The sequence below is a fragment of the Myxine glutinosa genome, chromosome 2 (genome assembly GCF_964187855.1).
Source record: "Myxine glutinosa chromosome 2, kmMyxGlut1.1, whole genome shotgun sequence".
NCBI lineage: Eukaryota > Metazoa > Chordata > Myxini > Myxiniformes > Myxinidae > Myxine > Myxine glutinosa.
This window is the reverse complement of record NC_136262.1, coordinates 216,401,680-216,473,768: the sequence shown is the minus strand read 5'-3', so window position 1 is coordinate 216,473,768 and position 72,089 is coordinate 216,401,680. Positions and strand designations below refer to the sequence as shown.

The 72,089-nt window shown below is 49.1% G+C and overlaps 3 protein-coding genes across 4 annotated transcripts; all 3 read right to left on the bottom strand.

The window, feature by feature from the left end:
* Window positions 1-4,010: 4,010 nt before the first annotated feature.
* SAP18 (Sin3A associated protein 18) lies at window positions 4,011-6,565 on the bottom strand. The gene is made up of 4 exons (XM_068106281.2): window positions 6,417-6,565; window positions 6,137-6,246; window positions 4,754-4,876; window positions 4,011-4,512 (listed from the first exon to the last, which is right to left on the bottom strand). The coding sequence occupies exons 1-4, from the start codon at window positions 6,489-6,491 to the stop codon at window positions 4,353-4,355; spliced, it is 468 nt and encodes a 155-aa protein (XP_067962382.1). The 5' UTR covers window positions 6,492-6,565; the 3' UTR covers window positions 4,011-4,352.
* An 11,185-nt stretch (window positions 6,566-17,750) lies between these two features.
* LOC137420843 (terminal nucleotidyltransferase 5C) lies at window positions 17,751-36,581 on the bottom strand. The gene is made up of 2 exons (XM_068106282.2): window positions 35,806-36,581; window positions 17,751-20,387 (listed from the first exon to the last, which is right to left on the bottom strand). Exons 1-2 carry the CDS (start codon window positions 36,310-36,312, stop codon window positions 18,807-18,809), a joined length of 2,088 nt encoding a protein of 695 aa, XP_067962383.2. The 5' UTR covers window positions 36,313-36,581; the 3' UTR covers window positions 17,751-18,806.
* Window positions 36,582-60,337: 23,756 nt separating this feature from the next.
* Window positions 60,338-68,559, bottom strand: LOC137420845 (adrenodoxin). 2 transcript variants are annotated; one of them, XM_078772241.1, is made up of 5 exons: window positions 68,440-68,559; window positions 68,229-68,359; window positions 65,864-66,008; window positions 63,882-63,962; window positions 60,338-61,045 (listed from the first exon to the last, which is right to left on the bottom strand). In XM_078772241.1, the coding sequence occupies exons 1-5, from the start codon at window positions 68,544-68,546 to the stop codon at window positions 60,949-60,951; spliced, it is 561 nt and encodes a 186-aa protein (XP_078628367.1). In that variant the 5' UTR covers window positions 68,547-68,559; the 3' UTR covers window positions 60,338-60,948. The 2 variants fall into 2 exon arrangements, with proteins under 2 accessions (XP_078628367.1, XP_067962384.2); XM_068106283.2 differs by lacking the exon at window positions 63,882-63,962.
* Between the last annotated feature and the right edge of the window lie 3,530 nt (window positions 68,560-72,089).

Sequence of the window (72,089 nt, the reverse complement as noted above, 5' to 3'; positions counted from 1 at the left end):
ATTTGCCGCTTTGCCGTGATCAACCTTGGCCTCGTGATCGTCTCTTTGCTCCTGCCTGCCCTCTGCTCCTGGCTTCACCTACCTGGCTCCTTCGTTTCCTCGGGCCCGCTCCCGTGGGTTGGGACCATTGTTTCACCTCCTCAACCTTGGCCTCGTGCTCGTCTCTCCGCTCCTGCCTGGCATGGCTCTGCGATACTCCGCCGCAAGGCTCCTTCTTCTCAACACCCGCTCCACCCCATCATGCATCTCTGCCATCAAATCAAATGGACTCCTCCGACGACCCAGGTACATTCACCGTGGCTCCGGTCGTAAGTTTGTATATTTGCAATCAGGTCACTCCATCCCCGGCCTCTGGTCGACTCAGCGCACTCCCACTCATCGTCCCAACGCACCTGGTCACAACAACGCACACAATCGCACCTCCTGTCTGCGAACCCTGGCCAAATCACCTGAATTCATCCCTGCTGTTCAAAACAACATCAAGCTCACCCTGTTCAACACCCGGTCCCTCAACAACAAATGCCTCATCCTGAACGAATACATCCTGGATAACAAACTGGACTTTCTCTGTCTCACCGAAACCTGGCAACAACCTCTGGACAACTACACACTCAACCTCACCACACCCAATGGATATTCCTACGTCAATAAACCACGCTCGGGGGGCCGAGGTGGTGGAATTGCCGTTATCCACCGTCATTGACATCAAGACCAGCCTCATCTCCATCGCCTCATCCTCATCATTTGAACACCTGGCTTTTAAACTCTCTGGTCGCACGCAGTCAGTCATGGCTGTCGTCTACCGCCCTCCCAAACCACACCCATCATTCCTGTCTGACTTCTCCTACTTTCTGACCCAGCTATGTTCCCTCTCCCCCTCAATCCTCCTCCTTGGTGATTTCAATATCCACGTGGACTCCACTGACTCCACAATAACCACTGACTTCACTGATTTACTCACCTGCTTTAACCTCACTCAACATGTCGACTTTCCTCCCCATATCCATGGTCACATTTTGGACCTTGTCTGCTCCACTGGATTAAATTTGCATCATCTCTCTGGCTCCGATCTCACCCTCTCTGACCACTTAGCTATCACTATGACCATCAACATCCCCACCCCAACACCAAGACATTATCGCACTATCAATTTCCGTAAGCTAAACGCTCTTTCACCTACCTCATTCTCATCCACCCTCTCTGAAAAAATGTCCACTTCTCCCTTCGTTGACCTCCACACCCCTTCTGACCTCACTGACTACTACAACCACACTCTCTCCTCCTGCCTTGACCAGCTTGCACCTATAAAAACCAAAACAGTTTCTTTCACCCATTCTGCTCCCTGGTTTACCCCTGAACTCCACCTGATGAAAACTCGTGCTCGCCAACTTGAAAGACTCCGCAATAAAACAGGTCTCACAGTTCACTCCCAAGCCTACAAGGACCACCTACAACACTACAAAGATGGCCTCTCCCGCGCCCGCTCCGCCTACTACTCTCAAATTATCCACTCTGGCTCTGGAAACCCAAAAGCACTCTTCTCGACAATAAACAAACTCCTCCGCCCCCTGAAGACCACCACCCAGTCATTCACAATAGACAACTGCATCTCCTTCCTCTCTTTCTTCCAACACAAAATTGACAACAGCTTGACCACCGCCGCACCCGCTCCCCCTCAAACCACCTGCCCCCCCTTATCCTGCCATCCCCTGTCTCGGTTCTCCCCAATCTCCCCTACTGACCTCTCTGAACTCCTCATAGGAATGAAAACTGCCACCTGCACTCTTGACCCCATCCCCTCCAGGTTTGTCAAGGCCTCCCTCCCTGCTCTCTCGCCACTTATCATTGCAACAATAAACTCCTGTCTACAGGCATCGTCCCACCTTCCCTCAAAATTGCTGCTGTTACCCCCATTCTAAAAAAACCTGGTCTAAACCCTGACACCTTAAACAACTTCAGACCCATCTCCAACCTACCCTCTCTGTCAAAAGTTTTGGAACGTGCTGTAGCCACTCAACCCAAACATCACCTCTCTGCCAATAACCTGTATGAAACATTCCAATCTGGATTCTGCTCCAACCACAGTACTGAAACTGCTCTCCTCAAAATCACCAACGACCTTCTCCTCTCCTCTGACGCTGGCAATCTCAACATTCTCATCCTCCTCGACCTCAGCGCCGCCTTTGACACCATCGATCACACCATCCTCCTCACCCGACTTGAATCCACCTTTAACGTTACCGGCACTGCCCTCTCTTGGATTAAATCATACCTCTCTGACAGACACCAGTTCATCTCCATCAATAACTGCAAATCCCCCACTGCTCCCCTCCCCGAAGGTGTCCCCCAAGGTTCAGTTCTTGGCCCCCTCCTCTTCATCCTTTACCTGTCCCCTCTCGGTCACTTAATCCGCCGTCATGGTCTCCAATTCCACTGCTTCGCCGGACATCCAGCTTTTTATCTCCACCAAGTCCGTCTCCACCGACACCCACTCTATCCTGACAAACTGCATCACTGAAATAAAATCCTGGCTTCAAATCAACTTCCTCAAGCTTAACTGTGATAAATCTGAAATAATCATCATTGGCCCAAAAACGCTCACAAAATCCACCCATAACTTTGCCCTCAACATCGACGGTATCCCAGTATCCACCTCCTCACATCCGGAATCTTGGCGTCATCTTTGACCAAACCCTCTCCTTCGACAAATACACTAAACAGATCACAAAGTCAGCCTTCTTTCACCTGAAAAACATTGCCCGTCTCCGCTCATCCCTCTCCTCCACGGCTGCAGAAACCCTCATCCACGCCTTCATCACCTCCCGTCTGGACTACCGCAACAGCCTCCTCTATGGTTCACCCTCAATAATCACCAATAAACTCCAATACATTCAGAACTCCGCTGCCCGTCTACTCACCCATTCCCGGACCCGTGTCCACATCACCCCCGTCCTTTACAAGCTTCACTGGCTTCCCATCCCCCAGAGAATCCAGTACAAAATCCTCCTCTTGACATACAAAGCCCTCCATAACCTGGCCCCATTCTACCTGGCTGACCTCTCCAGACACACTCCCACCCGCAACCTCCGCTCTGCTGGTACCAACCTCCTGACCCCCTCCATCCGGACCAAATTCAGATCCTGGGGGGACAGGGCCTTCTCCATCGCTGCTCCCACCGTCTGGAACTCACTACCTCACACCATCAGAGACTCTTCCTCACTCACCACATTCAAAACATCACTCAAGACCCACCTGTTCAACACTGCATTCAACATTCAACCCACAGCATTTAACCCCTGACTATCTCTTCTCCTTCTCCCTCCTTTTGCTTTAAATATTTCCTTATTGATTCTTGTCTTTTTGTAATTGTTGTTTTCATGTATTGTTATGCATTATGTTTTCCACTCTGTCAAAGCGCCTTTGGGCTTCTTGAAAAGCGCTATACAAAATAAATGAATTATTATTATTATAAGGGAAAACGCTATTGAAAATTGGGTCGCCACGTCAAAATCCAAGATGGCCACCTTGCGTCTTCCACTTTGTCAACTCACATCACCACCGACGGGGGACCTAGGCGTAACGCTTGTTTTGATGTATAATTTATGTCGATGTAGCCTCGCCTGGTGTTTGCTTTACAGTTAAGGTGGCTGGCTTGAGATCTCAGGGTCATGAATTCAAGCCCCTGTCATGCCCTTGATTAACACCAGGGGGGTTGACTCAGCCCGTCATCCTTCCCGAATCAGCAAAATGAATACCAGCTTACCAGAATGAGCCATTCGAGTATCCTGTGTCAGAATGGCGACCTGTCCAGGAATTGTGCACGAGCCTGGGAAACTGCTTCGGTAGCCCTATGTGTCTCAAGATGCGAAAGGATTGGTCTTATGTAGATGTACAAAATTCTGACCTCAATATCAAAGCTAAACCTGTGTTTTTAGTGGCAAAAAAAAGCATTTTATCCACTCCGAGCAATCCATCCAGATTTTTCCTCAACACCTCAGACACATTCCAAATCCATTTCCATCTTTATTCAGCATATTGCATTCACAAGGAGAAAATGAAAAATGTATTCTAAAAAAACAATGCTTACAACCTCAAAAATCAAAACCCTATTTGTACTACATAGACTGTTCTGTAGGCCGGGATGCAATTACTTGCACACAAACTGCTCAAAAAGCAAATAGGCTTCGCTGATCAGGCCAGATTTACATCATTTTAAACACAAATTTCCTACCATGGCTCAACAGTCATTCTACCATCGTTGAGCCTCTACGGGCTAAATACACTGCTTCACTTTAGACAATGTGTGGTAAACTGTCTGCACGGCTGGCTTTGTACGACTGACAACCTGGTACTTAGAATTGCCAAAGGAGGCGGGGCTGGGCTAAGTGTTGGCGTCCTGGAGGGATCACTGCCACATCCAGGAAGTCTCCAATGTGGAATTTCTGAGAGGATAAGGTCATGTGATCATCAAGTCCTCTGCGGCCAGAAATGGTGGAACCAATTTCTTTAACTCTGGACAGAAATAGAAGGGTAGGCACAAATAGGAAACAAATTCATACAATCAAGGGTGAGTTTAATGACAGTTAAAAATAAAAGGGATATCAGAGAAAGGATTGAAGTTAAAGGATTATTTTGCTCGCAAATGGAGAAGGGTAAAGTTTGGGGCAAAAGAGGACAGATGATAAAGAGGTGAAGTGCATTTAGTAAACAAAAAAAACAAACAAACATGAATTTGTGTGAAATATAAATTCACCTGTATCCAATATATTTTGGATCTGGATAAACGATAGCAAACTTGAATTCCGTCCCCTTTTTCCTGCTTTCAGGATTAACTTCCCGAACAAGGCTGGAGAGTTCACGGAGCGAGCAGTCCATCCTTTGGGAAAGTGGAGGGTTTAAAGGATCACAGTAATGTCACACACAGACTCCCATACTGTACTTCAGAGTTGGAAAACATTTTAAATCGATACCTTCAGCCAGTTTGTGTTGGTCATGTTGATGAAAGATATAGTGCAGCACATGTATGCATGAAATATATAGTGCAGCACATGTATGCATGAAATATATAGTGCAGCACATGTGTACATGAAAGATAAACTATATGGTGCAGCACATATATGCACACAATATATAGTGCAGCACATATGCGCATGAAATATTGTGCAGCACATCGGTCTGTGAAAGATATAGTGCAGCACATGTGTGCGTGAAATATATAGTGCAGCACGCGTGTGCATGAAATATATAGTGCGGCACATGCGTACGTGAAATATATCGTGCGGTGCATGCGTGCATGAAAGATATAGTGCAGCACGTGTGCGTGAAAGATATAGTGCAGCACATGCATGCATGAAATATATCCTGCAGCACACGTGCATGAAATATATAGTACAGCACAAATGCATGAAATATATAGTGCAGCACATGCATGCATGAAATATATAGTGCAGCATATGTGTGCATGATGTATATATATATATATATATAGTGCAGCACATGTATGCATGGAATATATAGTGCAACGCACGTGTGCATGGAATATATAGTGCATCACATATGTGCATGAAAGATATAGTGCAGCACGTGTGTGTGTGAAATATATAGTGCCGCACATGACTGCATGAAATATATTGTGCAGCACATGTGTGCATGAAAGATATAGTGCGGCACATGCATGCACACAAGGCTGCTGAGGTAGTTTCATTGGCTATGGAGCACAATTAAGGGCTAGGGGTGCTGGTAAGATTCTTGGCATCACCTGACGAGACAGAATACCTAACACCTCAATCCTAGACCACTGTCGTATCCAAGGAATTGAGTATTTCCTGATGCAGGCCCAGCTTCACTGGTCAGGACACCTTACACGCATGGAAGACCACGGAATCCCAAGATCGTTTTCTACGGACAACTTAAATTTGATAAAAGGAAGCGCTATAAGGACGTCCTCAAGTCTTGTGCCATTGCAGTTGTCACTTGGAAACATCAGGCTAAAGACCGGTTGGTTAGCTTGGCGTAACATCTCCACAAGGATCAGTCTATATACCAAAGTCTGGCCAGCAGGTTGGTGAAAGACTTGGGCCAAAGACCTCCCCCAACCAACCCCTCAAACATGAAAGGAGAAGAAGAAGCAACATACCAAGTGTATATCTGCAGCTCGTTTCCGGGCGTTGTACCTCGGACAAAATCCTCAGCGCGATGATGTCTGCCCGTATCAGAGACAAAGACACGGAGCAACAACGGACACGTCTGTGGGGTCGAGGAAACGAATCAATTAATTAATGTCTAATGTAATGAAACGCGCACATTCACCAAATCGCAGACGACCGTTACCAATAAACCACATAATACAGTCAGTACTACAAGTACAGTGTAACCACCACCACCAAGTACAACCATCTTAATCTTTTTCCCATTACCCTTTCTCGATCCACCGCTCTCTCGGGCTCCCTCGCTGGGATCTCTCCTTGCGTTACAGTAGATTCAAGCGCCATCCTGCCCACGCCGGAAGTAACACAGTCCGGCTCCGGGTGACCTGGAAGTGGAAGGCTTGATGAGATCTAGCAAATATTAATTTTCCTCTATTCCCACCAAGCATATGCATATATATATATATATATTTACTAGCATTGGCCTAAAACTAAAAGGAACTTGAAGGAAGTCAATAAGATCATACACCGCCCAACGTGTACTATGCAAAGGATTCGTTTTGCTTGTCTCGTTCTGCGTGAAGGAGCACGTGACTCTTGTCCTTAGAGCAGCTGGTTGGTTGGCGGAAATATTAATTATTGTGTTATAGTCTGATTCGGTCATTTTTAAATATCGTCACCATGGTTACCAGTCATTTCAGAGCCGGTCAATCCCTCGGGCTATGTAATGAACGTCTTCAGGACTGTCTATATATAACGTACGCATTTAAACACTATTTTACAAACCATCCAGCCTCCACCCTCTATCCGCCCGCCCCTTCAGTAACACTCCCGAACATATATTACGTTGCCATGGCAATATGACACATTGGATGTCATTCTCAGAACTTGTTGAACACCTCTCCTGCGATCCCACATTCCACTGACAGTCCAGCAGCCGCTGCTCTCTGGTGAAGATTTGATGCTGATCTCACACTGATCACATGTCGATCATTCCAGGTCCGTCAGTCTCACTCTGTCTCTCTGGAAGGATTGTCAAACGAACACACTGTGGCGGACACAAAAGCCCACTGGCGTGGTGACATCATTCCACGCACCAAGTGGGCGGTGGCCACGCCCGAGGAGTAGGCGTGGCCTCAGGATATACACCGGGCGACCAGCCCGGAAGAGTTCAGTGTTACAGTGTAGTCTTACAATAAAGACGTTCATATGTTACCGCTTGTCCGCTTCCTCCTTGCTCACAAGCAGCGCGCGTAACGCCGCGCTTTACTGGTGACCCTCGACGTTGGATCTGCCGTAGCGATCCTTCCGAACACGACGCCATTGCAATGGCCAACGACAAGTCAATGGCGATTAAACTTCCCGAATTTTGGGAGGCCCAGGCCGAGGTCTGGTTCGTTCAAGCCGAAGCCCAATTTCAGCTTCGGCGCCTCACCAACGACGACCTGCGCTACTGCAATGTCGTCGCCTCCCTCGGGCCCGGCACGGCCGCTCGAGTTGTGTCCGTCCTTCGCCACCCACCGGACGGCCACAAGTACGAGGCACTCAAGCGGCTACTCCTAGCCACGTTCAGCCTCACGGACGACGCACGGGCCGACCGCCTCCTGGATCTCCCCGAGCTCGGTGAGACGTGCCCGTCGGTCCGAATGGACCATATGCTGTCACTGTTGGGCGACGAAGCCCCCGGTTCGCTATTCCGGGCGCTTTTCCGTCGCCAACTTCCAGCGCAGGTTCGCCTCGCGTTGGCCGGGACCGGGCTAACGGAACCCCGAGCATTGGCGGCCGAGGCGGACAAGTACTTCGCCGCTTCGGACACGCGGGCGAGCGTTGGCGTGGCCGTCACGGCCTTCGACGCTGCATCATCTTCTACAGCACGCTGAGTTTCAGCAGCATGCTGATACGCACCTCGTGAACGCCGCCACGCCCCGCCCACCGCCGCGGCGAAAACCGCCACCGCGGGGAAACCCGTCGACTCCACCGGCCTGGCGGAGCCAGCCGCGCTCCTCCAGCTCCACCACCTGGTGCTGGTTCCACGCCAAGTTCGGCCACGAAGCTCGGCGGTGTCATCCGCCGTGCTCCTTCAACGGGTCGGGAAACGCCCGGGCCGGCGCTCAATTGTGGCGATGAGCGCCGGCCTTTCGAGCAGCCTGCTGTTCATAACGGACACCTTCTCCGGGCGCCGTTACCTGTGCGACACGGGAGCACAGGTGAGTGTCATTCCCGCCGGCACGTCAGACAAGCACGCCGCGGGTGGGGGCCCCGCGCTGCTTGCCGCGAACGGGACGCCCATCCGTACGTACGGAAAACGCTGCCTCTCTCTGCGGTTTGGAGGGCAGGTTTTCCGATGGACGTTCGTCACCGCCGACGTGCCCATGGCACTGCTTGGCGCGGACTTCCTGTGCGCTAATGGGCTCCTGGTCGACGTCAAGCGCAGACGGCTTGTCCAGGCCGAGACGTTCAGCTCGCTCGCATGTGCGTTGCCCAGCTCAACGAGCGGCTTGCCAAGCGGCTTGCCGAACGATTCGGTTCCGGCCACGTTGGTCTGTACGCTTCCGGCAGCGGACGCATTCACCCGCCTCCTCGCCGGCTTCCCGGCCCTCACGCGGCCCACCTTCTCGGCAGGGGCCGTCAAGCACGGGGTGGCCCATCACATCCCCACCGTCGGGCCACTGGTCTACGCACGGGCACGCCGCCTCGAGCCGACGAAGCTGGCGGTGGCAAAAGCGGCGTTCGCTACCCTGGAGCGACTCGGCATCGTTCGGCGCTCAGAGAGCGCTTGGGCGTCGCCGCTGCACATCGTGCCGAAGCCCGGCGGGGGATGGCGACCGTGCGGGGACTATCGCCGTCTCAATGACGCCACGACTCCCGACCGCTACCCCGTCCCCCACATTCAGGACTTTTCCGCCCGTTTGTCGGGCAGGTCCTTCTTCTCGAAGGTGGACCTCATACGCGGCTACCATCAGGTCCCCGTCAGGCCGGAGGACGTCCCGAAGACGGCGGTCATCACGCCATTCGGACTCTTCGAGTTCCTGCGCATGCCCTTCGGTCTGAAGAATGCGGCTCAGGCGTTCCAGCGACTGATGGACAGCGTCCTGCGCGACTTGGATTTTGTCTACGTCTACCTGGACGATATCCTCGTCGCCAGCGCGTCCCGCGAAGAGCACCTACGCCACCTCCGCACGCTCTTCGAACGCCTGGGCCAGCATGGCCTGATTGTGAACCCCGCAAAGTGCCGGTTCGGCGCCGCCACAATCGATTTTCTGGGGCACCGTGTCACCAGGCACGGAGCCGTCCCCCTGGCGGCCAAGGTGGAGGCGGTGAAGGGGTTTCCGCGCCCCCGCATGATCAGAGGGCTGCAGGAGTTCCTGGGCATGGTGAACTTTTACCATCGGTTCCTGCCCCGTATCGCCCAGCTCCTGCGCCCCCTGCACGAAGCTCTCCGAGGTAAGCCGGGCAAAGGCGACGTTACCTGGACCGAGCAGATGGACACGGCGTTCACGGGCGCGAAGCTCGCCTTGGCTAACGCCACCATGCTCGCGCACCCGGCGCCCGATGCACCGATCGCCCTCACCACCGATGCCTCGGACTACGCGGTGGGCGCGGTGCACGAGCAATGGGTGCGTGGAGCTTGGCAACCGCTGGCGTTCTTTAGCCGGCAGCTTCGCCCGCCCGAACGCCGTTACAGTACCTTCGACCGCGAGTTGCTCGGACTTCACTTGGCGGTCAGGCACTTCCGCCATCTGCTCGAGGGCCGGGCGTTCACTGCCTTCGTCGACCACAAGCCGCTGATCTTCGCGATGGGCAAGGTCACCGAGCCGTGGTCGGCCCGGCAGCAGCGTCACCTCTCGGCCGTGTCCGAGTACACGACGGACATCCAGCACGTCGCGGGGAAGGACAACCCGGTGGCGGATTGCCTTTCCCGGGCCGTCGCCCACGCAGTCCACCTCGGCATCGACTATGCCCGGATGGCAGCGGACCAGGCCGCTGACCCCGACGTCCAGGCCTTGCGGACCGCCGTCACGGGCCTCCGCGTCACCGAGGTGCCGTTCGACGGCGCGGGCGCGGCCCTCTTGTGCGACGTCTCCCTCGGGCGTCCTCGCCCCATTGTGCCCGCGGGCTGGCAGCGCCAGGTGTTTGACGCCATCCACGGCCTGTCCCACCCGGGCGCGAGGGCCTCCCAAAGGCTGATCGCCGACAAGTTCGTCTGGCATGGCCTCCGGAAGGCCGTCCGCGGCTGGGCCAGGACATGCCTCGCGTGCCAGCGCGCCAAGGTGCACCGGCACACCCAGGCCCCGTTGGCCCCGTTCACGGTGCCGGAACGCCGGTTTGACCACGTCCACGTGGACCTGGTGGGACCTCTGCCCCCCTCGCGGGGTTTCACCCACGTCCTCACCATGGTGGACCGCACCACCCGGTGGCCAGAGGCCGTGCCCTTGGCGTCGACAACGGCGGCCGATGTCGCGCAGGCTTTCATCGCCACCTGGGTCGCCCGGTTCGGCGCCCCCTCAGACATCTCATCCGACCGCGGCCCCCAGTTCACCTCGGAGCTCTGGGGGGCGGTTGCGCAGGGGCTCGGGGTCCGGCTGCACCGAACCACGGCCTACCACCCCCAGGCTAACGGCCTGTGTGAGCGATTTCACCGCTCATTGAAGGCCGCGCTCCGGGCCACCCTCCGCGACGGCGGCTGGGTCGACAGGCTCCCCTGGGTCCTGCTGGGCCTCCGGACGGCGCCCAAGGAGGTCCTGCACGCATCCGCGGCGGAGTTGGTCTTCGGGCAACCGCTGCGGGTGCCGGGCGAGTTCCTCCCCGACTCCACGGCACCATGGTCCGCGGCACAGCAGCGCTCCGCTCTGCAAGAGACCGCCCAGAGGTTCGCCCCGGTGCCAACGGCATGCCACGGGCACCCACCGACGCACGTCGCCCCGGAGCTTCGCACGGCGGAGTACGTCTTCGTCCGCCACGATGCCCATCGGACACCACTGCGGCCCCCGTACGACGGGCCTTTCCGCGTGCTGGAGACCGGGGCGAAGCACTTCACCCTGGACATCGGCGGTACTCCTGACCGCGTTTCGGTAGACCGCCTCAAGCCGGCCCACCTCGATGTGGACCATCCACCGCCAGTGGCCCGACCCCCACGTCGGGGCCGCCCTCCTGCGGGCGGACCCCCGGCACCGCCCAGCCCCGCCGCCACGGCGCCCCCCGGTCCTGCACCCATCCCAGGGGCAGCCAGGGGCATCCCACCTGGTATCCCTGCACCCCAGACGCCGCCGATCGCCAGGGGGCGCTTCGGCCGGGTCATTCGTCTGCCCCGCAAACTGGCCCTCCAGGTGCGCGGGAATTCTGGGGGGGCGCGTGTGGCGGACACAAAAGCCCACTGGCGTGGTGACATCATTCCACGCACCAAGTGGGCGGTGGCCACGCCCGAGGGGTAGGCGTGGCCTCAGGATATACACCGGGCGACCAGCCCGGAAGAGTTCAGTGTTACAGTGTAGTCTTACAATAAAGACGTTCATATGTTACCGCTTGTCCGCTTCCTCCTTGCTCACAAGCAGCGCGCGTAACGCCGCGCTTTAACACCTTGTCAAGCATGTTCCCACAATCAGCCACCTGAATAGATTTCGTATCTCCGAATCCTGGGCCTCACCATCAGCCAAACCTCTTCTGAGCAGACTCTAGGCCTATAATCACAGTTGGCATCCAAAGCGAGTCTCAGGCCATGGAAATTTTGTGTGTCAAGTGTTGGTTGCTGGGTGTTGGTACCTCTCTCACCTGCCATGGCACTTCAGCAAAGGACTTCTGTGACTCCATGGGACGGACTCAATCCTCCCATTGGCAAATCCTCCTTTCTGGACGTCGTGATGACCAACTTTCCCACAAATGTCTCCTGCTCTTCCTCTTCTCCAATTGGTTCATCTGATCATGTGCTTGTGAGAGTCAACATCTCTGGCTATTCTCAAAGCTGCCTCAATGCTGGCGAGTCTGACATCACTCGGGCAGATTAGTAGGGACTGCAAACAGCCAGAACTCTTCAGGTACTGGTCTCCAACATCTACTGCCCCTGATGTTAATTCAGCCTCAAAATTATTCCACAGAAACTTTATCTTTCTCTCTCTCTTACCTGGTCGTTAGTTTAGTTGTGCGTGGGTGTGGCATCATGGCAGCTGTTTGTGTCGAGCTGTGAGTGCTCTGTGTTGTTGGTGTTTCTCCTAGCCCTCATTTCGCTCCCTTGTGTCCCTGTACATGCTTGTGAAGTTTTCCCTGTGTTTCCCTTCCTTGTTGAGACAAGAGAGAAAGAGAGCGCACATGGTAAGTGCTTCGCGGGTTCTTCTTGAAACCCTTGGTTTCCAGGCCCACGTTTCATCTGCCATGTTTTCTTATAGCCCTGTATGCCGCTCATCGGTGGTTTATCTTCCTCATTTATACCTCTTTTTTCCTTATATTTTATTTTATATTATTTTTTATTTGTGGGGTAGTGATATGTAGAGTCAGGTAGATTCGTATAGGTAGGTGCTCCGGATGTCGGGTAAGAAGCATCACCTCTAATAAGTTCTGTTTAGCCAAATGTCAGAGTGAGGTGTATCTTCGTCCCCGTCACGAGGGGGCGGGGCATGTTAACTAGCTTAGGGGATAAGGATAAATTATCCCTTGTATGTCTTACCCTATGTGATTTATCCTTTGTCCTTTATGGCACTGCAATATAAACTAGTGAGGAAATGCCATTAATTGCACTAAATAAAAACCATAAAACCAACCGGAAGCCAGTTCTGAACACTGCCATTTGGGACGCACCAGCTACATCGCCACGAAAGACAGACAGGCCGAAGACACGCCCCGAGGAGCCATGAATGGCCAGGGTGGAGCAAGAAGCGACGCCATTGGGCGGGAGTCGACCAACTGGAAGGCCAGGGTAAGAAGGGAGTCGTGATTTGCCAGGGCGGAGCAAGAAGCGACTCGCTATTGGGCGGGAGTTGACCAACTGGAAGGCCAGGGTAAGAAGGGAGCCATGATTGGCCAGGGCGGAGCAAGAAGCGACTCGCTATTGGGCGGGAGTTGACCAACGGGAAATCCGGAGTAAGAAGGGACTCGTGATTGGCCAGGGCGGAGCAAGAAGCTACCCGCTGATTGGTTGAAGGAAGGCCGAGGAGGAAGCCGAGCGCCGATTGGCAAGGACCACCGAGAACGTCAGAGGCGAGCAAGAAGCGGCACGCTGATTGATGGAGAAGCACTGATGTCACGACCCGACGTTAAAAGAACTCAAGGACGGACATTTTCTCTCTTGTTCTTGCCCTCCGCTCTTACCCTGGACTTGTTCTCTGCCCCTCCGATCTTGCCCTGTTCATGCCCTTCTCTGGTTCCCTTATTCTTCTCCCTCGCGCGTTTGTGCTTGGACCAGTCGTGGTCAGAGACGTCACCGGGAGACGTGCAGAGTTTTGCAGGCGGAAACGACGCACGGCTTGCCGTTACAGTGAGGCCTGTTTATCGCCAACGGGCGCGTTTCGCACGCAACCCCGGCCTTGAATTCCTGGCGAGACCCCCCAAGCTGATCAGAGCCAAGTGCACGATAAACCACACGTTATTATTTTCCAGTTTATTTTCTTCCTGTGTGTTATGTCTGGTGTGGGGACGTCCCGATTAGGAATTTGATTTTACCGTCGCGTTTCTTGTTATCGGCATTTGTTTTAATAAACCCTTTCATTATTTTCTGTACATTTATAAACCAAGTTTTTGTTTGAGTTCATTTTTGCAGGGTGAAGATGTCAGCGAGACCCGTCCAGGTAAGTCGGTACCCTTCTTCCCTCTCGCGTATAATCCGCCACATAGTTGGATTCAAAACGCCTCCATTAACGCTCGTTTGCCTTACGTGATTCTTTCAGTGATAATTGAGGGAACCACATGACAATATGAAGGTGTTGGCTAACAGGAAATACCAGCAGAACCACAGAAGCACTGCGCTTGAGGCCGTACCATGGAAAGCACCCAAAAGGAGGAAAACCATACCGTCCCTCCGTCACGCCAACTCCACTCGGTCATGTCCCTCCCAGTTTCAGCCTACATGAACAGAACACAAACAATGTACCTTGATGTTCTCCGTCCAAACAACTCTGCTGTCTTGTGGTACACTTTGTCTTCTATCACGTGTCTAAAGCCTCAAGGACGTAGGGTAATTAAGGTTCCTGTCTGTCGCTTGGTCTGTTTTGTGGGTGCCTATTCGGTTTTGGGTAACGAATGGCGATCATCGATTGTTTGTTTTTGTATATACGTGCCATTTATTTTATATAATACACTTATGAAACCAGACTGTCTCCAAACATCCTGCTTTCTCACGACAGTTTTATCTGGTGGCTCCAATCTAGTTCTGTTAAAGGCAGATTAATTAATTGGATAAGATCGTATCACGTCATGTGGTCAGCTTGGCTATCACATGACTGCCACGACATGTCACTCGTCCGTCACAGGACCTCAAACCGCACGGTAACACGACTTTGGATGTGGAATCTGGCAGGAGGTCTGGAAAGGGAGACTGATGTGGTCGCTCAGCAACTCACTGGATTCAAACCAGGCCAACTGGTTTGGACCACATGACGGTTACAATGTTAAGAAAATAGTTGCTACCTCCATTACCATTGACTGTAAATTAGTGGCAACTGACCTCAATATCATAAGGTCAATAATCATGTGCTCGATACGTTATCTCAAAACACACATTCTCTGGTTTCAGAATTGAAAGATTTATGAAGTGATGTATATTAAGAACGATTGCATTTGTGTATGTTTCGTTAAAAATAGTTTAAGTAATTTGTAAATAAAATTCGTTCATCTTCCCAACATTGTGACATGAAACACTGTGAAACACAAACATTGCGGCATTACCGTTTCTCTCATATCTCCCCTTAATGTATCGTTACGTTGGTGGGGGTAGAGGATGAAATACCATAGTGGAGGCAGGATTGTATATGTGTAGCAATGTAGCATGGACCGTGGACGAGTAGGAGGCATCTCAATCTATTAAGTAGGGAAACCGGAGCTTAAGTTGTATACGTCTTCACAAGAGGGGTGAAGCTATGGTAATTAGATTGGGGTTAAGACTAGTTTTCCCCCAGTGTGTGATTTCCTTCGGCAGTTTTTCCCTATGTTTTTACAATTATAACAAGGCAGGCATAAAAACTCATGCTCATTACAACAACAACCGTCCATTAACCAACCATAACCGGCATAATTGCTGACAGAAGCCCGAACATTCTCGATCGGCAACTAAACCCCACCACCAAATAATCGTAACCAACAGGCCATGCTCCAAGCTTCATCATTGGTCGTGGAGACACGGGGTGATTTGATGGAGCTCGGCCATTGGTCGGGGTTACGTCAGAGATAGAGAAGGTTCGAGCATTAAGAAGAAGAGTTTCTCTCTTTCTCTCTGGGTCTTTGTTCTCCATCTCTGGCGGTCGCTTTTGTCTCGGGTGCGCTCAGATCTTTGTGGAACCTTTGCAACATCAGAGAAGAGGTGGTGTTGTTGGACTGCAGTGCTTTTCAGGGGAGCTGGAGCCACGTTGTGCTTGGCAGTGGAAGCGAGGATGGGCCGTTTTGACTGCTTGCTCGCACTTGGGAGTTTGACGTGCGGCGCCGGCGCCATTGTTGGAGCGCTTCCCACACAAGTGGCTACACCAGCTGTAGTGACCATCAAGCCCCCAAACGACTAAAGGGATTTTATTTTCTCTTTCCCCCATGTGTTGTATTTGTGACCGATGGATCCGTCTCGCAGTAGGAATTACAGGGTTTATCTCAACATTTATTTTGATCTTTCCCTTTCTTTATTTATTGTCATTAAATCTTATTTGTTGAATTTTTTGGTCATGTTTCTTTGTTCGTGGGTTTGGGAATAAACACGTGGGGCTTCTGTTCAGGTAAGCACTTTGGTTCCATCACCCACCCGCGACGGACCAACCGCCAGTTTCAGCTACGTGCATCGGAATTAAGGACCATTACGGCTTTCCGTCATCCAGTGGTTTTAATCGCCAGGCGACGCGACTATCGATTTTATAACGTTGAAATAAATAAATGAAGATGTCATGCAGAACATGATACTTGCAAAATCCACCCCTCCCCAAAATAAAAAGTTGCCATGGATACATCAAATTGTCACTTTCATTAAGAATTATAATTGATGATCTTAATCAAAGCTCAGGTCATTTGGATTAAAATTGATGATTTTTCAAATGAAAATAGATGTTTGACCTTGAGGTGACCTTCAACCTTAAAAAGTGTTGCTTTCCCATTTCAGTGATGCACTATGTAATTTGTTTAATTTTCAAGTTACTAGGATGAAAATGGACAATTTTTCAGATGAAGATTGATTTTAGAAGTTTTACCTTTTGACCTTAAAATAGTTGGTTTCCCAATTTAGTGACAATATGCAAATGCTGTTCAATTTTCAAGTCAATCAGATGAAAAATGACAATTTTAGAAATTTGACCTCAAGATGATGTTTGTCCTCGCTTCTTCCTTATGACCAACTGTCTGGTGAAGTTTCGTGAAGATCTGTTTAAAATTGTGACCTGTAGCTGATAGATTCACAACAGCAACCAATATGCCTGTACTTGAAAAATCGTCGATTTTGCAAGTAATAAAGTAAAAAGGCTTTTGCCATTACAACTAGCCCGACATGTTTATACATTCTCCTCCGAGACACAAGCCACAATTTGAGAACATACTTTAGTTCTCCATGAATATAATGCAGTACAGCCACTAATTGGTCGATCTTTTATGTGAACACAAGAGTTCAAGCACAAAGCTAATGCAAAGTTCTCATGTGAAAATGTGGGAATGTGGGAATGTGAGAATGTGAGAATTTTTTTTTTTTTTTTTTTTTTTTACATATAAACTACAGCCAGTTGAGCTTGAAGGTATTGATTTAAGTGCCATTAATTTCGTTAAAGCCTTTCAGGTGTGCTAAAGGGAAAGATTTGAACTCGAGTACAAATTAATAAATTATCAAGCACCCTTCGTTTCAAGATGGGTCCACCGATTGTCCTTCATGACAGAGGACGCACACTCGCCTGAGCTGTCTAATCTGGGTTCCATCCTCGACTATAAATCGGAGTGGTGGGCGCTTCACGGGCTGAGCATCAAATCAGCTTTCTCAACTTCACCTCCCATCTGCATGCAATACAAGGCACTAATTCGATATGATTTGGTTGGAAATAACATGCAATACTTGATTTACCAAAATAAGCAAAATATTAAAACCAGAAGCAAGCTAAAAATACAATTTGATGTCCATAAATCAAAAAACATTGCCCTAAGCTGCCTCAAAACTAGGCCAAACTTGAACAGCACTCAGAAGAGCGCATACTTCCACCAGGCTGAACAGTTTGTTTGTATCCCACCGATAGGCCAGATCTGAACCAAAACCGAATAAAGTAGTACTTATTTCACACCCAACCTGTCCACCATGTTTCGTCGGAATCCGTCTACAACTTTGAGATATCCTCTCCAGGGCTTTATTGGGCCCTACATTGATTTATTGCGTTGATTTTCCAACCCTCCACCCCTTCCCTCCCTCCCTCCCTCACCCCTACTCCCACTACTCAAAATAAAAACATCAAAGATCATTCAAGATATGTATTTATCATGGGTGCACATCACAGAGGTGCCATCAAGCACCTATCAGAGGCTCACAAGGTATGTACATGGAAGGCGGCCAAAGAAGATAAGCTTCAAGTTCAAACACATCATGGGTGAAAAGTCAATAATTGCTTTTTGGGACAAAGGAAATATAAGAGGAAAAACTAAGTTTATCAATTGCAATTTTGACTTCATCGGTCAACATTCGGTTAGAGTGTGGTGTTTTTCATGCAATTACACAAAAAAAATTATCACAAAATCCAGAAATTGGATAATTACCGAGCACGTGCTGACGTTAAGGGGAACATGAGACTCCCTCATCATTCCAAAAGAGCGTTTCCACTGTAGATATTTCCACGCATTACTCATTTATACGGTACGGCTGAGTACCACAGCCAAAAGCACAAATTGTATAACCTCTAGAGTATCTCATCTCAATCAAAATCAAAGTTAACATTATCGCACCAAGATCACATTCAGAAGAACTAGCAGAATCAAAACCAAACAAGTAAATAAGTTTGTCGATTTTATTTTCAAATAATCTTCACATTTCCAATCTCAACCTATCTTGTCAAAGTTTTACAAAAGACAAGGAAAAAAAAAAAATGCAGTCACGAGGAAATCGGAAGAAAAAAAATATCCGTGAAAAATATGATACACCTTCGAATCGAACTGTGCTCGAACATTTCTGTAACATCGCAAGTCAAAAAATCTTTTCGTAATAGTCGAAAAATCAAAGACGTCTTTCCCTCATTCTATATAGTAATAGTCACATCAGCGTTGCCAAATGAAAACAAAATGTTCCAGGATTATCATTAATCAAAAGGAAGTCTGGGAGAGGAGCCAGTGGGCGAGCATGATGTGGCTGATCAAAAACAAAACGTGAGCAAATTAAATAGGATAAGTGGTTTTGAGTTGGGCAGGTCAGTTCCAGAAAGGTGACAGCCATTGTGAATAAGAGTGGGTGGGCCCAGTAAATGGTAGAGGGGATGGGTAGAGAGCATTTTCATTGGTAAGCAAAGGAAAAGAGGGGAAAATCTAATTACTGGGTAGCCATGTTGGGTATGCCAAGGGGTAGAACAGATGCTGCCAATGCTGCTGGTTGGGCGACGCAGAGATGACATACAAAACTTGACGATTGGAGGCTCTTTTATGTACATTCCTCTCAAAGCTTGATGGCATCAGGTGAGAGTTCAACCGGTAAAAGCAGCAGGAAAGGGGGTCACTTGCAATGCCGGTGGGAATTTTTGAATTCTGCAGCTCTGCAGACGCCCACGCTGCCGCTAGGCCAAGCAAATCCAGAACTTGTCGGCGCTCGTAACCCATGAGGCACACTGTGCTGGCATCGACGACACGCCGCAGAGCTACAAGGAAGGTGATTCGCAGCTCTGGCTCCCGAGGAAAATGTGCTGTGAGGTAAGAGCACAGACGCTGGGCCTGCGTTGCAAGAGTCGGGAAGTCGATGAAGAAGCGGGAGCACATGTAACGCTCCAGACGTCGGGCCTCTGCTGCATTTTCCGGTTTAAATCCTCGCGCCAAGAGCTCACAGTACTTGAAGAGGCCACCTCCACGAATTTCCTCTGGGCGGTGGGTACAAATGAGGCGTGCTGCCAGGTGGTCAAGGGCAGTAGATATCTTGCCATACAGACTCTCAGCAATGACTCCAGGAAGAGATGATAAAGGAAAACGATGAGCAGACAACGCCGAGTTGTTTTCTTGGATAGATTCCTTCGCATCATGCTTCTGAACCTGACGAGCAGTGGATTCTTTGCCAGCCTTTGCCAACGATGAATGCTTGCATTGCTGTGGAGATGGGAAGGAGGGAGGATGGTGCTGCGTGGTTTCACAATTTACAGCACAATCTACCGTTTGGCTTTTTTGCCCAGTCTGACCACCTTCAAATGCACGAAATGAGAAATCACTCTGCCCACCCGTCTCTTTGAGCATCGCACCTCCATCTTCACAGCCATGTCCATCACGGCTTTGCTCAATACCACAGCAACAGGTTTTACATTTTGAACAACAGTCATTGGCACCTTCTCTAACATGGATGTTTTCACCCTCATCCGAGTCACAACTTTCCAGATCGTGCCCAAGGTGGTTGCCAGATTCATAAAAAGCCAGCAAAGGGTCCAGCAGGATTTGGAAAGAGTCAACAGAAAACTCGAACTCGCGTTTCAGAAACGATACAAACTTCAATTCAAGGTTCCTTCCGTCACGATTCCACAATGACACCAATGACCAGCGATCCGGTGGGATGGCAGCTTTACCATACTGCCTCGGTTTACATGTGGTTAAATCAACTTCAGGATCAAGCCCTGAAATGTTTAAAGTACCAACCAATTTTTCATCAATCATGGGTGAAACGTGTCCCAAAGTAGGCCCTGGATACACAGTGGGAGCAAACCTTGAAGCCCTAACACCAGGCACAGTCCCATTAACTTCAGCTGGATGGATTTCAGTATCAAGCCCAGAATAAGCAAGGCCTGGGTGTTCACCAGCAACTTTAACCAACTTGAGGATGTAGGCAGAGCAAAGTGTGGCAGGAGACAGACGAGAGCGTTCCACAGAGGATGGAAGGAACTCCAAGAGGCACTCCAGCACAGAAAGCTTTACGGCCTGGAGACACACAAATAAAGATATATACATATATATTAACAGCATGAAGTAGTAAATGAAGAACAAAACCAAAGCAACAATAGTCGTCCCGTAAGGTCTCAACATATTGCAGGGCTTGCGTTCCTGAAAATGGCCGCATACGTCAAACACGAGTCAACTGCAGATTGGCATGAACCACACCACATATCCCTGAATTTTTCTCGCATACATCAAATTTTGGTGGAAATGGGTTAATCATATAACTGAATTACCAGAAAATGAAAACGCATATTTCAAGATCTTACTGTACTTGACATTGGATGAGTTAATAATTAAAATAACGTGATTGAAGAAAAAAGAAAAAGAAAAAAAAAAGGTGCGACAAAAGTCAACTAGAGTTAAGTCGATGGCAGGTCATGGTATATCCCCACACTTCCCACCGAGAGCAAAGTTGAAAAGTGGCAAAAGGTTACACTAAGAATGACCCAATATCAACTTCAGGTTGAAATTTTTTTTTCCGTTTTTTGACTCCTGTAATCCTCAGTCCCCACCGCCTAGAGCAGTGGTCCTTAAACTTTGTCCCACCACCCCCATTAACGAGCCGATCTCTGACCCAACACCCAACCCCCTGAAGTTCAGGTGTGCCGAATATTATTACAGTTCATTAAATGTGATATCAATATGAGAACGAAACGAAGACATCTTCCACTTGCAATATAATTAAATAATCCATATAAAGCGCAAAACAACGCAGAAGATATTCAGAGGTAGCACAAGCAGGTACTCGATGAAATGGATTATACATACTGGCGCTTTTTACTTACACTAGTGGGCCCGTTGGTCCATTGGACCAAACTTTCATTGGTCTTTATGGCCTTGTGGCATACCTGCCTGTGCCTGTTGTACGGCTTGAGCATTAGCTTGTTTTTCATGAAGCCCAGATGGGCCAGGGCATGGGGGTCGGAGGATTATACGTTCATCATTATTATTGCCGAATTATATATACACCACTATAATTATTGTTAATATTATTAGTACTAGGGCATGCCCGTACTATATATATATATCTAAAAGTATATCCCCCCCCCTCTATTTACATGCAATGGTTTGGTCCAAAGCGAACGGCTTGCGAGTACGGTGACAATCCCCCCCCTCTATTTACATGAAATGGTTTGGTCCAAAGCGAACGGCTTGCGAGTACGGTGACAATCCCCCCCCCCTCTATTTACATGAAATGGTTTGGTCCAAAGCGAACGGCTTGCGAGTACGGTGACAATCCCCCCCCCTCTATTTACATGAAATGGTTTGGTCCAAAGCTAACGGCTTGCGGAGTTTGGTAAAGAAATCGCCATCGCGTGCACAAATGCGCAGGAAAGCGAATGAATCGCAAATTAGTTTTAATTAGTTTTAAAATACCCGCTATAAGTACCCGTACATGTAGTAGTGCATATAAGTACCCGTACGTGGGTGCCCGTTCCTTGCCAAAAAAAAAAAAAAACGCTACCCGTACGCTCTACCCCGCCCGTACGCCCGTAAACAAAAAAAACAACGCTCTTCGCTTCCGCCCTTCGCTCTGACTGAATTGGGAGAAATAATGCGCATAAGAAATCGAGAAATTATTATTTTCTCCAGAAGAAATCGAATTACATACCGTAATGGCGCACGCGCTGGGCTCAGCTCGCTCTCACATCGGCCACGCCTACACAATAACGCGTTCTGTGATTGGATGCCGGAAGTGCAGTCCTCACTGTCCGGAAGGTTGCAAATCGCAGTTACGATGAATCGCAAATTAGTTTTAATTAGTTTTAAAACATAGTTTAACGGCAACATAGTTTGCCGACGGGAAATAAATGAATACGCTCTCAAATGTGCCATCCGAGGCAGAGTCTGTTCGCCACGTTCGGCACACGTGATAGCTCGCTGCTCTCTGATTGGTTGAATCGTTTTTTGGACATAGCTCGGTAACTACTTCTGCGATTAATTTAAAACCTTGAAAAGGCACATCCTCGGGTCCCCAGCAATATACCTGGCAAGTTTCAAGTATATCGGACCGGTAGTTGTCGAGAAACAGCGGTCACAGACATACAAACATACAAACATACAAACAAACATACACACAGAGATTAGTGGAATTATAGATAGATGTAATATATGCTTTGTTACAATGTTATTGTTTTTGATAGTTCTTTTGTAATTACCTGTATAATGCCATGCCGTGGTAAGAGTTATTAAGCTTCTCCATACACCTTAACATGGCATGCGTTTAAAACAAGGGAATTCTTCCGATTCATTGCAGTTAATTAGCCTGATCTCAGGAGATCATGACGATCATTTTGTTGCATCACCATAGCGCACGCACACACCTCGTCCATTTGTCATGGATTTCGTATCACAATAAAAACTAGAACGGCCACAGACAAAGTGGTGAGAACATAACCAGGAGGTAACAAAACAGACATACCTGTATTACATTTACATTTCTAATCTTAACCCACATATAGCCAGCTGCTGCTGTACAACACAATAATATGAGCATTAAGATGCATCACATGCAAGTACTTTCAAATAACTGTCCCAAGCTCTTCACATGAAGGACCCAGCAAAGATGCGTTTGATACGTGGGTAAACATGTAGATTCCTCAAGGTGTGCACAACGCACACACACCCACACCCACACTTCTTTTGTATACTTGGTCGAGGCTCGTGTAAGAGCTAACACACAGAACATATAACAGAGGGAGCGGGTGACAAGCGGGGGGTGGGGGGGGGGGTGGTGGGAAGAGAGGGAAGTACACCAACAGTAGAAAACAAGGACATTAATACATCAATAGATCTGTGGAAGAGAGAGGACTAGGGCAGGGTACATGGGATAAAGAAATGGACACTACAGGGACTTTCAGGAAAGAAATCGGAATTTGAAAGAGGTGGATTTGGGGTGTTTTAACAGGGGTAGAAAAGATCAAGGTTTTGGATGAGGGACAATAAGAGATGGTGGTGACATAAAAAGAGATCGTGATGAACAGCTGCTTTAAAGTTCTGGAGGGAGGAGTGGGAATGAAGAGTGTGTGGGAGTTTGTTCCAGAGGTGGAAAAAAAGACAAATGAAAGCGTGGAGGTGAGCAGAGAGTCTTGATTTTGGCAGTTTCACCAGAAGAGGGTTGCTGGCAGATCTTGTGCATCCTGCAGGAATATTTGAGAGACAGAGCAGGAGGAGCTAGGCCGGAGAGGAGTCGGTAGAAGACAGAAATACCACCAACCTATTTATTTATTCATTCATTCATATGCAGTACACATAGTTTTGTGTGTGTGCGTGCACTTTTTGCATAGTAAGCCCTTCATGGCAGCATTTTCCACAGACCCTTCTTGGGCCCGGAAACCTTCACGCCCTCTCCGTCCCCCCCTTCTGGGGACACCTCCAGTTTAAGAACCAATGTCCTAGAGCATAAAACGAGGGTCAAATGCAAAAGATAGTCACATTTCACACGTTCCCCATTATTGTTTGGTGTTTGACCTTTTGACAACCCTAGGAGCGGGGCTATAAACTATATTGCTCTTGCACCTCCTTGCCATGTGGTGATCATAAAGTCTACCAAGTTTGGTGAATTTCTGCCCAACCATTCAGGAGGAGAAAGCATGATGGATGGCCAGACAAGACAAACTTGCAATAATCCCCCCATTTTTTTAAAAGTGTGTGGATAATAAAGAAAGCAGAACACTGGAAACATCTACAAGCTTCCAAAACAAAATGGGACTACAAAGCAACAATCTGGCACGGTATTTACTGATGATCGGTACAATGACCGAACGATAGATGCATTAAACACCCATGTGACGAAGTTATCACTTGTGCTACAAATTCCTTCGTCAAACGCATCGCTCGAAGCTTCAAAGCGGGGACAGCGGAAAGCCATGGCTTATGACTAAGCTAACAACTCACGTGCAAAAAAGTTAACAGTTAAATGAAAGTAACCGTGCACGCCACAAGGTGGCACGCCCATATCCAATGATTCAGAACGTATTGTAATGAACACAAAAACAGAGTGAACACTCCCAAAGACGACCAACACCACACCACCTTCCATGGCAGATCTGGCAACCCAGGGAGGGAGGATTGTCCGTTTCAAGAGTCCGGAATCATAGGAAATGTTTTCATTTATTTATTTAGAGACAATCCCTTTGAGATGGATAGGACGTCGTTGACCTATCATTGACCGATTGAATGGCTCCCACATACTCCAGATTTAATGCCACTTGACTTTTTCTTTTTCTTTTGGGATACCTGAAATCAGTGGTGTATAGCCACTATATCACGTACTATAGAAGATTTAAATAATGAAATCATAAAAAACTAATGTGATATACATGCAATCGCTCAAAATGCAAGCCCGTGACACGTAGTTTTATAACAAAATTATAAAATTAATATGACTACGATTCCAGACTTTTGAAACACCTGTGAAATGCCAGCCAACTGCTACTACTCTTTCTATATATCTGGTACAACATTCGAGAGAGATTTGGCAAATTGAAAAACGTTAGAGGATTGTTAAAGGAGTTTATCAACACCCAGCTGAGAGGTGATAAAGATTACAATGAAAACCTCAAACATCTATGCGGGCATGGGGAAGAGTAATACGCTCCTATTCTTTTTCTCCAAAAAATGTAAAGATAATGGAATGAACCAAAGCGCAGGCCGCACATTAGTTCTTTTCACCACTGGATGTGACGTTTCGTGATTCTGAAATGACGTCTCAGTGCTAGGTTAGTCATGATCGCAGAGGGCAGCACGACAATGTCAATGTCATGAAGCACTGGAGATGAGAGATGACATGGCACGAGATGCGAGATGACATGGCACGAGATGCGAGATGACATGGCACGAGATGCGAGATGACATGGCACGAGATGCGAGATGACATGGCACGAGATGCGAGATGACATGGCACGAGATGCGAGATGACATGGCACGAGATGCGAGATGACATGGCACGAGATGCGAGATGACATGGCACGAGATGCGAGATGACATGGCACGAGATGCGAGATGACATGGCACGAGATGCGAGATGACATGGCACGAGATGCGAGATGACATGGCACGAGATGCGAGATGACATGGCACGAGATGCGAGATGACATGGCACGAGATGCGAGATGACATGGCACGAGATGCGAGATGACATGGCACGAGATGCGAGATGACATGGCACGAGATGCGAGATGACATGGCACGAGATGCGAGATGACATGGCACGAGATGCGAGATGACATGGCACGAGATGCGAGATGACATGGCACGAGATGCGAGATGACATGGCACGAGATGCGAGATGACATGGCACGAGATGCGAGATGACATGGCACGAGATGCGAGATGACATGGCACGAGATGCGAGATGACATGGCACGAGATGCGAGATGACATGGCACGAGATGCGAGATGCGAGACACGACACGAGACGACGCGACATGCGAGATGCGAGATGCGAGATGACACGAGACGACGCGACATGCGAGATGCGAGATGCGAGATGCGAGATGCGAGATGACACGACACGACACGAGATGCGAGATGCGAGATGACACGACACGAGATGCGAGATGACACGACACGACACGAGATGCGAGATGACACGACACGACACGAGATGCGAGATGACACGACACGACACGAGATGACACGACACGACACGAGATGCGAGATGACACGACACTCGAGATGACACGACATTCGAGATGACACGACATTCGAGATGACACGACATTCGAGATGACACGACATTCGAGATGACACGACATTCGAGATGACACGACACGACATTCGAGATGACACGACATTCGAGATGACACGACACGACATTCGAGATGACACGACATTCGAGATGACACGACACGACATTCGAGATGACACGACATTCGAGATGACACGACATTCGAGATGACACGACATTCGAGATGACACGACATTCGAGATGACACGACACGACACGACACGACATTCGAGATGACACGACACGACACGACACGACATTCGAGATGACACGACACGACACGACATTCGAGATGACACGACACGACACGACACGACATTCGAGATGACACGACACGACATTCAAGATGACACGACACGACATTCAAGATGACACGACACGACATTCAAGATGACACGACACGACATTCAAGATGACACGACACGACATTCAAGATGACACGACAACATTCAAGATGACACGACACGACATTCAAGATGACACGACATGACATTCGAGATGACATGACATGACATTCGAGATGACATGACAGGACACGACACGACGACATTTGAGATGACATGACATGACAAGATGACATGATTCGAGATGACATGACATGATGCGAGATGACGAGATGCGAGATGACATGACATGACACGAGATGCGAGATGACATGACACGACACGAGATGCGCGATGACATGACACGACATGACACGACACGAGACGAGATGCGAGATGACATGACACCACGAGATGAGATGACATGAGACGACATGACACGACACGAGATGCGAGATGACACGACACGACATTCGAGATGACACGACACGACATTCGAGATGACACGACACGACATTCGAGATGACACGACACGACATTCGAGATGACACGACACGACATTCGAGATGACACGACACGACATTCGAGATGACACGACACGACACTCGAGATGACACGACACGACACTCGAGATGACACGACACGACACTCGAGATGACACGACACGACACTCGAGATGACACGACACGACACTCGAGATGACACGACACGACACTCAAAATGACACGACACGACATTCAAAATGACACGACACGACATTCAAAATGACACGACACGACATTCAAAATGACACGACACGAGATGCGAGACGACACGACACGACACGAGATGCGAGACGACACGACACGACACGAGATGCGAGACGACACGACACGACACGAGATGCGAGACGACACGACACGACACGAGATGCGAGACGACACGACAAGACACGACATGACAAGAGATGCGAGATGACACGAGATGCGAGATGACATGACATGACACGAGATGCGAGATGACACGACACGACACGAGATGCGAGATGACACGACACGACACGAGATGCGAGATGACACGACACGACACGAGATGCGAGATGACACGACACGACACGAGATGCGAGATGACACGACACGACACGAGATGCGAGATGACACGACACGACACGACATTCGAGATGACGCGACACGACATTCGAGATGACGCGACACGACATTCGAGATGACGCGACACGACATTCGAGATGACGCGACACGACATTCGAGATGACGCGACACGACATTCGAGATGACGCGACACGACATTCGAGATGACGCGACACGACATTCGAGATGACGCGACACGACATTCGAGATGACGCGACACGACATTCGAGATGACGCGACACGACATTCGAGATGACGCGACACGACATTCGAGATGACGCGACACGACATTCGAGATGACGCGACACGACATTCGAGATGACGCGACACGACATTCGAGATGACGCGACACGACATTCGAGATGACGCGACACGACATTCGAGACGACGCGACACGACATTCGAGATGACGCGACACGACATTCGAGATGACGCGACACGACATTCGAGATGACGCGACACGACATTCGAGATGACGCGACACGACATTCGAGATGACACGACATGACATTCGAGATGACACGACATGACATTCGAGATGACACGACATGACATTCGAGATGACACGACATGACATTCGAGATGACACGACATGACATTCGAGATGACACGACGAGATGACACGACAGGACACGAGACGAGATGCGAGCTGACACGACACGAGACAGGACACGACACGAGATGCGAGCTGACACGACACGAGACGACACGAGATGCGAGCTGACACGACACGACACGACACGAGATGCGAGATGACAAGACACGACACGAGATGCGAGATGACATGACACGACACGACACGAGATGCGAGATGACACGACACGACACCAGATTCGAGATGACACGACACGACACCAGATTCGAGATGACACGACATGACACGACATGATTCGAGATGACACGACATGACACGACATGACACGACACGATTCGAGATGACACGACACGACACGACATTCGAGATGACACGACATAAAATGAGATTCGAGATGACATGACATGAGATTCGAGATGACATGACATGAGATTAGGGATGACATGACATGAGATTCGAGATATGACGAGATGCGAGATGACATGACACGACATGCGAGATGACATGACACGACACGACATGACGACACGATACGATACGACACGAGATGCGAGATGACAAAACACGACACGAGATGCGAGACGACAAGACACGACACGAGATGCGAGACGACATGACACGACACGAGATGCGAGATGACATGACACGACACGAGATGCGAGATGACATGACACGACACGCGAGATGACATGACACGCGAGATGACGACACGACACGAGATGCGAGATGACAAGACACGACACGACACGATGCGAGATGACACGACACGACACGAGATGCGAGATGACACGACACGACACGACACTCGAGATGACACGACACGACACGACACGAGATGCGAGATGACACGACACGACACGACACGACACGAGATGACACGACATGATTCGAGCTGACACGACATGATTCGAGATGACACGACATGATTCGAGATGACACCACATGAGATTCGAGATGACACCACATGATTCGAGATGACGAGATTCGAGATGACATGACACGAGATTCGAGATGACATGACACGAGATTCGAGATGACATTACATGAGATTCCAGATGACATGACACGAGATTCCAGATGACATGACACGAGATTCCAGATGACATGACACGAGATTCCAGATGACATGACACGAGATTCCAGATGACATGACACGAGATTCCAGATGACATGACACGAGATTCCAGATGACATGACACGAGATTCCAGATGACATGACACGAGATCCCAGATGACATGACACGAGATTCCAGATGACATGACACGAGATTCCAGATGACATGACACGAGATTCCAGATGACATGACACGAGATTCCAGATGACATGACACGAGATTCCAGATGACATGACACGAGATTCCAGATGACATGACACGAGATGCGAGATGACATGACACGAGATGCGAGATGACATGACACGAGATGCGAGATGACATGACACGAGATGCGAGATGACATGACACGAGATGCGAGATGACATGACACGAGATGCGAGATGACATGACACGAGATGCGAGATGACATGACACGAGATGCGAGATGACATGACACGAGATGCGAGATGACATGACACGAGATGCGAGATGACACGACACGAGATGCGAGATGACACGACACGAGATGCGAGATGCGAGATGACACGACACGAGATGCGAGATGACACGACACGACATTCGAGATGACACGACATTCGAGATGACACGACACGACATTCGAGATGACATGACATGAGATTCGAGATGACATGACATGACATGACGTGATGTGATGACATTAGAGCTGACATGACATGATGAGATTTGAGATGACATGACATGACATGACATGCCATGATATTCGAGAAGACATCACATGAGATTCAATTCGAGATGACATGACATGAGATTAGATTAGAGTAGATTAGATTAGATTCGAGATGACATGACATGATGAGATTCGAGATGACATGACATGACATGACATGAAATGACGAGATTCGAGATGACATGACATGAGATTTGAGATGACATGACGTGACGTGACGTGACGTGACATGACATTCGATTCGAGATGACATGACATGACATGACATGACATGACACGACATGAGATTCGAGATGACATGACATGACATGATTCGAGATGACATGACATGACATGATTCGAGATGACATGACATGACATGATTCGAGATGACATGACATGACATGACACGAGGCTCGAGATGACATGACATGACATGACATGACATGACATGACATGATTCGAGATGACATGACATGACATGATTCGAGATGACATGACATTACATGATTCGAGATGACATGACATGACATGACACGAGGCTCGAGATGACATGACATGAGGCTCGAGACGACATGACACGAGGCTGGAGACGACATGACACGAGGCTGGAGACGACATGACACGAGGCTGGAGACGACATGACACGAGGCTGGAGACGACATGACACGAGGCTGGAGACGACATGACACGAGGCTGGAGACGACATGACACGAGGCTGGAGACGACATGACACGAGGCTGGAGACATGACACGAGGCTCGAGACATGACACGAGGCTCGAGACATGACACGAGGCTCGAGACGACATGACACGAGGCTCGAGGCGACATGACACGAGGCTCGAGGCGACATGACACGAGGCTCGAGGCGACACGACACGAGGCGACACGACACGAGGCTCGAGGCGACACGACACGAGGCTCGAGGCGACAAGACACGAGGCGACACGACACGAGGCTCGAGGCGACACGACACGAGGCTCGAGGCGACACGACACGAGGCTCGAGGCGACACGACACGAGGCTCGAGGCGACACGACACGAGGCTCGAGGCGACACGACACGACGCGCGAGACATGACACGAGGCTCGAGACATGACACGAGGCTCGAGACATGACACGAGGCTCGAGACATGACACGAGGCTGGAGGCGACATGACACGAGGCTGGAGGCGACATGACACGAGGCTGGAGGCGACATGACACGAGGCTGGAGGCGACATGACACGAGGCTGGAGGCGACATGACACGAGGCTGGAGGCGACATGACACGAGGCTGGAGGCGACATGACACGAGGCTGGAGGCGACATGACACGAGGCTGGAGGCGACGGGCGGCGGACGGCTGGAGGCGACGGGCGGCGGACGGCTGGAGGCGACGGGCGGCGGACGGCTGGAGGCGACGGGCGGCGGACGGCTGGAGGCGACGGGCGGCGGACGGCTGGGGGCGGACGGCTGGGGGCGACGGGCGGCGGACGGCTGGGGGCGACGGACGGCTGGGGGCGACGGACGGCTGGGGGCGACGGACGGCTGGGGGCGACGGACGGCTGGGGGCGACGGACGGCTGGGGGCGACGGACGGCTGGGGGCGACGGACGGCTGGGGGCGACGGACGGCTGGGGGCGGCGGACGGCTGGGGGCGACGGGCGGCGGAGGGCTGGGGGCGACGGGCGGCGGACGGCTGGGGGCGACGGGCGGCGGACGGCTGGGGGCGACGGGCGGCGGACGGCTGGGGGCGACGGACGGCGGACGGCTGGGGGCGACGGACGGCTGGGGGCGACGGGCGGCGGACGGCTGGGGGCGACGGGCGGCGGACGGCTGGGGGCGACGGGCGGCGGACGGCTGGGGGCGACGGGCGGCGGACGGCTGGGGGCGACGGGCGGCTGGGGGCGGCGGACGGCTGGGGGCGACGGACGGCTGGGGGCGACGGGCGGCGGACGACTGGGGGCGACGGGCGGCGGACGGCTGGGGGCGACGGGCGGCGGACGGCTGGGGCCGACGGGCGACGGGCGGCGGACGGCTGGGGGCGACGGACGGCGGACGGCTGGGGGCGACGGACGGCGGACAGCTGGGGGCGACGGACGGCTGGGGGCGACGGGCGGCGGACGGCTGGGGGCGACGGGCGGCGGACGGCTGGGGGCGACGGGCGGCGGACGGCTGGGGGCGACGGGCGGCGGACGGCTGGGGGCGACGGGTGGCTGGGGGCGGCGGACGGCTGGGGGCGACGGGCGGCGGACAGCTGAGGGCGACGGACGGCTGGGGGCGACGGGCGGGGGGCGGCTGAGGGCGACGGACAGCTGAGGGCGACCGGGGGCGACGGGCGGCCGGGGGCGACGGGCGGCCGGGGGCGACGGGCGGCTGGCGGCGGCGGGCGGCCGGGGGCGACAGGCGGCTGGGGGGCGACAGGGGGCGGGCGGCCGGGGGCGACAGGCGGCGACGGGCGACAGGCGGCGACGGGCGACAGGCGGCGGGTGGCTGGGGGCGACAGGGGGCGGGCGGCTGGGGGCGACAGGCGGCTGGGGGCAACAGGCGGCGACGGGCGGCTGGGGGCGACAAGCGGCGGGGGGCGACGGGCGACGGGGGGCGACGGGCGGCTGGGGGCGACGGGCGGCTGGGGGCGACGGGCGGCTGGGGGCGACAGGCGGCGGGCGGCTGGGGGCGACAGGCGGCGGGCGGCTGGGGGCGACAGGCGGCGGGCGGCTGGGGGCGACAGGCGGCGGGCGGCTGGGGGCGACAGGCGGCGGGCGGCTGGGGGCGACAGGCGGCGGGCGGCTGGGGGCGACAGGCGGCGGGCGGCTGGGGGCGACAGGCGGCGGGCGGCTGGGGGCGACAGGCGGCGGGCGGCTGGGGGCGACAGGCGGCGGGCGGCTGGGGGCGACAGGCGGCGGGCGGCTGGGGGCGACAGGCGGCGGGCGGCTGGGGGCGACAGGCGGCGGGCGGCTGGGGGCGACAGGCGGCGGGCGGCTGGGGGCGACAGGCGGCGGGCGGCTGGGGGCGACAGGCGGCGGGCGGCTGGGGGCGACAGGCGGCGGGCGGCTGGGGGCGACAGGCGGCGGGCGGCTGGGGGCGACAGGCGGCGGGCGGCTGGGGGCGACAGGCGGCGGGCGGCTGGGGGCGACAGGCGGCGGGCGGCTGGGGGCGACAGGCGGCGGGCGGCTGGGGGCGACAGGCGGCGGGCGGCTGGGGGCGACAGGCGGCGGGCGGCTGGGGGCGACAGGCGGCGGGCGGCTGGGGGCGACAGGCGGCGGACGACTGGAGAGGACAGACGACGGACGCCTGGAGAGGACAGACGACGGACGCCTGGAGAGGACAGACGACGGACGCCTGGAGAGGACAGACGACGGACGCCTGGAGAGGACAGACGACGGACGCCTGGAGAGGACAGGCGGCGGAAGACTGGAGAGGACAGACGACGGACGTCCGGAGAGGCCAGACGACCGGAGAGGACAGACGGACGACCGGAGAGGACAGACGGACGACCGGAGAGGACAGACGGACGACCGGAGAGGACAGACGGACGACCGGAGAGGACAGACGACGGACGTCCGGAGAGGCCAGACGACCGGAGAGGACAGACGGACGACCGGAGAGGACAGACGGACGACCGGAGAGGACAGACGGACGACCGGAGAGGACAGACGGACGACCGGAGAGGACAGACGGATGACCGGAGAGGACAGACGACGGATGACCGGAGAGGACAGACGACGGATGACCGGAGAGGACAGACGGATGACCGGAGAGGACAGACGGATGACCGGAGAGGACAGACGGATGACCGGAGAGGACAGACGGATGACCGGAGAGGACAGACGGATGACCGGAGAGGACAGACGACGGATGACCGGAGAGGACAGACGACGGATGACCGGAGAGGACAGACGACGGATGACCGGAGAGGACAGACGACGGATGACTGGAGAGGACAGACGACGGATGACTGGAGAGGACAGACGACGGATGACTGGAGAGGACAGACGACGGATGACTGGAGAGGACAGACGACGGATGACTGGAGAGGACAGACGACGGATGACTGGAGAGGACAGACGACGGATGACTGGAGAGGACAGACGACGGATGACTGGAGAGGACAGACGACGGATGACTGGAGAGGACAGACGACGGATGACTGGAGAGGACAGACGACGGATGACTGGAGAGGACAGACGACGGATGACTGGAGAGGACAGACGACGGATGACTGGAGAGGACAGACGACGGATGACTGGAGAGGACAGACGACGGATGACTGGAGAGGACAGACGACGGATGACTGGAGAGGACAGACGACGGATGACTGGAGAGGACAGACGACGGATGACTGGAGAGGACAGACGACGGATGACTGGAGAGGACAGACGACGGATGACTGGAGAGGACAGACGACGGATGACTGGAGAGGACAGACGGCGGATGACTGGAGAGGACAGACGGCGGATGACTGGAGAGGACAGACGACGGATGACTGGAGAGGACAGACGACGGATGACTGGAGAGGACAGACGACGGATGACTGGAGAGGACAGACGACGGATGACTGGAGAGGACAGACGGCGGATGACTGGAGAGGACAGACGACGGATGACTGGAGAGGACAGACGACGGATGACTGGAGAGGACAGACGACGGATGACTGGAGAGGACAGACGACGGATGACTGGAGAGGACAGACGGCGGATGACTGGAGAGGACAGACGGCGGATGACTGGAGAGGACAGACGACGGATGACTGGAGAGGACAGACGACGGATGACTGGAGAGGACAGACGACGGATGACTGGAGAGGACAGACGACGGATGACTGGAGAGGACAGACGACGGATGACTGGAGAGGACAGACGACGGATGACTGGAGAGGACAGACGACGGATGACTGGAGAGGACAGACGACGGATGACTGGAGAGGACAGACGACGGATGACTGGAGAGGACAGACGACGGATGACTGGAGAGGACAGACGGATGACTGGAGACGACACACGACGGATGACTGGAGACGACACACGACGGATGACTGGAGACGGCACACGACAGGAGACGACACACGACAGGAGACGACACACGACAGGAGACGACACACGACAGGAGACGACACACGACAGGAGACGACACACGACAGGAGACGACACACGACAGGAGACGACACACGACAGGAGACGACACACGACAGGAGACGACACACGACAGGAGACGACACACGACAGGAGACGACACACGACAGGAGACGACAGATGACTTGAGACTGGAGACGACTGGAGATGACAGATGACTGGAGACTTGACGACTGGAGATGACAGATGATGAATGACTGGAGATGACTGGAGATGAGAGCTGGGTACACCATTACGATCCTGTAAGTAAGAGGTGGTCAATGAAGTACCACCACAAAGGATCACCAGCCCCAACTTGGCTTTGTCAGATTTTCACATCTTTCCCAAACTTAAGGAACACCTTCGTGGAGAACTTGTTTCTTCCGCTGATGATGTTGAGGCCCCTGGTAAGCGTTGGTTAAGTCGGCAGGACGCATATTTATATCATGACGGAATCACAAAACTACCTGAACGTTGGTAGAACCGTGTGGACCGCAGTGGTGATTATGTTGAGAAATATGATGCACCATTTTAGAATAAAGATCCATATTAGTATCGGTCTGTTTTTTTTGTTTTTTTAAATTATTACCACCACCATTCCTCATCATCATCATCATCATCATCATCATCATCCAACGAATGAGAAATGGACCAAATATTGAGGTGTGTGTTAAGGGAAGACACCGCAGGAAGGGGAACATCAGGTAACACAGGTAACACACCAAGAATAATTTCTGACTCAATGCTCACCTGAAACGCTTCCTCGCCATGTAGGTCCATCTTGAAGACCAGGTCGAGGTCCTTGTAGTCAAGACACCGATTTCCAGGGTCCAGTACGTGAGCAGCTGCCGAGCCACAAAGGCGCACGCTGTGGACCGGGAGATCCCGGGAGAGGAGGCGAGAACGCACGCACGACAGCAGCAGGTGAGGAGTGACGGAAAGCGTGGGGAAGTTTCCTCTGCCGTGCACGGAAACCGGAGAACAAAGGAGGCGATGGAGGCGAGAGAGCTGGGAGGGGGACAGACGTTTTAAATGCGAGGGGAGACTCGGGGAATCGGAGCACAACTGCTGCGGCAACGGAGTTTGCGTGGATGAAGAAGATCGCGAGGGAAACCGCCGGCGATCCTGTGGAGAAGAAGATCGGGAAGAGGATCCATGTTGCGATCGGGGTGGTGGAGTCGACGGGGAATTGAGGGAAGTGGATTCCTGAACCATTGCTGAGGCGACTGTTGGAGAACGCTGGAAGAGGGAAGACATCGGAAGTTGGAAGAGAAATTAACTTTCTAAGGAGAAAGGCAAAGACCAAGGGAAGAGCGATGATCGAAACGACTAAATCGGAGAGAGAAAAAAAATTATCGACTACTCGTGTTCGTTTCACGGAATTTCTCCTCGATATTGTAAACAAGTTCATATTAACGTTTCCCCACCATTCCCAATCGCCAAGACATTAGTATTGTCGAACATCGCTACTGGATGCTAATGATAATGAAACGTAACCGTTTCTGTTGTATTAACGCTTCGACGAGACTGGGAGCGCGTGCGCGGCCTTTTATAACCACGGTTTCGGGTCACGTGTCCCGTGGCACGCCCCGATTTGGAGATTCAAACGTCGAGGAATCTTTCATTTTCATTTTCAGTGCTAACCGTTTGTAGCTGTTGTAAGTAAAAACGATATTAATTATAGATGTATTGTAATTATTTATTCGTGCTACCTCCCTCATACACCACCTGTAGGGTAATTTGTCGATCGAACCCCGAAGACGCCTCCTTTTTGTGATCTAATGTGTCACCAGTGCACATCAATCGCTGACGAACGTGGTAGTTATAGGTTAATTGTGCCTGAAACGTTTTTATTTATTTACTACTGTACAGTATGCGGAGATGAAAGACGCGGCCAACGTTTTGTTTGTAATTCCTCAAACCACATAATTACCTACAACGTTTCGTCACATTTTCCCATCACTTGAGCTCTGGTGTCTTCATTTTTCTGTAGGAAGATTTTGCTTGTGCTCTGTCTCTTCAGTGTCTGAAACATCCTGTCTGACAATGGCGATAATGCGTGAGAACTTATCGCATTGCTTTGGGCAGTATTGCAAGTAAGGCTAGCATCCCACTTTATACTGCTCCTCGCATAATTCTGCTTAAGGAAAATATGTTTGCATAATTTAATGTTTTAGGACGTCAATAATCATTAATAGTAAACAAAAAAGTGCTTTTCTTCAACTGATAGAAGAGAAAATCATTTGCGCAGGCTTCGACAAATGCTGCTAACGTTGGCATCATGGTGACCAGATACTGTACAAACAAGATAATGAATTAATGACGACAAATCATGCACTGTATAAACAGGAAAATGAATCAATGACGATAAAATAACAGTGTGATGCTTTTGCCGATTTTACACGAAGCAAATATTTGCTTCTCCATTGCACTCACTGTTCGTGAGGTCCTTTAAATTAAGAATATGCTTACACTTCAGGAGACCCCATTAATTTAGTAAGACATGTAGTATGTACTGTATAATGTAAATTTAAATTAATAAATTGAATTTACATTAGCGTATTCATTTACAATTGGTCACTGGCTTTGACGCCAATACACAGCCAAGCAGCCAGAGGCTGCATTGTTGCTCCCAGCTTGATGGCAGAAGACGCCATTTGCATTTTTGCCACCTTCACTACCCCGTGCGGCCATGGACAACTTGCTTGTTTGCTAAAATACTCCAATTCGGGGGTAATTAATCTGTACGTAATTATGGATTTGTAAGAGTTAATTTATCCCACCCTCCTCATTCCCGGGGAATCCAAAACGATATATGTATATTTTTAAAAAATTGAAACTAACTACATTAAAACTGCTTCTCAGTCATAATTTGGGTGTGTCCCGCCATCAGCATTACTGTGCTCAGTCATCCCTTTGTGCCTGTTATAACTTGCTGCTGGTTCAGGATCATTCACACCTATGACTGGGGTATTGTACAGGTACACTCATGATCTCCAAGGTAAATAATCGCTGTCATGTGCCATGCCCCTAAATAAATACACAGTTTCTTATTCAGTGCTTCATTTTATTCACCTGGGAGTAGTGGAAATGAACTTGCACATGGTCTCCCATAAAAAAGGTAGTTTAAAATTCCTGTAACCTTTTTGTTTTAAAGCCTATCAATATGAAACAAGCATCGTTATAAAGGGAAATTGAAAAAGGTTGTGAAAAAATTATAGTATCCAGATCCGGTTCTGGATCTTTACCAAAATCTAATCATTTTGTCCTTGTAACACACCCAACCTGACCTCCAGGTTTTGTCCGAATCCATTCATAACTTTTTGAGACATAATTATGTTCACACACAGACAAACAAACATGAAAGATGTTATGTATAGCACATGTCAGACATTTCTCTTTGCCACGAGGAACATTTCTCTTTGCCATGTGGGACTTTTCTCTTTGCCACGTGGAACTTTTCTCTTTGCCAAGTAGGACTTTTCTCTTTGCCACGTTGGACTTTCCTCTTTGCCACGTGGGGCATTTCTCTTTGCCACGTGGGGCATTTCTCTTTTCCACGTGGGGCATTTCTATTTGCCAAGTGGGACTTTTCTCTTTGCCAAATGGGACTTTCTCTTTGCCAAGTGGGACTTTTCTCTTTGCCACGTCAGACATTTCTCTTTGCCACGTCAGACATTTCACTTTGCCACGTTGGACTTTTCTCTTTGCCACGTGGGGCATTTCTCTTTGCCACGTGGGGCATTTCTCTTTTCCACGTGGGGCATTTCTCTTTGCCACGTGGGCCTTTTCTCTTTGCCACACGGGACTGTTCTCTTTGCCACGTCAGACTTTTCTCTTTGCCACGTAGGACTTTTATCTTTGCCACATGGTACTTTACTCTTTGCCATGTGGGACTTTTCTCTTTGCCACGTGGGACTTTTCTTCTTGCCATGTGGGACATTTCTCTTTGCCCCGTTGGACTTTTCTCTTTGCCAAGTAGGACTTTTCTCTTTGCCATGTTGAACCTTTCTCTTTGCCACGTGGGACTTTTCTCTTTGCCATGTTTAACCTTTCTCTTTGCCACGTGGGAATTTTCTCTCTGCCATGTGGGACTTTTCTCTTTGCCACGTGGGACTTTTCTCTTTGCCACGTAGGACGTTTCTTTTTCCCACGTAAAACTTTTCTCTTCGCCACATTGGACTTTTCTCTTTGCCACGTTGGACTTTTCTCTTTGCCACGTTGGACTTTTCTCTTTGCCACGTTGGACTTTTCTCTTTGCCACATGGGACTTTTCTTTTTGCCATGGGGGACATTTCTCTTTGCCACGAGGGACATTTTTCTTTGCCACGTTGGACTTTTCTCTTTGCCACGTTGGACTTTTCTCTTTGCCAAGTAGGACTTTTCTCCTTGCCATTGTTACGGATTTGTCACTTTCTGTCTTTGTGGTTTTCATCCACTGGAAGCATTTTTAGTTTCATATACTATTATTGTTACAGTTTGAGTGTGAAATGGAGATAACTGTTTTCAAAGGTAAAAATTAGTGTTTCAAAAGAAAAAACGAAATGGATCGGGAGAAACCGGAAGAGGAGGAAGAAGAAGTGGATCAAGTGAGATCGGGAAAGAAAGGCCGATCTGCTTTGAGGTGTCGAGCGGACGCTGGTGAACGTTGGTCCTGGGAAAGGGATTCCTGTGACAGTGTCGGTATTACTGTGGCAAATATACCTGCGTGACGGGTTTTGCTGTTGGTTAAGAAAGTGAATCATTGTTGGTGAGCAGGTACGCCTCCATTACGGGCCCGTCCGCCATTTCACCTCGCGCCAGCCATTTCACCTCACGCCAGCCATTTCACCTCGCACCAGCGAATCGCCTGGTTCTCGTGTGTCGTGGATTTCGCTTGAGAATTCGCGGTTTTCCGCTTGGGAGCCGCTGTTCGTTCATGTCAGCGTCATTGTCTGATGAACCGAAGGTGTGAATTCCCAGCCGCCTTTTGGATGAACTTTTGCCTGACCGACGTCGGCCCGACACCTCACCAAACGGCTCTTCGGCAGCATCGACTGTCGGCCGTCCTGGGTTCAGGTCTCAATACGACCTTTTTCTTGTGATCACTGGAGCGTGGATCGACTTTGGCCTGGTGTCGTGACAGTGACTTTGGGGGTGTTACATTTCGCTCAGGTGGAGTACCGTGAGTTATTGAGTTAAGAAACTGGTGGTACCATCATAAGAATTATATGGTGTTTGTTGTGCAATTGAGGTTTTATTGTACTTGTGCAAGTTGTTATTATTGTGTGATATTAATACAATACTTGGTTTTTTGTAACAACTGATTGGTGTGGTTTCAACATTGGTCATTGGGACACACACATAATAGCACATCTTTCTGCCGTGACTCCTTTCGGGGCTCGGAGGTATACCGTGACCGGGGTTTGGGGAGGAGCACGTAACACCATGTTGAACCTTTCTCTTTGCCACGTTGGACTTTTCTCTTTGCCACCACATGGGGCATTTCTCTTTGTCGTGTGGGACTCTTTTTTTTCTCTTTGCCATGTTTAGTCTTTCTCTGCCACATGCGACATTTCTCTTTGACAAGTGGAACATTTCTCATTGCCACATGTGACATTTCAATTTGCCATGTTGGGTTTTTCTCTGCCATGTGGGACATCTCTTTGCCAAGTGGGACATTTCTCTGCCACATGGAACATTTCTCTTTGACATGTGGGACTTTTCTCTTTGCCAAGTGGGTTTATTCTCTTTGCCAAGTGGGACTTTTCTGTTTGCCAAGTGGGACTTTTCTCTTTGCCACGTGGGGCATTTCTCTTTGCCAAGTGGGACTTTTCTCTTTGCCAAATGGGACTTTTCTCTTTGCCACGTCAGACATTTCTCTTTGCCACGTCAGACATTTCTCTTTGCCACGAGGAACATTTATCTTTGCCATGTGGGGCATTTCTCTTTGCCTCCTCTTCTTCTTTCTTCCTCCCGCGCATATATAGTGAAATCCGATTATTTGAACTGAACACCTTTGGAGTTAAAGCTGGCTTTGGCTTTCCATGATTTCCCCGGTATTAAACAAGGGGAGTCACACGACAGTATGTTCCAACAGTCCATAATTAATAGATGTAATCAAGGTCCAATAATAAGAAATCAATAGATGTACTCAAGGTCCAACTCACGTTGAAACTGTATGTAATTTATATTAATATGAATACGCATTGCGTAGAGTGAGAGCTTCGTCGACAATGGTCAGTCGATCGAGTACGCAGCCCTCGCAAACATCTGTAGGCCTAGGCCTAGCTAGGCTAGGTTGTTTGATCTTGGGCTTAGAATTAAAATTCAAATTAATTTTATTGAATGAATAGATTGGGATAGAATGCAGGACTTACCTACTGTACTACTGTAGGCTATATAGTCTCGACTTCTAGTCAACTGGACCAGGTACGTAGGTCCGACTGGCAGGTACGTACTGAAATCGGTGTACCTGGCTTAAATGAAGTCGGTGTAGCTGGCGGAAACTGAAGTCAGTGTAGATGGCAGAAAACTGAAGTCGGTGTAGCTGGCGTAAATGATGAGCGGTTTCGAATTCAAAATCCGTTCTGTACAGTACTGTATTGTAATTTATTGATTTTAATCACCAGGTGAAAATAATTTATCGGTCGCGCCAGACCAAAGCAAGACCACGTGAGCAAGATGGTGGATCACGGAAGGAACAAGATGGCGGATCATGGAAGGGACAAGATGGCGGATCATGGAAGGGACAAGATGGCGAATCATCGAAGGGACATTTGAAATACAACATGAAATTTTGTTCCCAAGGGAATGTGGAAAAATTTGAATTTTTTTTTTTGTGAAATTTGAAATGCAAGTGAAATTTTGAATGGATTTACATATACATGCAATTGCCATAGAGGTTCGCTTATGGAGCTCTCTATTACTACATACTTTGTATGCAGCCTGTGGCTGCTGGTTGCAAACATTGCTGGGAACACGGCTGTGCCGCCAATGTAGTGCTCCTTGTTTCCAGTCGGCTGATACTGTTTTTGCCACCCTCGGAAGGATGATAGGCTGAGTCAACCAAGTCACCTAGTGTTATTTAACGGCAGGGGTTCAAATGCAAGACCCTGAGATCTTAAGCACCAAAAGCTCCTACACCATTAAGCCAACAACAGGCTTACGTAATTAATAGATACTCACATGGGTACATACTGCATACAACAACAACAACATGCATTTTAAGACCATTTTCCCTGCTAGAGCGGGGGTTAGCCTTGCGGTCCCCATGACAATCTTCTCCATTTTGCCCTATTTTCTGCATCTCTCCTTGTTAACCCCCTTGCCCACATTTCTTCTTCCACCATCTTTAGCCAAGTCTTTCTCGGTCTTCCCCGTCCTCTACTTCCTTCTACATTAATTTCCATCACTCTTCTCAACCAGTCACTTTCATCCTTCCTCAACACATGACCAAACCATCTCAACCTGTTCCTCTACACAGCATCAATCACAGGCAATATTCCCATCATCTTTCGCAATTCATCATTTGTCTTCCTCTCTCTCAACGATACTCCGCACATCCATCGAACCATTCGCATTTCCACCCTTTCCAGCCTTCGTTGCTGCTCTACGTTCATTACCCATGTCTCGCTCCCATAAATCATAACACTTCTCACACATGCAGCATACACCTTTCCCTTCAGCTTCAGCGACACTCTCCTCCTCATCAGCACGCCACTCAGTTCCCGAAACTTCTTCCATGCACATCTCACTCGAGCAACCGTTGCCGAGTCTGATCCACCTTCTCCATTCAGCATGTCTCTGAGGTAGCAAAATGTTTTCACACTTTCCAACGTCACGCCGTCTCCAAGATCCAACTCAACATTTCCTCCATCTGCAGCTCCCTCTGTGCACACCTTACATTTGAATGTAGCTGCCACACTGGTAAATGACCCTCTCAGACCACTACATTTTTGATGAACCCACTCAGCGCACATAGTACATTGAATGGAGTTCACTCCGACATCCTTCCAGCACACAGCACACGGCCACTTCCCAGTTCTTTCCACCTCACCACATGCTTTACCACTTGCCATCACCTTCGTCTTTCCGATATTCACCTTCAGACCTTTTGTCTCCATACATTCCTTCCACTTGTTCATCTTTTCCTTCAGTCCATCCATACTTTCCGCAATCAACAACAGATCATCTGCATACAACAACTCCCATGGTAAACCCTCCTTTACGTTCTGAGCCAGCACCTCCATCACAGCTACAAATAGTAGTGGACTTAGTACCGACCCCTGATGCACTCCCACCTTCACCTCAAACTCACCATTGTTCCCATCCTTCGTCCTTACAGCTGTGCGCGCTCTTTTGTACATTGCCATCACTACTCTGATCAACCATTCCTCCACTCCTAACTTCCTCAATGCCCATGTCAATACTTTGCGTGGAACCCTATCGAATGCTTTCTCCAGATCAACAAACCCAAAAAACAACTTCTTCCTCTTCTCCATGTACTTCTCCTGCAACTGCCTCACAATGAAAAGCGCATCTGTCGTTCCTCTTCCTGGCATAAATCCAAACTGCATTTCGTCGATCTTCACTTTCTTCCTTATCCTCCTCTCCAACACCCTTTCCAATACCTTCATTCCATGCTCCAATAACTTTATCGCTCGGTACGAGCCACACTCCAGAGGGTCACCTTTCCCCTTGTATAGAGGGACGAGGGTACTCAGTTCCCAATCCACTGGAATGCGGCCTTCTTTCACCACCAGATTACAGATCTCTGTCATTCACTTCACACCCCAACTTCCTGCTGCCTTCAACATATCTCCCACAACTCCCGTCGGCCCTCCCGCTTTTCCACTCTTCATTGCTTTTATCGCTTCCTCAACTTCCTTCTCAGTTATCTTCTCTGCCGGTCCTAAAACTGGGTTTGTTGCCATCTGTTGCCATCCCATTCATTCTCTGTATTCAACAGCATTTCCATATATCTTTTCCATCTTCCTTTAATTCCATCTGGGTCGACAACGATTTGTCCCACTTCATCCTTCAAGCAACTCACCCCCATGACATCACACCTCTCTTTCGCTATGTGCTTTGCAATCCTGAATACTGCTTTCTGACCCTCTTCCGAATCCAAGCGTTCTCCGAACATTTTCCTGCATGCCTCCTGCGCCTTTGCTACCTCTTTCTTTGCAGCCTTCCTGGCTGCCTTATAACTTTCATGCTCTGCTGTTTCTGCTCCCGTACCCTTCGCCTTCTGCCACTCCTTGAACTTCTTCCTCTTCTCGTCAATCCTCTTTCCAACTTCATCATCCCACCACCATGTTTCCGAGTGCCTCGGTGGTCCTTTTGTCCATCCACATACCTCACCAACGGCTTCCAACAGACTAGCTTTCATTGACATCCAACCACTTTCAAGCTCAACCACATCATCTCTACCCTACTCAGCCTCTCTTTTAATGCCTCCCTTTCTGTCACCTCTTTCAACCTCCACACCTTCATTCTTGGTTGGTACTTCACCCGCCGAGCTCTCCTCGCACCTTTCACCCTTATGTCGCAGACAACCAAGTGGTGCTGTGAAACAGCCTCCTCCCCCGGGATCACCTTTGTGTCCCGGAGGTGCCCCCTATCTCGCCTACGCACCATCAGGTAGTCAACGATTGTCGTCGACCCACCTGACGTGTATGTAACAAGCTTATTATCCTCTTTCTGGAACTGAGTATTACAAAACAACAAATCAGCTCCATCAGCAAACTCCAAAATCCTTTCACCACTGCATATAAAACTGAAAAAACGGGTAGATGGTGAACCCTCGTTGAGGTTAAATCTTGGTTGACCCATGTTTGACCACACGCACGCGTACACATATATACTCCGGGGTAAAAAAAAAGAATGAGCCAAGTCAATTTTTTAATTTGGCGTCGACGTTGACGAGTCTCCCGGTTTTGCCGGCAAGGTTGCGTTTTTCCCAAGATCTCCACGCTCTCCATGCTATCAAAGTTAAGTATTTTCTTGCCGTTTGTATTTTTGTCAAAACTGTATTTTTATTTTACGGTGTGTGTACCTACTGTGTGTCTCGAGGAAGATCTGTAAATCATAAATCGTGCATACCTGTATAAAATCGTCGGTTATTTCCTGCCGCGTTTTTGAGGCCTGGTAATTTAAGTTTCCTGCCTTGAGGCATTGTTGCCTTCTCAGCGGTCGTTTGTGGTCCATTTACTTTCGTTCTCTCTGTTTTTCCCAGTCTTCTTTTCACCACAAACTTCCCCGAACATCTTACCCTTTCTTGAAAATCTTAATTAAAAATATACATATATATTTCCTTCTTTGTTCTTGTTCGTTCGATCGTTTTCGACCACGTGTTTCACCCCCCATTTCGCCATATAATTTTCACGGTTTAGTTTTAAAATGTTTAACCTTTCCCCTGAAGTGCTGTATTCTGTCATATATTATAACACATTTTTCTTCTTCTTCTTTAAAAGGTTGTTTTCGACTTGCTCACCAAATGTCTTCATTTCAAATAAAAATTCCATCTCTTACAATTCTTCCTTCCTACATTCCCTAAACTCACCTGCTTTCCACCCCTCTTCCAACGTTTTCAAACGGTTCTCTGACTCGAAAATCACAAAAAACTCATTTTGCAATAAATGTTCGTTTTCCATGAAAAACGGAAAACGAACAGTGAGGAGGATGGGGAGATTTGAAAGGGAAGTTTAGGAGAGACAGAGTGAGATTCTCACACTCTCACTTTGTCTCTCCGAAAAGACCGTCTGGACAACCCTCCCATCTACTTTCTGAACAATCCTCTTGAAGAAGTTCTGTCACTCAAGCTTTTGGGTCTCACTATCTGCCATAATCTTTCCTGGGAAAAACACATTTCCAAGCTGGCCTCCAAAGCCAGTTGCTGACTGGGCATCCTCCGTTGTGCGAAGTCCTTCCTTGGCACACCTGAGCTCCTCACCACATACAAGGCTTTCATCTGCAGCTCAATGGAATACTGTTCTCCCCTCTGGGCTGGTGCTCCTGCCTCACACCTAGCTCGTCTTCACGCTGTTGAAACCAAAGCTTTCAGAATCATTGGAATCTCCCACGATGAAGTTAACTCCGAGGGCCTTTCACTCACTCACCGCAGACAGGAAGGTGGTCTTTCTGTCTTCTACCGACTCCTATCCGGCCTAGCTCCCCCAGTTCTATCTGTGCTCTGTCCCCCAAATATTCCTACAGGTCACACAAGATCTGCCAGCAACCCTCTTCTGGTGAAATTGCGAGAATCATGACTCCCTGCTCACCTTCACTCCTTCATTACTCCCACCTCTGGAACAAACTCCCTCACTCTCTTCAATCCCACTTCTCCCTCCAGGTCTTTAAGACAGCTGTTCACCACCATCTCTTATCTTCCCCCATCCAAAACCTTGATCTGTTCTCCCCCCGTTAATTCACCCCAGATCCACTTTTTTGGAAATACCAACTTCTTTCTTTGCTGGAAGTTCTAGCAGTGACCATGTGTTTCATACCTCTCCCACTCCCCCCCCCCCCCCCCACCTTCCCATGCCTCCTCCCCCCAAGCCCTATCCCTCCCACAAATATTCTGTTGTCCCTGTTCTCTGCTGTTGTACTTGTGTGCTTCGCTCTCTCTCTAGTTAGGCAGTTCAGAGGAAGCATCGTCCATTTTTTCAGGAAAGCACCAAATTTGGCACAGATGTAGTATGGACCTATACAATTGTTTTCCTGAGGGGCACCCAAAAATTCATAAAATTCATAAAAAATGTCCTGGATGCCATGAAAAAGGGGAGAAAACGGGTATTGATTCGAACTGTAGATTCTGATATTGTGGTCTTGGCAATAGCACACTACTTTACCTACCAGTCACATGGTGTGGAGGAACTCTGGATTGCCATTGGCACTGGTAAAAGCTACCGCTACCTTGCCATCCATAAAATTGCCACCGGCCTTGGCCGCAGGAAGTCCGAGTCTAGAAAGATATGTTGCCATCCTCTATGACCGGACTACCGAGATAAAGACAGTGAATGACATGCGCCGACACTTGTTCACGAAGAAGGCAAGAACAATTGATCACATTCCCCCAACAGCAGACGCCTTCGAACAACACCTCAAACGTGCATGTTTTCAGGCTGGACACGTATGGAGTCAGGCACTTGTGCCCTACCCAGAACTTCCATCACCAGCTGATTGGGGCTGGATGAAAACAGGGACTTCTTGGACACCAATTTGGACCACAATACCACTGATACAGGAGGCATGTTCAGAGCTTACAAGCTGCCATTTTAAGTCGGCCTGTAAAGGCAACTGCAAATGCTCCAGGGCAAATCTGCCCTGCACATCACTGTGTGACTGCGATTGACAGTGCTTGTAGTACTACGCGTCTGTGCGAGAGCCTCCACCTTTCAAGTGCCCACAATATTTTAAGTTAAAACTGCAACTGTGTGTAACTTTGATTAATTAATACCATTCCATTGTTATCAGAGACCAATAAAACAATGTGTATCACTTGGAATTGAAATTTTACCTAAAATACTATGAGAGATTCAAGGAAAATGGAAACACCATGGCGGCCATCTTGAAATTAAAGATGATGGATGCCAATCTTTATGCAGTTGATCCCATTGGATTCAGAGACCATGAAAACATGGGGTAAGACACTGGAACTGTGGTGTTATCGCTCATAGTATAGAGGTTATTGAGGGAAATCGGTCACAGAGGGCAGTCATGTTGAAATTCAATATGGCGACCACCAGGGGTTCTGAATTTTTGGGCGCCCCTCAGGAAAACAATTGTATAGGTCCATACTACATCTGTGCCAAATTTGGTGCCTTCCTGAAAAAATGAACGATACGCCCTATTTTTCGGTCTTAACTGCCTAAGTACTCCCCATCTCGTCTCCCACTCCCTTTATTGTGTTTTGTGTGTCGGTTGTTTTTTTTTGTGATTGATGTTAGCTCTTACATGAGCCTCGATGTTGTATACAAAAAAAAAAGTTTTTGTCATAACTATTTTACCATATATTCAAAAACCATAGAAACACCAGAAAATGCAGAAATAACTACAAATTAGTGTGGAATAGCTTGTTCCTTAGCTTTCTTTAAATAATCCAGTGTTTTGGTCAAACTTTCACAAAGCTTCTTGCACCGAGAAATGTTAAATATCGTCCCATTCATGTTTGACAGCTTCCCAAAGTTGATCAGAATTTGCAAAATTCCTTCCAATAAGTTTGTGCTGAATATAGGACCAAAGATTCTCTATGCCTATGGGGTTCAAAAAGCTTCAGTGAGTTTTTCTCCAACCACTTTTTGGTGGCTTTTGCAGTACAGACAGGAGCATTATCTTGTTGAAAAATTTCTTCTTTGCTTTTCTCTCCAGGAAATAACTTTTGAAGGCTGGGAAGTAATCCTTTCTCTAATATTTTCTGGTATTCCTTGTCAGTAATTGACTGTTCACACCTTATCAGCTCACTAACACCAGCCGACAAAAATGCACCCTGGACCATGATGACACCTCCTCCATGCTTCACATTTGTTGAAAAGCATGCAGGGTTGAATCGCCCACCAGATCCGCGAAGGCAACGTTCTGGGGCATCACTGCAAAGCTGAAATATTGATTCATCGCTCTTCTGAACTCTGAAACCAGTCTGAATCACAGTTCCCATATTCGGCCAAAATGTGCAATCTGTCCTGAATGTTTTTCTTAGATAATAAAGGCTTCTTAGCACATCTTCTTGAGGCAAAACCAGCATCAGTCAACCTTCCTGTGATAGTCCTTCTGAAAAACAGTCTTGTTTTCAGCAGTTCTGAATTCCTCTAATAGATTCCGCAGGCTTTTCTTTCTTTCCTGGAGAACTAAGAAGTTCAGTAACCTGTCATTCTTTACTTGTAGTGGCTCTAGGCCTGCCAGATCCCTTCTTCCTTGCAGTAGGAACATTTTTATGGAACTGCAGACCTATTCTCTTTATGGTAGGCAGATAAATAGGGATGTTCTCCTTCAGGAGCTTGTGGATTTCAGAACATGTCTTGCCCGCTTGACGAAGACAAGCAATTCGATTTTTAATATCCCCATCAGTATGGAACTTCTCTTTCTTCGGAGGCATTTTTAAATTGAAACAAAAAACATGACCTACCCTAACTGAAATTAGAGCCATTTCGGCACTACATATGCACTAAACAGTCAAAAAACACAACAACACCCTAAAAATGCATCGCAGATCTTTAAAGGTATACTTCTAACAGGAAAATATGTTTGAAATTTTTTGTGACAGAACAAATCAAAACAGTCTTAGCTAACTTTTTATGTGTAAAATTTCGAGCTATTTTGTCTTTCCTGATATATTAGCCGTAAAAAACGAAAATACGGAAATTTTGTAATTTTCGTTTTTTTGATAATAAAATTTCTTAAAACACTGAATTTTTTCAAAGAAATTGCTGTAAACCATGTGGAGGGCTTTTAGCTACTGGAACACGAGCAATAAACATAGGGGCAATACCTCTGGCGCTCACCGGGTAGAATAAAGAGTATACTGCACTGACTAAAGGTATTTTAAACCAATTTCAATGGTTGTTAGAAGACAGGACAGAATGTCGAATCAAACTAACATAATCATAAGACTTCAAACAAACAAACAATAAAATACCTATTTTGGGGGGCAACCCCAAAAGAGGGGGCTTTCTGTCTTCAGAAAGACCCCCTTTCTGAAGGCTACCAGGTGGAGCCCTTCCCCCAACCCTGTTTAGCTCCTCAGACCCCAATTTTTCTAACACCTTGAACAAACATTGGTACATCACAGGCGATGAAAGTTGTGGTGAAGTTTCATCGAAATTGCGTGTGTAGGTTCTGAGAAGAAAGCAAATACCTATTTTAGGGGGCAACCACCCCATAGACCCCTGAAGGGGCAGATTTTTTAAATGTCGTCAACAAACTTTGGTACATCGTGGGTGGTGAAGGTTGTGGTCAAGTTTCATCGAAATTGTGTGTGTAGTTTCAGAGAAAGCAAATTCCTATTTTGGGGGGTCAAAGCTGGATCCACGTTGACCCCCGGTCGACCCCTTAGACCCCGATTTTTTTTAATGCCGTGAACAAACTTTAGTCACAACAACAAATATAATTTGTGCCAAGTGTGGTCACAATCCCTTCAGCGGTTTCGGAGAAGAAGTTGCAAGTGTTTACGGACTGACGGACGGACGGACGACACGCCAACGCATAAGCTCCCCTGAACTTTGTTGCAGGTGAGCTAAAAACAAACAGCTTGGCTCATTTTTTTTGCTCCGGAGTGTATATCGGTATCAAGTGAATTGGTTGTAAATTTACGATTTGTATGACCTTTACCTTTTAACCTACTAACCTAAAAAACAAGAGGCTTCCAGCTCGCACTACCTCTACCAGGTGGTGAAGTTTTGTGAAGATTGGAGTAAAAATTTGACCTGTAGGTGATTGACAAACAAACAGAGAGAATATCAGTCCAGACCAACCAATATACTTGCAAATCATTCAATTTCGCAAGTAACAAAAAAGAAAAAAGGGGTGAAAACATAACCTCCGTCCATCTTCGGTGGTGGAGGTAATGATTAGGAAAATGAGCAGGGAAGAATTTTCTTTTTCATGGACCCTTTAATCCATGCAAAAAAAATAGAAATATAACTTATTACAAGGAGCTTAGGCCATTAAGCCTGTGCAATGGTTGCCAACCTATGGTTGTTTGTACCTGCACTATTCTTTCATAAATGTTGGGCATTAAATACGTGAACAGCACATACCATTTATAAAATATTTGGTGTGACTCAGCCTTAAAGTCTTTGGTCCAAGTTAGCCAGGCTTCGAACCGCCACACTCCCAGACTCAGAGAAGCGCTAACCATTGTGCCAAGTTTGGTTATGTACAAATATCATATCTGCTTTTCATTCATTTTAATATTGCCATGGCTACATAATGAGATGGTGAAAGACACATCCTGATTTCCTCTGAAAATAAACCAAATTTTAATGTAAATATGTGAAAGTACAATGCAGATACTCCTAATCAATCATTGAAGTTCAGTGTGCAACAGGTTTTCCTTCATTTAATTGATTTTTTTTTTTTAAAAGGACATATTTTGTTTATGCAACTACATTTTCTTTGTACTTTTCATGAACCTGCTCAAAAGAAAATCCAGTCAAAGGTACTTATGTCCAATGACCCTTCTTAAATAGCAGTGGTATCTAAAGCTCTCAACATTATTGGAGTCTCCCAAGATGAGGCCAAAGCAACAAGGCCTGCTGCTCTCAAGGTGCAGGCACATCGGTATCGTGTATTTTTTTTTTGTTTTGAGTTGCCTCTCCTCCGGTCAAGCTCCTTCTGCTGTCTCAGCCCTCTTGACTCTCCCCAACAGCTCCAGGATGCAATGCCTCTTGCAGCAACTCTCTCCTGGTTAAACTCTCAAATATCCAGGCTAACTGAACGTCTCAACTCTTACTTCTCACTTAATATCTCTGGAACATACTTGCAAAGGCTACTCTGTGCTCGTCTTCCGTCCAGGGCTTCCAATAAGTGGTATACCGCCATCTCGCGTCATTTCCTATCCTTATCCACAATGTTTATCACCCCCATTAACCCTTTATAACCAAACTCTCTTACATGCAGTGCAATAAATGTTCGCTTTCGTTTGTGGTCCATTTACTTTCGTTCTCTCTGTTTTTCCCAGTCTTCTTTTCACCACAAACTTCCCCGAACATCTTACCCTTTCTTGAAAATCTTAATTAAAAATATACATATATATTTCCTTCTTTGTTCTTGTTCGTTCGATCGTTTTCGACCACGTGTTTCACCCCCCATTTCGCCATATAATTTTCACGGTTTAGTTTTAAAATGTTTAACCTTTCCCCTGAAGTGCTGTATTCTGTCATATATTATAACACATTTTTCTTCTTTAAAAGGTTGTTTTCGACTTGCTCACCAAATGTCTTCATTTCAAATAAAAATTCCATCTCTTACAATTCTTCCTTCCTACATTCCCTAAACTCACCTGCTTTCCACCCCTCTTCCAACGTTTTCAAACGGTTCTCTGACTCGAAAATCACAAAAAACTCATTTTGCAATAAATGTTCGTTTTCCATGAAAAACGGAAAACGAACAGTGAGGAGGATGAGGAGATTTGAAAGGGAAGTTTAGGAGAGACAGAGTGAGATTCTCACACTCTCACTTTGTCTCTCCGAAAAGACCGTCTGGACAACCCTTCCATCTACTTTCTGAACAATCCTCTTGAAGAAGTTCTGTCACTCAAGCTTTTGGGTCTCACTATCTGCCATAATCTTTCCTGGGAAAAACACATTTCCAAGCTGGCCTCCAAAGCCAGTTGCTGACTGGGCATCCTCCGTTGTGCGAAGTCCTTCCTTGGCACACCTGAGCTCCTCACCACATACAAGGCTTTCATCTGCAGCTCAATGGAATACTGTTCTCCCCTCTGGGCTGGTGCTCCTGCCTCACACCTAGCTCGTCTTCACGCTGTTGAAACCAAAGCTTTCAGAATCATTGGAATCTCCCACGATGAAGTTAACTCCGAGGGCCTTTCACTCACTCACCGCAGACAGGAAGGTGGTCTTTCTGTCTTCTACCGACTCCTATCCGGCCTAGCTCCCCCAGTTCTATCTGTGCTCTGTCCCCCAAATATTCCTACAGGTCACACAAGATCTGCCAGCAACCCTCTTCTGGTGAAATTGCGAGAATCATGACTCCCTGCTCACCTTCACTCCTTCATTACTCACACCTCTGGAACAAACTCCCTCACTCTCTTCAATCCCACTTCTCCCTCCAGGTCTTTAAGACAGCTGTTCACCACCATCTCTTATCTTCCCCCATCCAAAACCTTGATCTGTTCTCCCCCCGTTAATTCACCCCAGATCCACTTTTTTGGAAATACCAACTTCTTTCTTTGCTGGAAGTTCTAGCAGTGACCATGTGTTTCATACCTCTCCCACTCCCCCCCCCCCCCCCCACCTTCCCATGCCTCCTCCCCCCAAGCCCTATCCCTCCCACAAATATTCTGTTGTCCCTGTTCTCTGCTGTTGTACTTGTGTGCTTCGCTCTCTCTCTAGTTAGGCAGTTCAGAGGAAGCATCGTCCATTTTTTCAGGAAAGCACCAAATTTGGCACAGATGTAGTATGGACCTATACAATTGTTTTCCTGAGGGGCACCCAAAAATTCATTAAAAATGTCCTGGATGCCATGAAAAAGGGGAGAAAACGGGTATTGATTCGAACTGTAGATTCTGATATTGTGGTCTTGGCAATAGCACACTACTTTACCTACCAGTCACATGGTGTGGAGGAACTCTGGATTGCCATTGGCACTGGTAAAAGCTACCGCTACCTTGCCATCCATAAAATTGCCACCGGCCTTGGCCGCAGGAAGTCCGAGTCTAGAAAGATATGTTGCCATCCTCTATGACCGGACTACCGAGATAAAGACAGTGAATGACATGCGCCGACACTTGTTCACGAAGAAGGCAAGAACAATTGATCACATTCCCCCAACAGCAGACGCCTTCGAACAACACCTCAAACGTGCATGTTTTCAGGCTGGACACGTATGGAGTCAGGCACTTGTGCCCTACCCAGAACTTCCATCACCAGCTGATTGGGGCTGGATGAAAACAGGGACTTCTTGGACACCAATTTGGACCACAATACCACTGATACAGGAGGCATGTTCAGAGCTTACAAGCTGCCATTTTAAGTCGGCCTGTAAAGGCAACTGCAAATGCTCCAGGGCAAATCTGCCCTGCACATCACTGTGTGACTGCGATTGACAGTGCTTGTAGTACTACGCGTCTGTGCGAGAGCCTCCACCTTTCAAGTGCCCACAATATTTTAAGTTAAAACTGCAACTGTGTGTAACTTTGATTAATTAATACCATTCCATTGTTATCAGAGACCAATAAAACAATGTGTATCACTTGGAATTGAAATTTTACCTAAAATACTATGAGAGATTCAAGGAAAATGGAAACACCATGGCGGCCATCTTGAAATTAAAGATGATGGATGCCAATCTTTATGCAATTGATCCCATTGGATTCAGAGACCATGAAAACATGGGGTAAGACACTGGAACTGTGGTGTTATCGCTCATAGTATAGAGGTTATTGAGGGAAATCGGTCACAGAGGGCAGTCATGTTGAAATTCAATATGGCGACCACCAGGGGTTCTGAATTTTTGGGCGCCCCTCAGGAAAACAATTGTATAGGTCCATACTACATCTGTGCCAAATTTGGTGCTTTCCTGAAAAAATGAACGATACGCCCTATTTTTCGGTCTTAACTGCCTAAGTAGGACCATCTCGTCTCCCACTCCCTTTATTGTGTTTTGTGTGTCGGTTGTTTTTTTTTGTGATTGATGTTAGCTCTTACATGAGCCTCGATGTTGTATACAAAAAAAAAAAGTTTTTGTCATAACTATTTTACCATATATTCAAAAACCATCGAAACACCAGAAAATGCAGAAATAACTACAAATTAGTGTGGAATAGCTTGTTCCTTAGCTTTCTTTAAATAATCCAGTGTTTTGGTCAAACTTTCACAAAGCTTCTTGCACCGAGAAATGTTAAATATCGTCCCATTCATGTTTGACAGCTTCCCAAAGTTGATCAGAATTTGCAAAATTCCTTCCAATAAGTTTGTGCTGAATATAGGACCAAAGATTCTCTATGCCTATGGGGTTCAAAAAGCTTCAGTGAGTTTTTCTCCAACCACTTTTTGGTGGCTTTTGCATTACAGACAGGAGCATTATCTTGTTGAAAAATTTCTTCTTTGCTTTTCTCTCCAGGAAATAACTTTTGAAGGCTGGGAAGTAATCCTTTCTCTAATATTTTCTGGTATTCCTTGTCAGTAATTGACTGTTCACACCTTATCAGCTCACTAACACCAGCCGAAAAAAATGCACCCTGGACCATGATGACACCTCCTCCATGCTTCACATTTGTTGAAAAGCATGCAGGGTTGAATCGCCCACCAGATCCGCGAAGGCAACGTTCTGGGGCATCACTGCAAAGCTGAAATATTGATTCATCGCTCTTCTGAACTCTGAAACCAGTCTGAATCACAGTTCCCATATTCGGCCAAAATGTGCAATCTGTCCTGAATGTTTTTCTTAGATAATAAAGGCTTCTTAGCACATCTTCTTGAGGCAAAACCAGCATCAGTCAACCTTCCTGTGATAGTCCTTCTGAAAAACAGTCTTGTTTTCAGCAGTTCTGAATTCCTCTAATAGATTCCGCAGGCTTTTCTTTCTTTCCTGGAGAACTAAGAAGTTCAGTAACCTGTCATTCTTTACTTGTAGTGGCTCTAGGCCTGCCAGATCCCTTCTTCCTTGCAGTAGGAACATTTTTATGGAACTGCAGACCTATTCTCTTTATGGTAGGCAGATAAATAGGGATGTTCTCCTTCAGGAGCTTGTGGATTTCAGAACATGTCTTGCCCGCTTGACGAAGACAAGCAATTCGATTTTTAATATCCCCATCAGTATGGAACTTCTCTTTCTTCGGAGGCATTTTTAAATTGAAACAAAAAACATGACCTACCCTAACTGAAATTAGAGCCATTTCGGCACTACATATGCACTAAACAGTCAAAAAACACAACAACACCCTAAAAATGCATTGCAGATCTTTAAAGGTATACTTCTAACAGGAAAATATGTTTGAAATTTTTTGTGACAGAACAAATCAAAACAGTCTTAGCTAACTTTTTATGTGTAAAATTTCGAGCTATTTTGTCTTTCCTGATATATTAGCCGTAAAAAACGAAAATACGGAAATTTTGTAATTTTCGTTTTTTTGATAATAAAATTTCTTAAAAGACTGAATTTTTTCAAAGAAATTGCTGTAAACCATGTGGAGGGCTTTTAGCTACTGGAACACGAGCAATAAACATAGGGGCAATACCTCTGGCGCTCACCGGGTAGAATAAAGAGTATACTGCACTGACTAAAGGTATTTTAAACCAATTTCAATGGTTGTTAGAAGACAGGACAGAATGTCGAATCAAACTAACATAATCATAAGACTTCAAACAAACAAACAATAAAATACCTATTTTGGGGGGCAACCCCAAAAGAGGGGGCTTTCTGTCTTCAGAAAGACCCCCTTTCTGAAGGCTACCAGGTGGAGCCCTTCCCCCAACCCTGTTTAGCTCCTCAGACCCCAATTTTTCTAACACCTTGAACAAACATTGGTACATCACAGGCGATGAAAGTTGTGGTGAAGTTTCATCGAAATTGCGTGTGTAGGTTCTGAGAAGAAAGCAAATACCTATTTTAGGGGGCAACCACCCCATAGACCCCTGAAGGGGCAGATTTTTTAAATGTCGTCAACAAACTTTGGTACATCGTGGGTGGTGAAGGTTGTAGTCAAGTTTCATCGAAATTGTGTGTGTAGTTTCAGAGAAAGCAAATTCCTATTTTGGGGGGTCAAAGCTGGATCCACGTTGACCCCCGGTCGACCCCTTAGACCCCGATTTTTTTTAATGCCGTGAACAAACTTTAGTCACAACAACAAATATAATTTGTGCCAAGTGTGGTCACAATCCCTTCAGCGGTTTCGGAGAAGAAGTTGCAAGTGTTTACGGACTGACGGACGGACGGACGACACGCCAACGCATAAGCTCCCCTGAACTTTGTTGCAGGTGAGCTAAAAACAAACAGCTTGGCTCATTTTTTTTGCTCCGGAGTGTATATCGGTATCAAGTGAATTGGTTGTAAATTTACGATTTGTATGACCTTTACCTTTTAACCTACTAACCTAAAAAACAAGAGGCTTCCAGCTCGCACTACCTCTACCAGGTGGTGAAGTTTTGTGAAGATTGGAGTAAAAATTTGACCTGTAGGTGATTGACAAACAAACAGAGAGAATATCAGTCCAGACCAACCAATATACTTGCAAATCATTCAATTTCGCAAGTAACAAAAAAGAAAAAAGGGGTGAAAACATAACCTCCGTCCATCTTCGGTGGTGGAGGTAATGATTAGGAAAATGAGCAGGGAAGAATTTTCTTTTTCATGGACCCTTTAATCCATGCAAAAAAAATAGAAATATAACTTATTACAAGGAGCTTAGGCCATTAAGCCTGTGCAATGGTTGCCAACCTATGGTTGTTTGTACCTGCACTATTCTTTCATAAATGTTGGGCATTAAATACGTGAACAGCACATACCATTTATAAAATATTTGGTGTGACTCAGCCTTAAAGTCTTTGGTCCAAGTTAGCCAGGGTTCGAACCGCCACACTCCCAGACTCAGAGAAGCGCTAACCATTGTGCCAAGTTTGGTTATGTACAAATATCATATCTGCTTTTCATTCATTTTAATATTGCCATGGCTACATAATGAGATGGTGAAAGACACATCCTGATTTCCTCTGAAAATAAACCAAATTTTAATGTAAATATGTGAAAGTACAATGCAGATACTCCTAATCAATCATTGAAGTTCAGTGTGCAACAGGTTTTCCTTCATTTAATTGATTTTTTTTTTTTTAAAGGACATATTTTGTTTATGCAACTACATTTTCTTTGTACTTTTCATGAACCTGCTCAAAAGAAAATCCAGTCTAAGGTACTTATGTCCAATGACCCTTCTTAAATAGCAGTGGTATCTAAAGCTCTCAACATTATTGGAGTCTCCCAAGATGAGGCCAAAGCAACAAGGCCTGCTGCTCTCAAGGTGCAGGCACATCGGTATCGTGTATTTTTTTTTTGTTTTGAGTTGCCTCTCCTCCGGTCAAGCTCCTTCTGCTGTCTCAGCCCTCTTGACTCTCCCCAACAGCTCCAGGATGCAATGCCTCTTGCAGCAACTCTCTCCTGGTTAAACTCTCAAATATCCAGGCTAACTGAACGTCTCAACTCTTACTTCTCACTTAATATCTCTGGAACATACTTGCAAAGGCTACTCTGTGCTCGTCTTCCGTCCAGGGCTTCCAATAAGTGGTATACCGCCATCTCGCGTCATTTCCCATCCTTATCCACAATGTTTATCACCCCCATTAACCCTTTATAACCAAACTCTCTTACATGCAGTTGCAATGTTTTTTAGCCTCCCTTCTTCTGTTCGCTCATTTTCTTACTTATTGTGGCCTTGCCACCCCAACATCAGTTCACACCCTCCTTCACCTTACTCTTTGAGGAGCCTCAAAGTCTCAAAGAACAAGAAACAAAACGGTGATAGATTTGTTACTCTCCAATCATCTGGTAATTCTCCTGACTCCACTTAGCTGTTAAAGAAATAGGTTAACATCTCGCTTACCTGCTCTGCCATCTTCCTCATTACTCTCAGGTTCATGTTATTGTTTATCAACTTTCTTTATCTACTCCTACCTGCAACTGCTCTAAAATCCTTTCCTCACCTCTTCACTGACTCTCACACAGGTAAAAATATTGCCTTGGAATGTTATTGTATAAATGTTGAAGTAAAACAACCATTTAATAATAAAAACTACCTTCTCATTTTCCTCACTAACCAATCTCATTCTGCTATCCTTCAACGGGCCAACACTTTTCTTAATCTTAACCCCTTCGATACTGTAATCCTGATTAATATTCTCGGCCACGTCCCTCTCCTATTCACTTTTGGTTTGCTTGTTTATTTTCTTAATTAGCAACTGTTTACTCCTGTACTGAGCAGAGTACAACTACAGTACTGTTGTTTTATAAGTAAAACTAGGCAAGTGGTCTCCGTCTTCTCCCGCTTCCTTTGTGGTCTCGCACCATCTGCTCTTTCCGTGCATTGTACCCGCCAGGTTTCTGCAGGGCACACATGGTCCACCATCAACCCCTTCAGATGAAACTACCTAAATCCAGGATCACTGCTAACCTCCACTCATTCGTTTTTCCACACCTGTGGAACCAACTTCCACATTCTCTTCAACCTCATTCTTCCCTCCAGGTCATCAAAACAGCTGTTCACCACCATCTCAGATCATCCCCAATCCAAAACCCTGATATTTCATACCCTCGTTAAACCCCACCTAAGCCATCCTCCTTCCAAATTTCTACTTTTCCCCTCTTGAGGGTTTCCTTCTGTATCCATCTTATCCACCCCATGTATCCTTTCCTGCCTCCCATTCCTACACCCATTGGTTTTCCCAAATCTTCCTATATTTTGTCTTTCAACTCTGCTGTTGGTGTCCCTTATGTTCTGTTGCATCCTGATCCATTCCATGTACTAGTAGTACTAGCTCTTTCACAAGTGTTAAGTATGTATCCAAAGAAAAGTAATTATGAGTAGAATTAAATGCGTATGCACAAATTAATATTTCTCTGCCTACATCAGATGTCAACCCACTGTTGCATTTGATCTCAAAGGTCACATGACATTAGACCTTTGACGTTTTGAACGAAATTCTAATGAATTTATCTTTGTTTATTCCTGATATGTGAAATAGCCTGCATCCAATAAGAAAAGAAGAACCACCTTTAGAGGCCATTTTTCCCCATAGAGCAGGGGTTGGCCTTTTTCGAGCACCGTGCCAACAGAAAACAGACTTTTGGAAATGTCGGCCACATTTTCCATCATGCAAGTTTGTTTTTAAATTTTTCATGGGTGGGCACTCCTATGTTGGAAGTATTGTGCCAATTGCTCAAACATTTGTGGAGAAAACGAATTTAAAAGTGAATAAAGGTGGAAAAGGGAGGGCTGAAGAAAAAAAACGTGAGGGTCACGTCCAACGTTTCACAACATGGTCAAGGATGGCTGTTTCGAAGCCTATTACAAGTATTACTGTCTGAACAGTCATATCTGATTGAAATCCCTCCAGTGGTTCATGAGTTGTCAGTAACAAAAACATAATGGACAATGCAGACATTTTTGAATGGTCTTCTGCTTGCCATCAATTGCATGTCCCCCTCTTGCTTGTTATACTGGAAAAGTTTTTGCTTGTTGTTACCATTGCCGTGGTATTTTGGAAAATTTTAAAGTTGGCATATCTTGGACCATCGACTCTCCTGATAACTTTACGAATGTTCCTCATATATGGATTACAAATACAGATTGATCAATGTGTTGGTGCATCTTGCTCTCTCACCAGCAGCAATCTCATTCCCATGGAGACCAATTAGCATACCATAGATCCATTTACTTTGATGTCTGGAAATAAAGCAGCCTTCCAATAAAGAAATCAAAAACCCCATCCATTTTTTTTTCTTCCATAGAACATATATATATATATATATTTATTATAGTTGTTTTGTACAGGCCTAAAAAAGAAAAAAAAAGGTGAATATAATCTGTGCTGCAATGGCATCGTAACAAAATAGATTTGACAAGTGCATCTCTTGATTGGTCTTACATTTGGAGTTTATGAATAAATAATTAATAAAATCACTATAGAGGTCATCAGAATGAAACACAAGGCTTTTTCTTTCCAATAACACCACAAACGTGAATTCAATATTAACATAAAAACATTCCAGCATGTGAAACCAGAGCAAATAGCCACCTACCAAACGGGCATTAGCGTAAACCACCGCCCAAAGGCGGCAGTGTGAAAGGTTACAGATTTCACAAGTTTATATCAACAGCAGGCCTGGACAGTGCTGTGTATACCTTAATAGCATAATCAACAGGAAGTTGAAAAGGGGGGCACAGGTTTAAGGAGGTAATAACGCGGTTGCCCGACATTTGTATCACACACCAAAAATAAAATAAATGAAATCGAAATCGCACAATTCAGACCCAAATAAATCCAATTTATTTAAAATCCTATTAGTCCTTCAATTTAATAACAAAATCCAAATCAAATGGAAAAAGATTGGAAAATAAGTTGCCTAATAAAAAAATATTATGTTAAATAAATTATTTCAAAATACAGTACCCATACCATTTATTTTATCACAACTCAAGACCAGCCAATGTCATGTATCTGCCATGAACTTCCTGCCTTCATCCTCTCAATCATCCTCCCTCATGTCAAAAAAGCCAAGTGGGACCTGAATGGTACAGCCCTCCATCTCTGGTAGTATTCGCACTTGGCATCCCAGACGGGAGCTGGAAAGAGGCGGGTGACAGTTGAGGGGGAGAAGGGATGGGTGGTGCAGACAGAAAATTGCATTTTACAAGGATTTGCTTATCAATTATTGGAAAAAATGCCAAGCAATATAGAAAAGAACAGACATTCAAAAAATCTTGTATGCATGCTGAACTACCCTCGTGTTCCCAGGAGGAACCAAGTAATGCCCCTTTATATGAACTTTTCTAGAGCATTATTTGGTTCCTCCCAAGAACACAAGGGTAGTTCAGCATGCATACGAGATTTTTGAATGTCCCTTATTTCCTATTATTTGGAATTTTCTACAAGCTATGGAATTGGCCCTTATTTTCTATACTTTGCCACATATGACCACTTTGCCACATGAACAACAACATATAAAGGGACCATTTCTATGCCCATGGCATTTTTCCCCAACAACGTACATTCTCAGTATAATTGTCCGTCCATCATGCTCAATAAATTTCAAACCGATTTGACTAAGACCAAGAGTTGTACTTGCCTTAATTATGACATCATAATTAAAGCACCAATGATGTCATCGTTAACAACACTTATTCCCCATGTGGACTACTTGACAATGAGCAATGTTTCAATTTTTTCCATTGAGCGGATTTCAGAGATATAAAGGTGCAACTTTTTTCCAAGATGGCGTCCGTACCACGCGATTTATGACGTCATAATTATGAATAAAAAAATTATACAGGAGGAGGCGCTCGTAAGGTGAAAATTTTGTGTCAATCAAACCAATAATTGCCGAGAAAATTAATTTTAAAAGGACAGACACTCAGTACGTACACCACACGTACACACGCACGCCACCGATCGCCTAACTTTGCTTTTCACTTCGCAAGCGCAGGGTAATAAATAACATTACTAACAATTGCCAGTAATAAAAAGAATACCGTGATAGCCTTGGCCGCTCCCAAAGATACATTTCAAATTATTTTATACTAGGACGTGCCCGTACGTGGGTGCCCGTCCCTTGCCAAAAAAAAAAAAAAAAATGTCTTCGCCCATGCATGACATGCATGGGCGTGCCCATGGGCCCATGGGCGTGCCCGTAAGTGCGTGATGTGACCGTACAATGAATGTATCGTCCCGACGCCGCAGCTCGGATGGCGCTGCAGTTAATCGGGCCTGTATCGGCAGAGTTATTATAAACGTGTACTACAATCGATCGTACCTTACAGCGTCTGCTCGCCACGTTCAGCATCAGTACGTCGTCACTATGACTATCCGTAAGTCCGGAAGTGACGTCCTCATTTGACTGTCCGGAAGGTCGCATATCGCAGTTACGATGAATCGCAAATTAGTTTTAATTAGTTTTAAAACATAGTTTAACGCCAACATAGCGCCAACATAGTTTGCCAACGTGAAATAAATGAATACGCTCTCAAATGTGCCGTCCGAGGCAGAGTCTGTTCGCCACGTTCGGCACACGTGATAGCTCGCTGCTCTCTGATTGGTTGAATCGTTTTTTGGACATAGCTCGGTAACTACTTCTCCGATTAATATGAAACCTTGAAAAGGCACATCCTCGGGTCCCCAGCAATATACCTGGCAAGTTTCAAGTATATCGGACCCGTGGTTGTCGAGAAACAGCGGTCACAGACAAACACACAGACACACAGACACACACACACACACAGAGATTACTGGAATTATAGATAGACTAGGGCATGCCCGTACTATATCTATATCTAAAATTATATCCCCCCCCTCTATTTACATGAAATGGTTTGGTCCAAAGCGAACGGCTTGCGAGTACGGTGACAATCCCCCCCCTCTATTTACATGAAATGGTTTGGTCCAAAGCGAACGGCTTGCGAGTACGGTGACAATCCCCCCCCTCTATTTACATGAAATGGTTTGGTCCAAAGCGAACGGCTTGCGGAGTTTGGTAAAGAAATCGCCATAGCGTGCACAAAGGCGCAGGAAAGCGAAAGAATGGCAAATTAGTTTTAATTAGTTTTAAAACATAGTTTAACGCCAACATAGTTTGCCAACGTGAAATAAATGAATACGCTCTCAAATGTGCCGTCCGAGGCAGAGTCTGTTCGGCACGTTCGGCACACGTGATAGCTCGCTGCTCTCTGATTGGTTGAATCGTTTTTTGGACATAGCTCGGTAACTACTTGTCCGATTAATATGAAACCTTGAAAAGGCACATCCTCGGGTCCCCAGCAATATACCTGGCAAGTTTAAAGTACATCGGACCCGTGGTTGTCGAGAAACAGCGGTCACAGACAAACAAACAAACACACACACAGACACACAGACACACACACACACACACACACACACACACACACACACACACACACACACACACACAGAGATTGCTGGAATTATAGATAGATGACGAGGGGGCCTGTTGGTCCATTGTACCAAATTTTCATTGGCCTTCACCGCCTCGTAACACACCTGCCTGCCGGACCCAGGGGGGTCTTTTGGTCCTCTGGGTATTTGGGGTATTTGGGGGCTTAAGGATCTTAGGGGTCTTAAAGGGTCTTCAATGGTTCAAAGGGGGTTTAACAATCTAAAGAGTTAAAAGTTACATTTCAATGGTACGTAATTAATTTATAGACACAAATAGTATTACACACACAAAACACACAAGTTTTTATTTTCCAGTAATGCAAATAAACAGCCATTTATACACTACTAGCTGAGGTACCCGGCTTCGCCCGGGTTGAATAAGAATAATACAAATATATGATGAAAAGAACATGTATATTTTAGAGCAATATCACAGTACATTTCCTACATGAAGTTTTGTCAATTTTCAATTTCTCAAAACCTCTTGGTATACAACATTTCTGGTTTTCTTACTTGGTGCCAAGACATAAAGATTGCTTGGTTTTCCAACCCTCGAGCAGCCCACGTACAGCTGGCCATGGGAAGTACCCAGCACTGCTGGGCGGGGGAAGGGAGGGGAGGAGGAAGGGGAGGGGAGGGGAACGGGGGTGGAGGGGAGGAGAGGGTGGGGAGGGGAGAAGAGGGGGGGAGGGGAGAAGAGGGGGGGAGGGGAGAAGAGGAGGGAGGGGGAAGAGGAGGGAGGGGAGGAGGAGAGGGGAGGGGGGAGGAGGAGAGGGGAGGGGGGAGGGGGGAGGTGAGGAGGGAGGGGGGAGGTGAGGGGGAGGAGGGAGGGGGGAGGGAGGTGGGAGGGGAGGTGAGGGGGGAGGGGGAGGGGAGGTGAGGGGGGAGGGGAGGTGAGGGGGGAGGGGAGGTGAGGGGGGAGGGGGAGGGGAGGGGGAGGGGGAGGGGAGGGGGAGGGGGGAGGGGAGGGGAGTGGGAGGGGAGGGGGAGTGGGAGGGGAGGGGGAGTGGGAGGTGAGGGGAGTGGGAGGTGAGAAGGGATGGGGGAGGGGAGGGGGAGTGGGAGATGAGGGGGGAGGGGGGAGGGGAGGGGGGAGTGGAGGGGAAGGGGGAGGGGGAGGGAGGGGGTGAGGAGGGAGGGGAGGGGAGGGGGAGGGCAGTGGGAGGGCAGTGGGAGGGGGGAGGGGAGTGGGAGGTGGGAGGGGATGGAGAGGGGGAAGGGAGGGGTTAGGGGGAGGGGAGGGGGGAGGGTGGAGGGGGGAGGGAAGGGGAGGGGAGGGGGGAGTGGAGGGGGGAGGGAAGGGGAGGGGAGGGGGGAGTGGAGGGGGAGGGGGGAGTGGAGGGGAAGGGGGGAGGGGAGGGAGGTAGGGGGGGAGGGAGGTAGGGGGTGAGTGGGGAGGGGGAGGGGGGAGTGGGGAGGGGGAGGGGGGAGTGGGGAGGGGGAGGGGGAGTGGGGAGGGGGAGGGGGGAGTGGGAGAGGGGAGGGGGAGTGGGAGTGGGAGGGGGAGGGGAGTGGGAGGGGGGAGGGGAGGGAGAGGGGGGAGGGGAGGGAGAGGGGGGAGAGGGAGGGGGGAGGGGAGGGGGAGTGGAGGGGAGGGGGGAACGGCTAGCTTGGCAAGCGATGGCAGGCTTTTTACTTTTAGATTTTGTCTCAATGAGGGCTATATATATAGTCCGTGCTTGGAGCCTTAAAGTTCAACATAAACTTTTTTCATGAAAAATAATGCAGATGTATAACAATCCACCAATGCAAGTTCAGAAATGAATGCAGATCCTTTACTTTGCGATACAAACGCAATTCCCGCCATTTCCACTCACGATCGAGGCCTCCACAGTGACCGCGCCTCTTCTTCCTCCTACAACTTCGTCTCACTTCTTTCACTCAAAATGCACGATATTCTGCCGCATGAAATTATGTAGAGGCCTCGTCGGGGGGATATAAGGTAGATAAGGAAGGCGTTGTAACAGAAGAATCAAAATAAAAGTGGAAGAACATGAGGAAATGGGAACTATTCTGGACCCACAGCCAAACCCGACAAACCATTGCAATACACCCCGAAGGTCTCGTGCCGCCACAAACTACACCATGGAATTGCAGCTGGCGCGGTTTTTTTAAACCATTGATATTAGAATAAAACGTAGCCTAAAACCACCGGGATTTTATGCTGATTCCGAATCTGTGTCTAAAACTTTTCTCCGATGTGTAGTTCTTGAGTTATATCCAGACATCACAGACAGACACACACACACACACACACACACACACACACACACACACACACACACACACACACACACACACACACACACACACACACACACACACACACACACACACACACACACACACACACACACACACACACACACACACACACACACACACACACACACACACACACACACACACACCCACACACTCCTTTATATATAGAGATACAGACCCCTCTTGTCTGCACACACCTTTTCTGCCCTTTGTCACAAATCTATACTTACGTGTCAGTAAGTCCGTAGGCCATGTCCAGCATGTCCAGTTCTTCTTCTGATGGCAAAGGAAGCGGAATGCAAGGAAGGGGTTTAGGGGGTGGTGGAGGAAGAATCACGTGGCAAGTAGAGCACGCGAGGGTTCCCTCACACGCGCCTACATGTTCAGGAAGGAAATGTGCAAAAAGAGAGAGTTGTACAATAAGCAATTTAAGTTTGACGTTGTGATGAAACAAAAGTGAAAAAGAAAAAACATTTCCTTTTATGCTTCTTCATGTTTGTCACAATCCTTCTTATAAAATATCTTCAGTTTTAAAAGCTGAGTTTGGGTATGCCTCATCTTCATAGCAATTAATTATACTTTTGTCTTGTAGATTAAAAGAGTAAATCTCCAACAGCACCAAATAAGACAAGTGCATAATGATATATTCATTAAGCAAAGGCCACAAGACCAATGAGGCATGCCCCTTCTGGGAACATATTCATTCTGTATGAACGGGCCGGTGAGGTGAGTATTTTAAGGAACATTAGAGAGAGGATAGGGGAGGGCTGACAGAATGGCCTAGAGGTGCGCAGACTCACCTCAAAGCTGTCTAGCCAAAGTTTGATTCCTGACCCAGCTATAAACTTTCAGCCTGGTGTTTCACAGGTGGGGCGATTCATCAATGTGGGTGCCGTCCCTTGGATGGACGTTAAATGGGCGTCCCATCTGCGGCATTCGTTGGTGGACGCTAAAGATCCCACTGTGTCCTTCAGGAAGGGTAGGCGAGCCATTGCCGGCACCCTGACCCAATATGATTTTACAAATTCCTGCCCTAACAAGTCTGTCAGGCCTGGCTAGCTGGCTCATGAAGACTCGGACCAAGCTTCCCCGGTTGACCCCACAAGGGTGGGATAATGGCGGAAGAGGAGGGGAATGAGGAGGATGTAGAGGAGGAGGAGGACGACGCAGAGGAGGATGCAGAGGAAGAAGAGGAGGATGCAGAGGAAGAAGTGGAGGCTGAGGAGGATGCAGAGGTGGAAGAGTAGGAGGCTGCAGAGGTGGAAGAGGAGGATGATGCAGAGGTGGTAGAGGAGGAGGATGCAAAGGCTGAGGCGGGGGAGGATACAGAGGAGGTTGCGGAGAAGAAGTAGGATGATGCAGAGATGGAGGAGGATGAAGAGATGGAGGAAGATGAAGGGGTAGAGGAGGATGCAAAGGATGAGGGGGATAATGCAGAGGAGAAGAAGGAAGGTGCAGAGGGGGAGGAGGGATGCAGAGGGGGAGGAGGAGGATGCAGAGAGGGAGGAGGAGGATGCAGAGGGGGGGGGAGGAGGATGCAGAGGGGAAGAAGGAGGATGCAGAGGGGAAGAAGGAGGATGCAGAGGGGAAGAAGGAGGATGCAGAGGGGAAGAAGGAGGATGCAGAGGGGAAGAAGGAGGATGCAGAGGGGAAGAAGGAGGATGCAGAGGAGACGAAGGAGCATGCAGAGGAGAGGAAGGAGCATGCAGAGGAGAGGAAGGAGGATGCAGAGGGGAAGAAGGAGGATGCAGAGGAGAAGAAGAAGGATGCAGAGGAGAAGAAGAAGGATGCAGAGAAGAAGGAGGATGCAGAGAAGAAGGAGGATGCAGAGAAGAAGGAGGATGCAGAGGAGAAGGAGGATGCAGAGGAGACGAAGGAGCGTGCAGAGGAGAAGGAAGGAGCGTGCAGAGGAGAAGAAGGAGCATGCAGAGGAGAAGAAGGAGCGTGCAGAGGAGAAGAAGGAGCGTGCAGAGGAGACGAAGGAGCGTGCAGAGAAGAAGGAGCGTGCAGAGGAGAAGAAGGAGCGTGCAGAGGAGAAGGAGCGTGCAGAGGACAAGAAGGAGCATGCAGAGGACAAGAAGGAGCATGCAGAGGAGAAGAAGGAGGATGCAGAGGAGAAGAAGGAAGCAGAGGAGAAGGAGGAGAAGGAGGAGAAGGAGGATGCAGAGGGGAGGTGGAGGATGCAGAGGGGGAGGAGGAGGCTGCAGAGGAGGAGGATGCAGAGGGGGAGGGGGAGGATGCAGAGGAGGAGGATGCAGAGGGGAGGAGGAGGATGCAGAGGGGAGGAGGAGGATGCAGAGGAGGAGGTGGAGAATGCAGAGGGGAGGAGGAGGATGCAGAGGGGAGGAGGAGGATGCAGAGGGGGAGGAGGAGGATGCAGAGGGGGAGGAGGAGGATGCAGAGGGGGAGGAGGAGGATGCAGATTGCAGAGGGGGAGGAGAAGGACGAGGAAGGAGGAAGGAGGAAAGGATAAGGGGGAGGGCAAATGCCGCAATTTTGCGTACGTACCATGTAGACTGGCAAATTATAAAAAACAAAAATGAAAAACATTTGAGCGTATCGCAAAATAAAGGCGTTCATGCTTCGAATTCCTACCAAAGCCATCGATGTCCAATCCTGTCCTCACCACCAGTTCCAGGAGCGTTTCTCCCACAATACCTTGGACAGGTAAACTCTCCCCATCGCGATTCACAAACACGAAGTTCACCCGCGCCGATTCGCAAGCCCTGTAATACAACACAATCATTTATAACTAACAACTACCAAATACCAACCCGTTTTCCCCCACGGATCTTAACTTTCTTACCCCGTCGACAACTGTGCCGAGCGCCAAGGTACACGGCTGGAAAACCGAGTTAACCGACAGAATACGCGAACTGAATGCAGGGCAAAAGCAATTCTGAGCGCAGCCATGATAGGTCGGAGATACAACGTGGAGAAAACATGTTACTTTTACTTATTCCTCAAATATCTCTAGTTTGATGGAATTTTTAGTTGTTTAAGAAAGCAATACAAAAAAGGATATCCGTGCCGATGCCAAAAAAGTACTACCGCTAACTACCTCCTCATGGTACAAATAATCGAACAATACCGTAAACGTAATTGACATTCAAATTGAGATGTGTATATCCATTATTATTAGTAACACTGCTTGCCACCTCGGAAGAAAATAAAACTTCATTTAATGGGCCACCTTGGAGTAATATCCACCTTGGAATAATATTTTAGGAGTGTGGCGGACACAAGCAAGGTACACGAATTCAGCGCACAAGCAGGTGGCGCGAACGTCCAGGCGGGGAACTGGATTGCGTGCCCCGCCTATCGTCCGATCGGCCACGCCCGGGGACGAGGCGTGGCCTCGGCACATATATGCGGGCTCTAAGCTCGAGCCCGCCCAGTGCTGCAGTTCGAGCTTTCATAATAAAGACTCTTGGTTTTATCAAACGCGTTGTGGCCTACCTCTTTGGCAAGCAAGTTGTGTGTGCAGCATCACACTTCACTGGTGACCCCGATTGGTTCAGCCGTTGCTGACCACCGAACGCGCCATGGCCAACAACGCCGTCGCGGTAAAACTCCCAGAGTTTTGGGAAGCACAGGCCGATGTGTGGTTCGTGCAGGCCGAAGCGCAATTTCAGCTTCGAGGCATAACGGCGGACGAGACCCGTTATTACCACGTGGTCGCCGCCCTCGGGCCCGGCACGGCCGCCCGAGTCGTGTCCATCCTGCGGCACCCGCCGGTCGACCACAAGTACAGGGCGCTCAAACGTCACATCGCCACGTTCGGCCTCACGGAGATCGAATGCGCCGACCGCCTCCTGGACCTTCCCGAACTCGGCGACACACGACCATCAGTGCGGATGGATTATATGCTGTCGCTGCTGGGTGACCAAGCCCCGGATTTCTTATTCCGGGCGCTTTTCCTACGCCAGCTACCTCTACAGGCACGCCTCGCGCTGGCCGGTTCCAACATAAGGGAACCGCGCGCCCTGGCCGTAGAGGCCGACAAGTTCTTCGCGGCTTGCGACACGCGGGCGAGTTACGGTGCGGCCGTCGTGGATCCCGAGGCTGATGCTACTGCGTCCCTCGTGGCCACTGCCGCGCACCGCCCACCACCACCGCCGCCGAGAAAACCACGGCCGCCACCGCCCTTGCCGCCGCAAGCCTGGTGCTATTTCCACGCCAGGTTCGGCCACAAGGCTAAGAAGTGTTGCCCGCCGTGCTCGTTTGGCAGGTCGGGAAACGACCAGGCCGGCGCTCGGTAGCGGCCCTGAGCGTCGGCCATTCCGGCAGCCTCCTATTCATCACAGATACCTTGTCCGGGCGCCGTTTCCTCTGCGATACAGGAGCGCAGGTAAGCGTCATCCCAGCCTACACGTCCGACAAGCGAACCGCGGGCCGGGGCCCCGCGTTGCTTGCCGCCAACGGTACACCCATCCGCACGTTCGGGAAGCGCTGCCTCTCCCTGCGGTTCGGTGGGCAACACTTTCAATGGTCGTTCGTGACCGCCAGCGTGCCCATGGCATTGCTCGGTGCAGACCTCCTATGTGCGCATGGGTTGTTGGTCGACGTAAAGCGCAGACGGCTCGTCCAGGCCAAAACCTTTAGCTCGCTCGCTTGTTCGCTGAGCAGCTCATTGAGCGGCTCACAGAGCGGCTCACCGAGCGGCTTGCCAAGCGGCTTGCTGGACGGTTCCGTCCCGGCGAGTTTAGTTTGCACGCTTCTGGCAGCGGACGACTTTACCCGCCTCCTCGCCAGTTTCCCGGCCCTCACGCGGCCCACCTTTTCAGCGGTGGCCGTTAAACACGGGGTGGAGCACCACATCCCCACGGTCGGGCCGCCGGTCTATGCCCGGGCACGCCAGCTCGAGCCCACGAAGCTCGCGGTGGCGAAAGCAGAGTTCGCCATGCTGGAGCGGCTGGGGATCGTGCGGCGCTCCAACAGCGCGTGGGCTTCCCCGCTGCACATCGTGCCGAAGCCCGGCGGGGGATGGCGGCCATGCGGGGACTACTGCCGGCTCAACGATGCCACCACCCCCGACCTCTACCCGGTCCCACACATTCAGGACTTTTCCGCCCGGTTGGCCAACACGACCGTGTCTTCGAAGGTGGACCTCATCCGGGGGTACCATCAGGTCCCCGTCCAACCGGACGACGTCCCGAAGATGGCCGTCATCACCCCTTTCGGCCTCTGCGAATTTCTAAGGATGCCCTTCGGGTTGAAGAATGCGGCTCAGGCGTTCCAGTGGCTTATGGATAGCGTCTTGCGCGACTTACCTTTCCTGTTCGTCTACCTGGACGACATCCTAGTCGCGAGCGCGTCCCGGGAGGACCACCTGCTCCACCTCCGCACGCTGTTCGAACGCCTGGGCCAGCATGGCCTAATCATCAACCCTGCCAAGTGCCGTTTCGGTGTCACCACCATCGACTTCTTGGGGCACCGCATCATCGAGCACGGGGCTGTCCCTTTACCGGCCAAGGTGGAGGCAGTCATGGATTTCCCGCGGCCCCGCACGATCAAGGGGCTCCAGGAGTTCCTGGGCATGGTAAACTTTTACCACCGCTTCGTGCCCCACGTCGCCCAGCTCCTCCGCCCCTTGCACGAGGCCCTCCGGGGCAAGCCGGGCAAAGGTGACATCGCCTGGTCGGAGCCGATGGCCGCGGTGTTCGCGGGTGCAAAGCTGGCTCTGGCCGACGCCACCATGCTGGCGCACCCGGCGCCCGATGCACCCGTCGCCCTCACCACCGACGCGTCGGATTACGCGGTGGGCGCGGTGCACGAGCAATGGGTGCGTGGTGCTTGGCAACCGCTGGCGTTTTTCAGCTGGCAGCTTCGCCCGCACGAACGCCGGTACAGCACCTTCGACCGCGAGTTGCTCGGACTCCACCTGGCGGCCCGACACTTCCGCCATCTGCTGGAGGGCCGCCCGTTCACGGCCTTCGTTGACCACAAGCCCCTTGTGTTCGCGATGGCCAAGGTCGCCGAGCCATGGTCGGCACGGCAGCAGCGCCACCTCTCTGCCGTGTCCGAGTACACGACGGACATCCGTCACGTGGCGGGTAAGGACAACCCGGTGGCGGATTGCCTTTCCCGGTCCGTCGTGCACGCGGTCCACCTCGGGGTCGACTATGCCCGGATGGCGGAGGCCCAGACCGCCGACCCCAGCGTCCAGGCCTTGCGGACCGCCGTCACGGGCCTCCGCGTCACCGAGGTGCCGTTCGACGCCACGGGCACGGCCCTCCTATGCGACGTCTCCCTCGGCCGGCCTCGCCCCATCGTGCCCGCTGGCTGGCAGTGCCCGGTGTTCTACGCCATCCAGGGCCTGTCCCACCCTGGCGCGAGGGCATCCCAGAAACTCGTCGGGGCAAAGTTCGTCTGGCATGGCCTCCGGAAGGACGTCCGCGACTGGGCCAGGACGTGCCTCGCGTGCCAGCGCACAAAGGTCCACCGCCACACCCA

Coding starts and splice junctions, on each gene's coding strand:
- SAP18 (XM_068106281.2), bottom strand. CDS start 6,491: ATGGCGCTTGAATCTACTGTAACGCAAGGAGAGATCCCAGCGAGGGAG. Junction 6,247..6,416: donor GAGCGGTGGATCGAGAAAGG/GTAATGGGAAAA, acceptor TCGACCCCACAG/ACGTGTCCGTTGTTGCTCCG. Junction 4,513..4,753: donor CCAAAATATATTGGATACAG/GTGAATTTATAT, acceptor ATTTCTGTCCAG/AGTTAAAGAAATTGGTTCCA.
- LOC137420843 (XM_068106282.2), bottom strand. CDS start 36,312: ATGTCTTCCCTCTTCCAGCGTTCTCCAACAGTCGCCTCAGCAATGGTT. Junction 20,388..35,805: donor ATGGCGAGGAAGCGTTTCAG/GTGAGCATTGAG, acceptor GTGTGTCTCCAG/GCCGTAAAGCTTTCTGTGCT.
- LOC137420845 (XM_078772241.1), bottom strand. CDS start 68,546: ATGGCTGCGCTCAGAATTGCTTTTGCCCTGCATTCAGTTCGCGTATTC. Junction 68,360..68,439: donor TCGGCACAGTTGTCGACGGG/GTAAGAAAGTTA, acceptor GTTGTATTACAG/GGCTTGCGAATCGGCGCGGG. Junction 66,009..68,228: donor ATTGGACATCGATGGCTTTG/GTAGGAATTCGA, acceptor CTGAACATGTAG/GCGCGTGTGAGGGAACCCTC.